Source organism: Micropterus salmoides, unplaced genomic scaffold (genome assembly GCF_014851395.1).
Source record: "Micropterus salmoides isolate LMB-PRFRI ecotype aquatic unplaced genomic scaffold, ASM1485139v1 Ms_hic_scaffold_3, whole genome shotgun sequence".
In the NCBI taxonomy this organism is placed as follows: Eukaryota; Metazoa; Chordata; class Actinopteri; order Centrarchiformes; family Centrarchidae; genus Micropterus; species Micropterus salmoides.
Window position 1 is genome coordinate 11,820,020 of NW_024042261.1, and position 54,736 is coordinate 11,874,755.

General features: G+C 40.4%; 4 protein-coding genes across 7 annotated transcripts in view; 3 read left to right on the top strand and 1 right to left on the bottom strand.

The window, feature by feature from the left end:
- Positions 1-1,282: 1,282 nt before the first annotated feature.
- Positions 1,283-6,665, bottom strand: LOC119883434 (T-cell surface glycoprotein CD3 epsilon chain-like). 3 transcript variants are annotated; one of them, XM_038694073.1, is made up of 5 exons: positions 4,658-4,869; positions 4,114-4,317; positions 3,879-4,022; positions 3,556-3,608; positions 1,283-2,868 (listed from the first exon to the last, which is right to left on the bottom strand). In XM_038694073.1, the coding sequence occupies exons 1-5, from the start codon at positions 4,716-4,718 to the stop codon at positions 2,809-2,811; spliced, it is 522 nt and encodes a 173-aa protein (XP_038550001.1). In that variant the 5' UTR covers positions 4,719-4,869; the 3' UTR covers positions 1,283-2,808. The 3 variants fall into 3 exon arrangements, with proteins under 3 accessions (XP_038550001.1, XP_038550003.1, XP_038550002.1); XM_038694075.1 differs by lacking the exon at positions 4,658-4,869 and adding an exon at positions 6,581-6,665 and having other exon boundaries at positions 2,780-2,868; positions 4,114-4,314; XM_038694074.1 differs by having other exon boundaries at positions 2,780-2,868; positions 4,114-4,314.
- Positions 6,666-7,459: 794 nt separating this feature from the next.
- Positions 7,460-26,350, top strand: LOC119882686 (myelin protein zero-like protein 2). Its single transcript, XM_038692855.1, is given in 6 exon segments — positions 7,460-7,737; positions 21,943-22,112; positions 22,458-22,668; positions 23,851-23,925; positions 23,928-23,954; positions 23,957-26,350. Coding segments are annotated over 6 exon segments (606 nt in total). The 5' UTR covers positions 7,460-7,682; the 3' UTR covers positions 24,025-26,350.
- Positions 26,351-30,917: 4,567 nt separating this feature from the next.
- On the top strand, positions 30,918-45,790 carry LOC119882684 (myelin protein zero-like protein 3). 2 transcript variants are annotated; one of them, XM_038692854.1, is made up of 7 exons: positions 30,921-31,138; positions 33,159-33,206; positions 33,312-33,478; positions 41,889-42,102; positions 43,519-43,675; positions 44,827-44,896; positions 45,141-45,790. In XM_038692854.1, exons 2-7 carry the CDS (start codon positions 33,197-33,199, stop codon positions 45,219-45,221), a joined length of 699 nt encoding a protein of 232 aa, XP_038548782.1. In that variant the 5' UTR covers positions 30,921-31,138; positions 33,159-33,196; the 3' UTR covers positions 45,222-45,790. The 2 variants fall into 2 exon arrangements, with proteins under 2 accessions (XP_038548781.1, XP_038548782.1); XM_038692853.1 differs by lacking the exon at positions 33,159-33,206 and having other exon boundaries at positions 30,918-31,138.
- A 6,915-nt stretch (positions 45,791-52,705) lies between these two features.
- Positions 52,706-54,736, top strand: part of gap43 (growth associated protein 43) — a 12,909-nt gene continuing 10,878 nt past the window's right edge. Inside the window, exon 1 of the mRNA XM_038694206.1 lies at positions 52,706-53,025. Within this exon, the coding sequence (XP_038550134.1) occupies positions 52,996-53,025 (30 nt within the window). The 5' untranslated portion in view covers positions 52,706-52,995. The remainder of the gene's footprint in view (positions 53,026-54,736) is intronic.

Consider the following 54,736-nt stretch of genomic DNA (forward strand, 5'->3'; position numbering starts at 1 on the left):
AGTACATTTCAGTGATAATACTATATTTTTAGGGTTAAATAATCATATTTTTACTTTTACTTAAGTAAAGGATCTGATTACTTCCACCACCATTTGCTGTTCTTGTTGTTTTCATTACCATCTCATAAGGGTGAGAGTCTATCAGAGGTCTATTTCAGTCTGTTGAGCCAAAGATCCAAATAGATTAGAATATAGAGACACAGAGAGAGCAGTGTTAGAAAGAATTACACAACACAGGGGTATAGAGACGAGCAGAGAGAAAGGTAAAAAAGACAGAAAGATAAAATAGTAACTAACAAAGAAGAAGAGGTGGAAATGGAGACGAGGAGGAGAGAAACTGTGAGTGACTTTAGAGGAAGTCTCCCCAAGTCAGATAATCTAATATCTTAAATTCTTTGATCACTGCTCGGAGTCTTTCACCTTCCTCTTGACGCTGCTGTGACAAAGCTACAAGCGGTTCAAGTTTTCTACCCGAGGAAGACAAGAGAGAGATCAGACAACGAAACTTACACAGCTCGGCTCAGAAACACAACCCTGATGAACCCACACACACACACACACACACACACACACACACACACACCAACATCTGACTCAATGCACGAGCACACACTTTCATGCACTCACACAGAAGCTCATGTGTACGTTGTGCACGGACGTTCACTCACACAACCGCATACGCTTGTGGAGCAGATGTAGGTCTGTGTGTGGGAACGGTTTGACTTAAGTTAAGAGGAGCACATTGTATACAACCTCCCCCCTTCCCCTCTACCTCTTTGTTTCTTTCTCACACAAACATACAGCAGATGTGATGTAGATGAAGATAACCGAGTAGTAAGTGTGGGAGTGTTTCCACTAAAGGCTACACCTTTGAGCTACATACAGTGTCATAGAATTATCAGTTATTATCAATTATTAGTAGTCTTCGTGAAGAAGAGAGACTGCATGGCATTTCCCGCTTTCGTTTCCATCAGCACAGATGTCCTCAGTCACTGCTGGGAAAAATGCAGTTGTAAAAACACAAAACATGACACAACATTTCCATCGTGTGCACAATAGATATAAAATACATGTATTTTTATTGAGAAATGTCAGATATTTCCAAAGACAGGATGGCATGTCACTCACACCTGAGAGCCTTTAGTGATGAAGACACATTGATCGTGATCGTGTGCTTGCGCATGCTACGGATATGAGCTGCAGGCTTTGAGGTCGCAAATAGTTACATCCGTCGAAGCATTTCAGTATTGCTTACCACCATGAGCGAAGAAGACAATGAGAACATTGTTGACTGTGGTTTATTTATTAGTGACACATGTTGAGGCCATTACAGTAACAAGAAAATTAACATGGCAGATTAGAATGAAAAAGCAAAAAAGAAACAACAGCAACCAATATTGCGCGGTAACATTTTACATGGCAGACAAAAATTAGCTCCTCTTTTTACAGTGTAATAACTTTTGATGACATAAACATAAAATATGTACAGAAAACAGGTACATCAGTATCTCTCTATCTGAAATGATTGTAATTGTAAGTTAAAGAGTTCTCCGCTAACTTGTTATATTAAAGGGTCAGTACACTCAAAGTACGATATATATATATATATATACATATATAAAAACGCAAACTATATAGTTCGCATTTTTGGTGACACTGTTGAAAATTTTAATTCAATAATATATTTATTAACTATGACCTCAATGTTAGAACATATTTTTTTAATAAACACCAGTATGATGACAGTGTCATAAAAACTGAACCTTTTAGGCATCATAAAAGTGAACTTTATGGAGGGACTATGGATTGCATTTGACTTTACGGGTGTACCTAATGAAGTGGACACCCAGTGCATATAAAAAAAACAAACAAACATAAAGAAAATTTTTTTGTCACCTACCTCTAATCTTATATAGCCATGCTAATAGTTTTGGTTTGCGTGAATGGACATTTGTTTATGGTGCTCACAGCGTTGAAAGATTACATTTTAAATAGTCTAATGTACCCCACACAGCCCCGCCAGTTGTGCTATAGTACCCCTTCATTGTACCCCTTTTCTATGAAAGGGATACATGTGGTGGCAATTTCACATTTCAGCCATTTATATCTAACTTATAGCTTTTTGTCTGCCATTTGCTTTCTAGTTTTCATGCACTCTCAAATACAACACTTTAGCGTATTACAACTGAGTCAGGTCAGGTCAGACTACGATCGCTGATAGAGTTGAGAGTTTATCGCGACAATAAATACACTGAATATTAGCGTTGCACAAATTTGTACTCCTGTTCCTGGGATTGTACTTAATTTCCTCATTAACACAAATGTGAGGATATATAATGTTTTATCAAATTATAATATAATTTTTTTTTAAATTAGCTTAGCTGTGTGTTGCAACCTTTTTAAGGACCCCTTGGTAAATTCTAATCTACAGCAACATACAGAAACAAAGCCCCCATTACTCTGGATCATGGGGCATATTTCTTCATAAGAAAGTAGTCTTTAAGTAGTTTTACTAGTAATTTTTAAATACTGTGAGCACCACAAACTTAATACCACTCACCTCTGTTGTACGGTGGCGGCAGCCTACCTGGACAACTGAAACTTAAGCTGCTGTATCAAGCCAGGTAATACCCGGGGTAAGTGAGAGCATTTTTTTGTTTTTGCCATTTGGGTTAAACGATCCTTTAAATTGAGAATAACGAAAGACTGTGTTTGCATCCTGGAAGCATAAGTGATGTTCATGTGTGTCGTTTGTGAATGTTGTCTTGTCTTTAAACCAGTAAGCTGGCGCAGTCAGGCGACTTGTCTCTATCCCATCCTGTTCACGACAGAGTAAGCATCCTGGGAGATTGTGCGAGGGTTCAGTAACTGCCAAAACATGATATAAACAGCGTTAGGTCAATTACAGTCACATTACTCCTTAAAATGTGTGAAATGTTTCGTTTTATGATGGTCACACTTGCCTTCCAGGGGGATTAATAAACTTTGTCAGGCAGCAGATTTTTAATATGAAATTATTTTGATTCACAAAAACAGTTTGCAAAATTGGGAAATATGCTAATTTGCTTTATATTGCTGAGAGTTCGATTTCCTTTTTTACTATGGATTACATGCTGGACTATTTCTTAGCCTGGCACAGTGACTCCCTGTAGTTATAAAAAGCACTTTTTGCACGGATAAAAACATACAATATACATGTATAATGAGTTACTTAGTGAGCTTTAGAGGTGCTGGTTGGCAGACTGTTTTTTTTAAAACTGTTGACCAGAGCTAGGCTAGCTGTTCCCCTGCTTTCACTCTTTATGCTAAGCTAAGCTAACCATCGGTAGCATAGCTGTGGTATCGATCCCACAATCCCAAAATAAAAAAATAAAAAAATAAAAAAACAAATTTTAATGATCCTCTCTCATTTTAATTTTAATTCTAGGACAATGTGATTTTTGATCTCTTTATGTTTTGTTAATTACAGTTTTTGGTTGAAACATAATTAAAGGTTATTTCTGTGCTCATACTCAAAAGAGTAAAATCAGATGAATGTAATGTCATGATCCCTACCTCATAGTCAGGAGATGGGACAGGTGGGGCCCGGCCTCCTTGACGAGCGGGAGCTACAAGACAAATGACAGAAGAATGTGTGACCAATCACTTGTGCTATCAGACACAGTAGCCTACTTACTTAACCGAATGCTGATTGTGCAAGAGTTAAAATCAAGTTCAAGTTCAAGTTAACAACACTTGTTGACCAAAGCAAAATCAGTATGCATCAATACCTAAAGATGCACCGTGCTTCAGTTAAGAAAAGCACGTTAGGTCCCTTCTTAGATGGATATGTACAGTAGTGTAATGCCGTGTTATTTTATGATCTGCTTGATTCTTACGTTTGGAAGCAGGAGTAAGTCCAGTTGAGCTTTTCTGCTTGGTGCACCTGTAGATAATCATCATCACCAGTACTGTCCCGATCACATCGACAGTGATGGCCAGCCAAAACAACATTGCGTCCAGCTCATAACAGTTATCACACACTGGGGGACAAAGAACAGCATTTGAACAAGTGATTTCTCAGTCAACTAACACAGATAGCACATCATCAGAAATCATGATTGTTTTACTCACCCTTTCCTTTCACGTAGAAATAATATGTAATTTGTGTAGTGTCATCTTGATATGTACAGTAAAATTCTTTCATGTTATTCTTATACGTAAGTGTCATTGTCGTTGCTTCTTTTGTTTCAGTGATATTTAGTGATTCGCCATGCCAGGTCCCCTCTTTTGGACAGGTCATTGTGAATGTGTTCCTCCAGAATGTTACTCCTCCTTAAAACACATGGACAAATGTTAAGTTACTTCAGTGTACTTTCTTGTAGTTTGTCATTTCATCAAGACCCTTCATCCTCATTACTTTTCAGGTAGAAAGGAACATGATCAGAAAGCTGAGGTTGCATACAGAAAAAGACACAACTCTTCAACACAGCAGTTAGAGCAGTTAAGGCATATTTGAGTCAAAACAGGAAATTGGAGAAGCTGTTTTTGAAAATGCTGTTAATTGTCATATTTTTTGTCAAAATATGTTTTTGACAAATATGTTTATCTAGATATTGAAACTTTATGACTTTCAAATATGAAGTTAATTGAAATACAATACAATATTTATCTTTACCTTGAGCCTTCACGGTAGCTGTGAACAGAAGGAGGACAGCGAGCACGGCCTGAACACCCATGATGTTGATTTTCTCAGGATGACCTCTTTTATTTGTACAGTTTTTCTAGAGCTTTCTACTCTATTGATCAGATTTTTTAAAGGATCCACTGCAAGATGTAAAAAGCATCAATGCCTGACTGTTCCATATGACAAAAAGATTCAAGGAAGTAGACTTGGTGGTTTGCGCTCTGACTCTCTCTCTCTCTCTCTCTCTCTCTCTCTCACACACACACACACACACACACACACACACACACACATATGAACACACACACAGACGCACACATTTGTTCTGCTATTCATCTCTTTGAAATAATGTATTCCCTAGCCCCTTACCCTAACCATAACCATCACACTACATGACTAACCGTAACTCTAACTCTCACCTTAACCTTATTGTAACATGAACCCTAAGACCATGTCTTAATTAAAGCATTTAGGTGAAGTCCCCACCGGGATATAAAAACATGAAATACACTCACACACACACCTTGCACCCCACAGGAAGCGTTTTTTCAAGATGAATTCACGGTTAAACCTCAAGATGTTAAACTGAATGAGTATGACATAGAAACACTTGTATTTATTCCTATTGATTCTTTATCAAAAATCAAACAGAGAAGTCATGAGTTATGTCTGTTTTTACTTATATTTCTATTACTCATTTATTATTCTGTTTTATGTTCTGTTACGCATCATGCTTTTCTGTTCAAATGTATTTTATTGTTTTTCCAGTATATTATTTAAATACTTACCATCTCTCTTTGAAAGCATATTGGGAATATCTGATGGAAGTAAATGTACTTTACACAAATAAGTGATCAATCAGATCTTTATGACATTGTGATAATAAATTGTATGGTAATAATGCTTATGGCTCTCTTGTGTAGGTTTTACAGTAAAGTGTGTTTGCAGGGGAGAGCGGGGTGAGTTGAGCCAGTTTTTACTTGAGGTGTCTTTAAAGTGAGGACATGACATTAAGGTCTCCAACTAAAATATGTACATATATTTTAGGATGTGGTGCATCCCTGGGAATGATCCATTTGGATCGAAAATAAACTGATGTGAAATATGAGCGGTAAGTTGAGCCAAGGGAGAGGATAAGTGGAGCCACATGGAGGTCGCAGACAACAGTGTCATTTCATCGTACAAACTCAAATGCCAGGTCCCAACATTCAATTGCACTTAGCTAGTGAAACATTACTATGTACTAGTTGTTTCATATCAATTTATCGCTTTAAAGCCATCCTGTTTATCATCATGTCCCATCCACCTGATGAATGGACTTCCCATTTTGTGCCTCTCCCACTACTCTGTACAAACCAACAATAGGAGTTGAAGCCGGTTGAAGCCTGTTCCATTTATAGAAGCATGACATGATGGTTTCTGGACTAAAATGCATAATGTCACATCATTTTGGTGATGCATAAGAATACAACGTAAAATTACAGTAAAATACCTGACTCAACTTCCCCCAGGTCTTTTGGCTCAAATGACCCCGTCCCTGCCATTTTAACAAAAATGTGTCATCCATAAGTTTAAGGGTAACATCATGCTAACAGTTTGGCCTCATATTGTAACTTCCTAACACGTGTAGGATTTTCTCAAACCTTTCTGTAAGTGTTCAGACACAAGAATCAGGAGTCCTTGAACATAAAAAGTCACTCTGAAAGGACCGCACCGGCAGAGATTTGGAATATGTGGCGCTACCCCGTCACACCCTGACGCTCCACACGCGCGAGGACCCGCCCAACTTTGTTTTTGTTTTGTTTTTTAAAGCTCATCATTTTATATCACAGCTCATAAACTTATATGTTTAAAAGTTACAGAGCAAATGTCATGACTATTGACTATTGAGATTTGTGTGTGAAGTTAACATACCGTAACTGCAAACGCACTTGTCATTTCACAGTCAAACACTTCTCCTCCATGAGATTAAACTCCCAATGTAAAGGGCATTTGTTGAAATGTTAGCCATAAAAGCTGAAAACTGAATGTCATCGTCTTTGATCTTTCTGACAGGCTTCAGGCCAGAGTTACAGAGGGAGCGTGCATCACAGTGCAGCTCTGCCCCCAAGTGGTTCAAACCAGTACAGCAACAGCCAGTTTCAGACAGGACCAACTCCCCTCATACCTCCTGGTTTGTTTTTACAGTGAAGCTGAAGCTGTTTATGTTCACAGATTCACTGGTTATTATTACAATTTGTTACCTGGTGAAGTGGAATTCCCCTTTAACCACATTTTCTCTGATAAACTAAAATTACTTAATTAACTGAATTTGACTTTTTAATTTAAGTTGATGATTAAGTCAACACATTTAAACGAATCTTCATAGACATTTCAACAAATGAAGTTTGATCCAGGAAGTCACACAGTGATAAAATTTAAACATATCATTAAAGCCTACAAAATGTTACATTATAAAGTGTCATGAAGTGCATGGATATATAGGCCTATGTCATGTTCTTTTATTGTATCGTGATACATCAGATCATATCACATTAAATCATAATTAGAGTATGCATGGTATGTGCATACACTATCTAGACAATAGTGATGAACCGTCCTGGACATGTGTTTGCGCATCAGCTTCGGTATGGCACCGCATATAAGACTGCGTTTTACGCAGCAACAGAACAGGCTGGGTGACCATAAAATTTTTTTGCCGGTTTTGGGTTTAACATGTGAGAGAGAGCTAGGAAGACAGCGAGCAGAGTGGACGACGTTGTTACTCCGCCCGGAAATGTGGTGGGAGGGCGCAGAAAAGAAATGTACGAGGGCAGCAGCGAGTTGGGACGCGTCTTTGGAGAGACAAGGTGGAGGAGAGGACGCTTAGCCAAGTGCACTTTTTTTTTTATCCCTCTCGAAAGGGTATCCACAGTCTCGTCGGCCGGGTTTTAAGTCTCTGTGAGTCGGCGGAGGTGTCTCAGTGGGTTAGTTGACTACTGGTCTCTTGGTCAGCGGACAGCCTGCAGTCCATCCAATGTGCGTAAAAGGGCTCAATTTCCTCACCGTCCTGTCTGGACTCGTAGCTTCAGGTGAGACCCAGGTTTAGTGTGTGTGGATAAACCGAGTGAAAAGATGATTTTAATGTGTGTGGTGTGTTGTTCGACACTTTAGTTGTACTGGCATTATGTGGTCTAGTGTGATTAATTCACGTGTATGTTTTCTATTTTTAAAAGTTATCCAATAACACGTTGTTTTGATTGCTATATGTTCATCCAAGGATACAGTAGCTATATATAAATACATTCTCCAACAGTTAATAAACAAATGAAACGTCTCTACGGTATAAACTAGTCGGTGTCTGCTTGGTCATATCTGGGTTAACCAAAAGTTTACATTGGCAGTGTTTTTTCACGTCCCAGAAGTGTTCTTAAGACATAACAGGATGACCCCTCAGAGACGCCACCGACAATAGAGTTTCGGAGTAAAAGAGATAACCCTGATTCTCTTTCCATTAGTGAAAGCTCCACAGGGACCCTTAACCGCCATCTCTGAGCGCCTGTCGTGCGTCATTGGGAAGTGGAGAATATGGCACGGTGGCACCGCTGAAGAATTCCTGTTAAAACTATTTTTAAAAAGCCACAGCAGGGGTCACGATTTACAACATAATGACTTTACAGTATTTCAAATCCGCATTGTGTTTTGGTTGGATGCAACCTCACTCATTTCCTGCCTATTAATGTGCATCCGTACTTAAGTAGCCTAACTGGACGCAGATAAGTCCACTTGCTTCCCGTGCACTGGGGTCCAGGATATGTTAGGTGGATCATAACAACAGACACGCATAACAATGGAAATAAACATTGTAGACTACACTATATCCGATTGTTAGAGCTGCTCCCATCTAAACGTTGTAATGGCACTGCTAATGGAAAATGATTTAATAGCACAAATTGGTGCATCAGTGGCAATTCATTCAGCAGATGCCAGGTTGTTTAACCTTGAAGTAATCTGTGGCCATCCCAGTTAAGTGGATTATATTGATTGAACATGTCCATCCACTGCCAAAGCACCATGTAGGGATTCACTATAGCAAGCTGCTTATGTTTACAAGGAGCATGTGCCTGCAGATCGGTCACAACAGGCCGAGCAGGAGGATGGTATAAATATACTGTGTGGCTACAGAGGGATAGATAGTCAAAAAACAGTAATGTGGATAAAGACAAGCATGTTGGAACTGATTACAGCTCAGCAGCATCTCTGCTCTCATGTCTGTGTTAATGCTGTAATCACTTCCATTGCCTTTGGCTTTATTGTGTTGACAAAACGGCACGGCAAGATGAAACAAGCCAGCAGACCCAGCTCATTTTCCTGAGACATGCGTGGTATGAAATTGCAATTATGTGTGCAAAATAATTCAGATTCATAACCTCTCTTTTACCCAATACCCCTCTTTGCAGGCAGAGAGGGGTTATGTGACTTGAAACAGCCCACAGCTAATGCATTTACCCATCAGCCCTCCACTGTTCTGACTTGCCTTGCACTGATCAAACACAGTTAGTGTTCATTTGCAGACTTGCTGCAAAGAGCCTATATTCTTAAGGAGATATGATTTAGACCAAACAGAATAATCTCTCTCTCCTCCTGCTCCTCCAAACATTATCACAGCAAGTGTTGCAGTGGTAAAAATCCTTTATCGCTGTCAAAAATAAATGCACTGCTCCTTTGTGTATTTTGTAAAGTGTGTTTGGCAGGAGTTTTTAAGCAATAATAATAAACCATAATTTGTGTCAGGATAGTTTCGGGTGCAATATTTTTGCTTTTCACAACACCGATTGCGTTCTAGAGCAGATGTGATCATTACCAGATTTGGACTTTTTAAAGTGTTATTTTTGTGGTGTGCTAGACGCAATGTTGAAACAGGATGATTGAAAAGCTCTGGTGTTTCAGGAGTCTCATGGAGGCACAGCCCAATCAAAAGGTCAGAATAAAAGGAAAACGTGTTGTCTCGGTAAAAACATGTCATATGTCCCCTTAAAGTGTTAATCTGCTTTTTAGAATAGTTGTAACCATACTTTGTGTATGTACCCAAAGTCGCCATCAAGTACAGTACACACAAAGATCCAGAAACCCAACCTGTAGTCCTGCGCTGGAATAATATTACATTGCGATACAGGATCCCTTTGGTAGACAGGGCCAAAAGATAAAAACAAATCCATATTGTACATATGCAAATTACCGAAAATAATAGACATAAAGTTAAGATGGAGCCTTTAGGGCCCCTGGTCGTCTGGGGCAGTTGGCCTCTTTATAAACACATTCTACATTGACATTTCAAAAAATGTAAATCAGTTAATTAATGACTTAACCCAAACATAGCTATTGCTGGTGTCTACTGACAGTTGTGTGGTGTGGTCCGTCTCCTCCACAACCTCACATTCCTTTAATAGTCAGACTCCCCTGGACAAATCTCCATTTTGAAGTAAGGAAAATGCCACGTTCAGTAGAGAGAATCTGCATGTTCGTCATTGTTCCGTACTGGTATTTGTTATCGTTAATTGTTAAATATAATGTAATTTCATAGCAGCTTACATTTAAACATTTTCCCCCCCTGTGTCTGACTTTGAAAGACATTTGGATTAAATCCTGGCAAAATAACAACTCAGCAACACACTGAGACTGGCTAATTAGAAAAGGAAACCTACTGAAAACAAACACCCCATTAGTTTTAACAACTTAGACCAGATTACTCTCATTTCTCACCTGTACTAAACATATACAGAGGCGAATCTAAATCTGTAATTTTTTTTTTTGTGCTTCATCAAAACCACTAAGCTGTGGAACCCTATTGAGTTTGTGTCAGTTTATTATTGTTATTTGTCTCATGCCTTGGCTCAAATTGCCATGTGCTGGAAGGAGCAGGAAACACAAAACTTATTGGGCTACCAACTGTAATGATAGGAGAAATATGAGCCCCAATGGCCAGATGGTGGCGCTTTAATTAAGGCCCCAAAATACAATTTTTTAAAAAGGCCATGTTCCTCACACTGTAATTCTGATTGACTTGAAATTTCTCACACAAGTCCGGCTCAGAAAAGCCATGACAGATTTTTTGCCAATTGCATAATGTGGAAAACAGTAAAATCAACAGAACTTTGACTCGATCAACACCAAACAACGGATCTTTCAGTGTGATGATGAAACAAGTGTGTGATTGGCCTCACCCCTGTAAACAGAATTAAATTGCTCAGCTTTGTGGAGCCTGAAACCCTCTCGTTCTTGCCTGCGGCTTTAGTTTTGGCTGATCAAGCTACTTCCTTCGGTTGACAGAAAAAAACTTTTGAACCTGGAATGGCTGCTTGCGGCTATATTTTGTTTTGTCTTCCTCTAGCATTTTTTTCTTTACCCAAAAACCTGAAATGCTCACAGGCTGACATGTGCCAACCTGTCCTGACTTTCAGGTTTAGCACTCGCATGCGCACTCACACGTATACTTGAACATATGTTTGTTGCTGACTGCAAACAACGTACCAGGTGCTTACACTGATCGTTTAGGCTTCAGTTTAACCCTGTTAGGTTTACAGCAGACAAGCAGCTTCTTGTATGTGTTACTGGGATATACCAGTTATCTCTCTGCCATGGTGTTGCCACAATAATAGGTCACTACTACAAAGCATTGCTATGGATTTTGACATACTCTAGGAGGATGTTTGGCCTTTGTGTTGGGTTGATGGGATTGCCTATGGTAGGGGTGTGTAGAGTTAACAATGACACGTTCATATGCAAGAACACACCAATCCCCAACACAGTGGGCTTAGGTCGCATCTGTGAAGTGTTTGAGTGTGAGAGCAAAGCACTCGCTGTGTGATGTTTAAAGTCTTGGGCTCCAAGTGTAAACAGGGATTTGAAAGATACACTTCTCGTTGAATTGAAAGTGTTTGTGTTTACAGATTCATCCGAGGTTTGCGTTCCTGTGCACACACACAGAGTCATCTGAATCTGTGCAAATGCATAATACTGCATATTTGTGAACACGGGTTACTGGTTGTGTAGTCACTTTCTTACAAACTCTGTTGGCTGGTCACTCGTTCTCAAAAACTCTGTTTAGAGGTAAGGTAAACAAGTAGATCTTCCTGTTAAAGAAACCTCCACTAGGATTACGGCAAATGGACTAAATCAACTGTTTCTACAGAATATCAGCAGTTCTTTCTAAGTCATATGATATGTAGAAAGCCAAGCAGATTTTTTGCCATTAGTTAAATATTTGTAATTAAATGCAGAGCTGTCATGATGACAGAATTTCACTGGCTTGGGAAGTTACTCTGTCTTAATTTCCATGTGCTACAAGAGTGCTTTTCTGGTTTTGGTGACTCTGGCACATTTGCAAAAAATAGCACGGCAGTCCATTATCTAGCCCGTTTATATCCTTAGTTATATAGTAGCTGCATGTGCAAGTAATGCTACTTTTAGCATTCTTTTACCCCATTTTCAATTATGGTCTGATGTGAATTAAGGCTCTCTAATAATTTAGCAATTCAAATTCTGTTACAAGTTTGTAACACAGGCTTTCCCTTATAAATTTATAACATTAGCCACTAAAAGCTACTGGTCACACCAAGACCAAATGCGGCTGTAGTAGCAAAACCCCTAACATTGTGTCCACACAGGAGGTGTAGCGTGAGCAGAACAGAGCAGCAGCAGCAGCTTCAGTGCTCCGTCTGTGTCTAGGGTGAAGGATGCGTTCAGGCACAGGAAGGTAAGGTTTTGGCAGTGATCAGAGCACAACACACAATCACTGTAGTAACATGTGTAAAATGAAAGTAAAGAGAGAGCAAGTGAAATGTGAGTTGTTTTGTAGCCAGGATTGATTAAAAAAGACGGATCAGTTCCATCAGATGCATGTGAAACACTTTCTGTGTAGACACGCAGTCAGGGTATAGAACTGAGCAGGGCTACTTAATTCATCTCGTCACCTGTAGGAAATGTAAACTCTAAGTTAAGATCTTTATTCATGCCCCTTTAAGGCAGAAGGCAAAGAGCAGTGGTCTTTAACTCCTCCACAGTGTGGTTTCTGATCTGTGTATATATTGTCAGTAACTGACTTATTCATCTGCTCAGGAGCAGAGGTGGAAGTCACAGTGGGACTGGATTCGCTCTGACTCAAACCACAGCAGGACACTAAGCATAAGGCTAGTCTAGCTTTGTAGTAAACATGTGAAACTAAGGTTGTCTTTTGAGTGTTGGACCGTCCGTCCAACAGAAGCCGGTGGGTGTGTTGAATTAAAATGTATGCGTTGGAGCCCCCCTCAGGAGTTTGTAATCCTGGGAGAAGTTGTTGAGTCAGCTGCGAGGTGGGAGTGGAAGAGGTTTGATGGATTAAACTCTTATCCTCACTCACCCGCTACATGTTTCCTCAGGACACTGCCGCCTGATGAATTACAATTGGCCTGGAGGAAGCAGGAGGGGGAAGAGAGGGAGAGGAAGAAAGAGTTAGAAAAAGAGATTGATGCTTGGTCTGTGTTGGAACTGACCTTTAGAGTATATTCAAACAGGTTTTAGTAGTTTTCTAAAGTCTGGTATAGTTCATAGGTATATAGGTTTAAAAGCAGAAAAAGAATAGTAAAGGCTGAATGAAAATTGCAATTTGTGGCATTTTCATACAAAGAAATGTCAGTGTTTTTTTCTATAAAAAAAGTGATTCCCCATAAATCAAGTTAATGAAAGCTTTTAGGTTTGCTGTTCTAAACGGCCAGTGTCTGGTACATCTCTCTGGTAGTAATACATTATATACCTCAGCTTCATTAGGAGATATATGCATGAGCAAAGACAGTCACCAACAGAACATCGATGGGAAGTCCCCCCTACTCTGTTCAGAGAAGAGAAAGATGTAGTAGCTGGTATGTGCATGTGTTTACTCGTATCATACTGGCACTCCCAAAACCATGTGCATGGTGCATTACTCTTCTGGGAAGGCTCCCAATCAACCACAAGAGCATCAGCGAGGCGGCTCGCAGTCGGTGTTCCAGTTCATGCCCTAGGTGTTGGATGGGGTTGAGGTCAGGTCTCTGGGCAGGCCAGTGAAGTTCCTCTGCACCACTTCTTTACGAACCTGGCTTTGTGCACTGGGGCATTGTCAAGCTGAAACAGGAAAAGACCTTCCCCAGACTGTTGATACAAGCATCATGTTATTTTGTAGCACACATATTTCTTTTAACTAGAACTTAGGGGCCCAAACCATTGAAGAGATACTGCAGAGTTTTCAAACAAACACACCCCTGCCTTCACTGCTCCTTCAGAAGCTCCACCCCCCCAATATTTTGTTTAAACCTCCAGTGTGTAAGGATCTATTGACATAAATGCAATATAAGATCCATATCTATGTTTTCTGTGGTGTATAAAGATCTTACATAATGAATTATTTTTTATTACCTTAGACTGAGCCATTTCTATCTACATAGCCGCGGGTCCCTCCTTACATGGACATCACTATGTTGTGCTGCTATGTTTCTACAGTAGCCCAAAATGGACAAACTGCTCTACAGAGCACGTTTCATCAGTACGGCAGGGGTTGGCAAAGAAGTTTTGCGTAGGAGGAATTTTTTTATCCATTAGATGGTGGGTAAGAACATAAGACAATGTTTTAAATGAACATTATCTTGTTTTGTTAGCTCAGTTGGTAAAGTGCAAGACTCTCACTAGAGAGTTGCATGTTCGATCTCACATCAGGATATTTTTCCATCAACCCACAGGCGCTATTTTAATTCTCCAGTATCTCCAGGCGGAGGAAATTTTGGGGAATCGCGTTTTCTGACGGCGATTTCAGAGGTGTGTGAAGCAGGCAACAGACTCTTTTTAATGTTGTTTTTCAGAATTTTTCAATGTAAAAGCTCTTTACCAGATATTATTACTCGCGGGCAGTTTTGGTGAGGGTCCATAATCACAGAGAGAAGTAACGTATTTCTGTTTGTCATTGTTGTACTATGCCTTTGACTAGACAGTTGGTTGCAATTCACAACTTCACTAGATGCCACTAAATCTTAGACACTTAACCTTTAACTATGGCAGAATTACACAGTCTGCTCGCCCAGGGCACGATAGTCTCAATAAGGTGGCATGTTTTTTGCAATACTGTAGAAAGTGTGAAGTGTGACAGTAAGCAAAGCTAAGGTTACTCATGTCCAGCAGAAACAGAGCAACCTCGGAAATCTCGGAGGTTTGTCCAGCATTGAAACATCTCACCGATATCAACACACCCTTACCTGCTCATATGACTTGTTTCACAATTTGTACTCATCAGACCTTTCCCTCATTCTCACTCCTTCTTGACAGTGCCTGGAGTCCCGGATTGAATCCAGCATGTTCCTTGTTTAGAACTTTCTCTCTCCCACTGCTCCTGTGCCTGAGCGTGCTACCGCCACCTGTTGCTAATGTGGGGGGATCGCTCAGGCTCGCCACTTTGTTTGTGTTACATTTACTGAGGCAGCGCTATTTAGGAATTTCACAAAAAGTGTTTTGGATTAGAACCGTATAGATTTAAAACAGCCCCAGAAAATATGTGAACACATGCCTTTGGGCATACTTTGTGTTTGTGTTTTGGCACGTATCTACATGTTTATGACTGAGTGGAATGAATGAAAAAATGTATGGAGAAGATATAGTGCACAGTATGTTACACACAGTTGTGTCCATCTCAGGGGTTCCCTCCTATTACACCACTCATCACTCCCCCACTCGCTCAACTCTGTGTCCTCCTCTGCGACCACACTGTTACCTGAACCTACTATTCCCAGCCCTCAGTCCAGTCTTGCATGAAAGACAGGCCTTGTTAAAAAAAAAAAAAATCAAACTGAAAACTAAACTGGGCTTGTGAAACCTCTCACAAAGGAAAGAAGAGGGTCTTTGAAATCCACTGAGCTCTTTGTGTGTCCTGTCCTAAGTGTTTCCTCCAAAACCGGTGCAACTGAGAACCAGGTTTCCTCCGACAGTCTCTTTGTTTCTGAGGCATAATGAAGAGAGGAAAGGCACAAACACACATCGTCTAGGAAATAATGTAATGAAACCAATTTCCTGATTTAGGGAGTTGTGCCTTGCTTGATTTTTCTGCAGCGTTTCTTCCCCTTTATTAAAGTCCAAGAAGGCTTAACTTGGAAAGACTTTGTCTACAGTATATACTGTAAAGGAAATACTTAAACAGTGATTGGTAGCCCCATGGTGCCCCCCATGGTTATCATGTACTATGCAAATATAAAAATAGCTCTGTAAGTTCTGCTTTCCCTATTTATAAATCTGCATAATTATGAGCAACTGCATCAACACACCCTCAAGCTATAAGGAGACACAAAAACTTTGATGAAGATTTTGATGGTGCAATAAGGCAGGCATGGTTTCTTCATTCTGTGGATTTTTTTTAAGACATTCAAAGAAAATATTTAAAGAATATTTACTGAGCAGTTCTGACCCAAGTTCAATAAACCATTCCTATCTGCAGTGCCAAACACACCCAGAAGGGCCTGAAAATGCTTGGTAACGTTATCTAAATAGGATTATAAAATCTGATTAGATAGCTCTGTTTGTTTGTATGTCTGTTATTTGGCAGAATATCACAGAAAGTTGAGCTGAAGTGTTGTGGAAAGTTAGGCATTGGTCCTAGGAAGAAGTGACACTTTCTGAGTGCACTGTCCAATATGGCAGCCTTGACAACTGACTGCTTCCCCGAACAGCAATTATTCAGTCTTACTTCAGCAACTCTAACTAGACAGGGCTGATGTAAGAGCGCTACTCATGATCTAAAGAGCTTGGAGAGCGGTGTCTTTTTTTTTTTTAAATATCCAAAACCAATAACACAAGAGCAGCCTTGTAAGGAATGGATTATTGCATTTATCTTCTCTAACGGAGATTTTAGCATGTCCGTCTAACTATCTTTATACATACAGATGTAGCATCTAATGTGGGGTTACATGTTAGGCCTATATTAAAAAAAGCGCTGTTCACAAAAATCACATCCACTGTTTAGTATTTCCCCACTGTGTGAGGGCCGACCCCGAATGCTGTTATAGTAAACTTACCTTAGCAGCTCTGCCCTGCTCTTTTTCATATGGGCAAGTTTATACTCCAACAACCCCAACCAAACTCGTATAGTCAAACACATTGTGGCATAGGTGTAGCTTAGTGAACAGTCAATTCTGATCAATAAAAAATAAATCTTAATTGACCTCTCACACAAGACATGCTTCAATTTAAAGTAGATCTTAAATCAGTTTCTGTGTTGTTTTTTCACTATATCTGGCAATGTGAGACTAAAGACATTGTAAAGCATGGTAGAGGTTATGCAGTTTTAAACCTGCCTACACTCTCTGACATTGGGTGAAATATATGGGCAGGTCAAACACTGCTTGATATTTTTTCTGCCTCTCTGGGAGGCATTTATACAATTTTGGGATGACTGCCAAGCCAAGCAAACCTAATCACACTTGAGTAGGCTTGGTTTGATATATATATTTTTTTCAGATGAAAGAATTTTGTCTCTTTGACTTCAGACCGACCAGTGGACCAGTGCAGTTTGTAGCAAGTAGTGTTGACAGGTAGAATAATGTGAATTAAAGGTTCAGCAAGTTTATTTTATTGAGATATATTGAACAAATTGACATTTTGGTCTAATGCCAACAAAGGTACATCTAATAGTAAATGTGTGCTTGTGCATGTGTGCCAACATTGAGCCCCCTGAGAGATGCCAAACCGACACGCACATGTGCGCGTACCGTAGGTGAAATCCCACGTGAGAAAGTCTTTAATTGTTGCTGTAGAAGTTTTAAGGTCAAGCAATAAGACAGAAAAAAGTTAACACACTTTACCCAAAGACTCTAATTTTGTCTTTTTAATGACAGGTGAAGAGAGTGTCAGATCCCCTTCATAAGTTTCACAAGGGAAATATGTAATATGAGTAGAAACACAATCTTACTGACGAATAAGATTAGTTTTTTTCCTGTACTAAAATTTGATTTTTTCTTTTCTTTTCTTCAGAAAACTCAGAAGTTACAAATGTGCCAACATGACAGACCTCAGCATGGGGACGGAGCCTTTAAATCACTTAAACATATAAATCACCTACTACCTTTAGCAAGATCATGAAAGATATACGCTTGCAAGTTCATACTAATTGTTTCTGCATAAAATGTGTAGTTTTTGGAAATAAACATCTAATGACCCTGTCTTACATTGTTCTGAAAGTGTTCTGCAACAATAATATTTGAAACATAATTAGGATGGATCCATGTATTTGTCTGCACTCTGGCCCTGCCCTCCTCTGTAGGGTGCATAACTTGATCTTAATAAGCTGTGAAAGCTCTTTCTCTCTCTGGAAGCTGGGTGTGGTCAGCGCTGGCCGGACAGGATGTTCAGATATAAACAAGTGAGCGACTGGACAGAGAGACATGCAGGATTACAATAACGGACAGACAAACAAGCATCTCCTATGTTATCTTCTCCTTACAGACTGCAATTATGTAGAAGACTACGATTTCCATGGTGTTATCCTCTAGCTCCATCCATACAGCACACACTCCTTCATCTTCCTGCTGTTGTTCATCACTTAAACTCATTTCTGCTTGTTTATCTCTCTTCTCTCTTTCTCTAAATGAATTAAATTCTACAGTCTTAATGTCTCCGGTCATGTAATGGCATGCATCCTCCTCAGGAATTAGTGCCTGCTAACGACCAATTAAATAGTGATCACGCACTTTTAGCCGTAAGGACAAATTAATACTGTAATTGAGGCACTGTACATAGCCCTAACTGTTCTGTCATTCTGCTAATATCCATTTTGCCTTCAAAAAGGCCCAATTAACATTAATTCTTAATCAGCTCAGCTTGCGTCAAAGGATGCCGTAGTTGAAAGCGTGTGACTTTTTTTGTTGTTGAATGGAGATTAGCAACGCTTATTTGAATTCATGTACTGTAAATAGACTGGTTAAGGGGAAAAATTTGAAATGAGGTGTTATGGCCTGGAGGACCTGCTCTCTCTCCTGATATTTGAAGCATGATGAATCATTTCAGCATGAGCTTTTAAACAATTTGGTAGAGGAGGATAGGCATTGCACTATACTGCTCAGCTAATCCTCTATGTGCGCTACTCTCTGAAATAAGGATGTTGAAATGGAGGGGCTGGATGCTGATAATAAACGAAATCACAGCGATTTACCTCTTCTCTGCTATGTATAAACCAGACCAAGAGTACAGCTATGCTAGTGGGTCTGAAGGCTGCACTATAGCAGAGATTTGGGCTAAATGCTAATGCCCAATGATATAATATTACCCATATACCAATTAGCATTTGTTGATTAGCTAAACACAAAGTACAACTGGGAATGTCATCAGTTTTGCAGGTCTTTGGTCATAAACCAAAAGTACTGGACAAATTAAAATGTTGACCTGATGATGGCGCTAGATAAAAACTTAAAGGATCGCCAATATAATTCATCATTTCATCTTGAGAGATGCCTGAACCAATTTTTTGGCCTTCTAGCCAATAGTTGTCGAGACATTTCACTCAAAACCCAAATATGTGAACCAAGATGATATCAGGAGGGGTCACCAAAAGATTCATCTTCTGGGTGTCATGAATGTCTGTACGAAATATCATGGCAACACGTCCAACAGTTCAGTCTGGACCAAAGTGGCTAGCATGCCTAAAAACAGAAAACCGTGTATTCCTATTTTGAAATTAGAGGCACTTAGAGGTACTTGTTAACCAGAGCAGTAGTCATTTCTTTGACATTATATAACACTTTCTGTCCCCACTCCTCCTCCCCCACTTCATTCACTCTCTTTGTCTTTGTCAACCTTCACGTGGAATATGAGACATTTAGCGGGTGGCTTTGACTCTTTTAATAGGTTTTAACACACACACACACACACACACACACACACACACACACACACACACACACACACACACACACACACACACACAAATGCTTGCAGTCAAGCCAAGCAGGGAGTCATTACTGGCTGTACTGATAGAGCCAGCACTGATCTTATCTGCCTAATGAATATCCTAAACACTGGCAGTTTAATCCACTTGCTTCAGTGTTCCCAGTGCCAGGTAGACGAGGAAGCGAGACAAAGGTGGAGGCTTGTTCCCTTTTAAGTCCATCCACCGAAGCATTATTCTGAATACAAAAAGTTAAAGTCTTATTTTTCTAATGTCTGCCAGTGGGGTAAGATTTGCAATAACATATGTCTTTTTAATTCAAGAAAAGTACAATTCTCAGTCTGAAAAAAGACCCAGAGCTTTACAAAGATGGACATTTCTTGCAGAGTGTATTGCTCACTCATACACACTCTTCCCAGGTTTCATCAGGCTCATTTAAAACACATTAGGCTGTTTGAGCGCTGTCAGGGCCCAGTGATGAGAGAGAAGCATGGGGCCGTCTGGTCGCCCCGCTCTCTCATCCCAGCCCACAGGAAACTCTTTCCAGTCTGATAAAGAACAGAACATGCTGCCCTAGGAGCCAAGCCCCTGCTGAGATTTCCCCAGATACCTCTTGCCTTAATGCTCACTGTATTTATGATGCAGGGGTAGTGAGATCGCCTTCCATGGACTTACGCCCGGAACCCACCTCAAGTCCCTTATCCCACATTATAAATAGTAGAATAGAGCTTTACCCACATTTTTAGCGTTTAAATTCTTAATTTAATTCAAATCCATTATACTAAGCACTATGAAACTGCTGCAAATATTGTGCAACCTTTTTTTAATAATGGGCAGCTAGCAGTTGCATCTTATCTAGTTTATATCAGACTACAGAATAAGGCTGATTGCATCAACAAAAAGTTATTAGATCATATAAAACTGAGGCTTGGGATGAAATGGTGTCTGTCAGATTGACGTGTCTCAGATAGTCAGAGCTCTCATCAAGGATTTGGCTTGTTCTGCAGGTTCCTCCTCTTGAGACTCAGAAAAAAAAAAAGGTTTTAAAATTTGATTTCTTTAACATAATTCCAGTAATTGAGATGTAAGAAACAAAAACCTCAAAAATTTATTTGATTTATGTTTTTATCACCAGTCCTTTGTAGGGGAAATCATGTCTAATTTGACACAAACAAAATACATTATAAGCCATAAATTTGCGGCGCACAGTGATCCTGTGGATAACACTGTGGCCTCAGAGCTAGAAGGTCCCGAGTTTGAAAATCCCGGTGGAGTTTGCATGTTTGAAAACTGACTTGCCAGGTCTCAAGAGGATATACAGTATGGAGTGTGCTACCCTCTTGGCTACCCTGAGCTCACTGTGGCTGTTAGCTCTGCAGACGCCGTGTACCTGGGCATTGACTTGAATAAGGCTAGACACAGCTCTTGATATTATTCAGGTGTATAGAGCTCTCTCTATAAATAGACCAGGTGATTTGGACTAGACAGCCGGCACATAAACTTCCACCGAGACTCACTGGGTTGCTTTAGAATAAGGGTGGATCTACCTCGATAAACAAGACTATGCAATCTCGGGGAGATGGAGACGTGATCGCCTGGTACCTGATGTGATGTTGACTGGCTGCCAGACTCAGCATTAAGCATGTCTCTGTCTGGGACAGTGCATGCGTATGTGTGTGTGTGTGTGTGTGTGTGTCTGTGCAGTGTATGTGTGCATCAGCGCTAAGTCCATGCTGGGGAGCTCAATCCATCATTGTGTGGAAGAGTCAAATCGTTGCCAATATCCCCCTCCGTTCTTCCAGTCCATTCATTTTCCATCTAATAAGTCTACCACGTACTGTAAAGATTGATATACTCCATATCCATATTAGATACAGCAAATTTTCAATTTCAGCCCCCTCTCAGCTGCAGTAGTGTAGCTAAAGTGGCTATTAATCATTAATCTTCACAGATATGGCCTGCTGATCTGATCTTTCAGGATGTATTAAAGCAGTACACTCATTGATCCCAGATCTGATCATGTACTTTGAGCATTCGGACCAATCTGAGGGATTTCAGTATATACTGTAATATTTGTGTCTACAGTTTCTACAGTTTACAGTTACTGTGACAACTTAGATTTTTCTTGCAGCAGCACTGCGTAGGCAGAGATAGGGTCACTGGGTACACTGCATGAACTCCCCAGGCAGGATTTACTGATGATGGTGAATTCATAGCGCATCTGTTTTTCATTGTATTTTTGTATATGTATTATAGTTTCTTTCACAAACAATTTATAATATATATATATATTGATTTTTCTCTGTATGCCCTGCATTCTGCTGTTGAAGTAAACTCTGCTGCTGTGCCATATGTTTGCATATTGCAGGCGTGCTGCAGGTCAGCGGGATGCGTATATACACATCGGGGGACATGGAGGCGGTCAACGGGACGGATGTTCGTCTGAAGTGCACATTCCAGAGTTCCTCCCCCATCAACCCCAACACCATAGTCATCTCCTGGAGCTTCAGGCCATTTAAACCAGGCCAAGAAGAGTCGGTGAGTGCATGTGTGCGTGTGTCTGTGTGTGTTTGTGAGAAAGTGCGATCAAAACCTCAAACCTCCCTCATTGTGTCAGGGAGCATCCACCCCCTCAGCAAACTGAGAGAGGAGTCGGTGAGTCATCAGACTCCCTATAGAGCGTCCAAGACAGCCTTTGTGAGTCTGTGTGTGTGTGTATGTGTGTGCATATTGAGAATAGAGAGAAAAAGAATCAGCAGGTCTGGTGTTGTCTTTCTTTCTCTGTGAGAATAAAATACCAACCTTCCCCAGACTCAGTTTGGTATGACTTTCTATCTGTGACAATCCAAACAGTCAAATCGACCTATCGATTTCCTCTTTTAGGTGTTCCACTACCAGCAGCGACCATATCCTCCTCTAGAGGGCATTTTCAGGAAGCGTATCGCTTGGGCTGGTGATGTCATGGGCCGTGATGCCTCCATCATACTTCAACAGGTCAAGTTCACCTACAATGGTACTTACATCTGCCAGGTCAAAAATCCGCCGGATGTCCACGGCACGGTTGGTGAGATTCGACTCCGTGTGGTCACCACAGGTCAGCAAGGAAAACATATTTACATTTACATGTCAGAGAAACCACTCAATCATTCTTTGAACTCATTTTAGAATGGATGTTGTTTGGTTCGATGTAGTATACATTTCATATTACAGCACTGACACATTTTAAATAAAAACATTGCAAATGTTCCAGACATATTGACCTAAAAAATAAACAATTAAAAGGTTATTTTCAATAGTCTTTAAACAGTAGTTGAAAAAGGAGGGTGCTACAGTAAAGGTACAGCCTGTACTGTGACATTTGGTTATCGTATTCATGATTCAATGACTGATTGTAAGATGCTTTAATCAATTATTTTAGCTTTAAATATTAAACAGGCAACAATATATCAACAAGACTATGGGTCTACAGTTAAGTAATAAATGTACCTAGGCACAGTGATGCTTTGAGCTAATGCTAATGGTAATGTGCTCACAGTGTCAATGCTAACGTGGGAATGTTTGGCAGATATAATGTTGCCATGTTCATCATCTTAGATAAGTGTGTTAACATGCTAACATTTGCTAATAACATTTGCTAATTAGCAGTAGAAAAAAAGTGCAGTCGAGGCTGATGCTATCATTAGTTCTACATAAAGTCTTTAGTCATAAACAAAAGTATTATTTTTTTAGTATTAAATTTTGACCTGATGGTGGCACTAATGGAACAGTCAGGAGATTTATTACAAATAATCCTGTGGGGTACATGGATCTGTGTCCTGTTTGATTGCAATCCATCCAATAGTTGTTGGAGACATTCCACTCATAACCAGAAATGTTAACCTCATTCATTACAAAGCATCCTGTGGGAACCACGGATATCAAGTACCAGTCCATCTAGCAGACGTTGACATATTTCACAAGATTAGTGAAAATGTAGACCTGCTGAGGATCAACAAAGTTGCTAGGCTTCATCCTCTTGGGACAATGAATATTGCTACAAATATTATGGCAATCTATTTGGTGACTTTCAAAGACATTTCACTAAAAGCTAAAAATGTCAATGTACTGGTGGCCCTACATGAAAGGTCGAGGGATCAACAAAATAAGAATGAAAATATTCTTTTCTATTTGTAACAGCTCACTGCTGCACAATAAAATGCCTCTGAGCAGCGACGGCAATTTTGGTTTATCAAACAAGCACATGCAGTCTACATTTCTGTTTCCTTCTCCCCTACAGCTTCTTTCTCAGAACTTCTCCTTCTGGCGTTGGGCATCGGGGGCGGTATAGCCGCTGTGGTCATCCTCCTCATCATCATTTGTCCTGCAGGAGATGCAAGAAGAGACACAGAGACAGAGGGAAGGGAACGAGGAGGCTCCCAGTAAAGACACTAAAGACCCCACCGTGTGGTAAGACCAAGAGAAAGACAAAGGGAGCAGAAGAGATGGCTAGAGAGAGGAACAGAGGAATCACACACCTTCTCTCTCGCTCTCCATCTAACTCTGGGGATCAGGCTTGTGGTGCTCCTTCTTGGGGCCTGGGGCTCTTTCCCTACTGGACGCTTCACTTTCTACTTCCTCTCCAATTGCAGTCTTTGAATCCGAGATCTGGACCAGTTGATGGGCAGCTGTCCTTAACCAGACATAAATTGAGAATGTGCCTTCGTGTAGAAAGCTGTAGATGCAGAACTTTAGCCAGACTGCTGTGTTTCTTTTACATCACCATCATCATGTGCCTTTTCATTTCTTGAGAGAGAACTGTTATCGGTTCATCTTTTCCTGTCCAGCTAAACGGGCGTCCAAACAAATTTCCTGTTTAGAGTAAATGTTTAGAACAATGGTGTATTCCTGCTGTTTATTTTCAGACTAATACATTTCAAACAACCAACATACCAACATAGACAAACCACTTGTTTAATATATTATTTCAGAAAACGACAGAAACCCTAGAACAATGAATAAACAGTTTCCTAGCTTCTACTGAAATTCAGTTTCTATTACCAGATGATGGGAAACATGAAACCCTGTATTTACAGTATCAGCTGCCTAATGTGGTTCTTCTGAATCCAGGACGATGCTGTTGTACATTCCTGTTTTTGTTTTCGCGAAGTTATATCGCTGTATTTGTCTGACATTCTGTGGTGTTATTAGCCTGATGCTGAAATAATCAAAAACTGATGGAGAGCACTTGTTGGAAACAAACATTTCATATAGCACTTTTGTAAAAATCTTTTACTAGCACTTAATTAATAGCAGTATCAATTCTAAATTTCATAAACAAAGTAGCAAATTTTCTTTTTTTTTTTATCAAGCAGTCGCCTCTCGGATGGCCGAATGCATCTTTTTTCTGGGCACATGAAACTTGTTTCTCTCTTGATGTTTGTTTCTCTCTTGGGTTTTCAGATCTCTATTGCAGAGAGACTCTGTAACTTGTTAGAGTCAAAATTGGGTTGCAATAACTCACTGCATGCACCACATTTTCATTCAGACTTCAAACTGAATCTTTCATTGAAAAACCTGGCAAAGGAAAGAAATCCTTTCACCCAAATCAGATGCAGACATGTAAACAGTGATTTTGATCCAACCTTTACTCTGAACTTTGGACGATTTAACACTGTGTGAGGCTAACCCTTTGACCCCATTGCTGTGTTTGCGTTCATCTCCAGTGTGTGCAACTTATGCACATGCATGTACATAAATAATTCACGAGTGTGTCATGCATGAATTCATTTGTGTGTGTTGCTCTTACCTCCCCCTGGTAAGAGGGGCATGTCTCCCTGTTCCCTAAGTGAAGAAAGTTGAGTTTGAAAGTTTCGAATAAGAACAAAGAGATTAGAGTGATGCGTTTCATGAAGATCAAGGCTTTGAAACAGGATCAAAGTATAGTAACTTTACTTTCGAGAGAGTCCAGAAATATTCATATGAGGAGCGAAATGCTGGATTAAACCAGCAGCGCTTCAGATGTGAGGCGCACTGCAGTCCTGGAGCTAGTTTGGCTTTTTTCCTAAAGGGAAGGGGGTTGTGTTCAATAACTGTCCGTTGTTTTAGTGATGGATCTTGTTAAGTGTGGGATGTCAATACCAAAATCAGCCCCAAACTAAAGTAGTCAGAATGACGGTGTTTTCTGCCATAATGAGACATAATAAGAACAAGGAGGATCTGTTGGATCGTCCTTCCTATTATAGTTTTACAATTCAGAGTCAATGGGGATCATGTATTTCAGTCAGTTATGGACGCAACCATGGTACCTGCCAGTCTCAGAGAACTTGTTAAAAGCGTGTTTTTCCTGTAGGCTGAGGGGCTTGTCACATCAGATTACTTGGATAAAAAAGCTTGAATGTGTTGTTACTGCAATATTGTCTGAAAGCCAAATACAGGATCAGTGAGCGAGCAACCGCATGCACGCACCTGTCCTGAGTGTTGTGTGGGAGCGGACAGTCAGATCTGAAACCTTTGATTGAAAAAATGTCCTTGAGAGCCTGTTTTCACTCCATGCGTCTGTGAATGCATCACGTCTACTAATGAATGACTGTAATACCTTTTTTCCTTTTCATGACAGAGTTGTGTATTTGTGATGTAATACTGAGTAACTTGTTTATAGATTTGTCTTTTTTGTGTGTGTGTGTGTTATTTTAGAAAATGCAAGAAGTATTTTGTCATGTTGTTTAAAATGTCGCTGCACGTGTTTGTTATAGAGCTTTTATAAGAACCGTTTTCTAATAAAAATGCCTTTGACCACATCATGTCATGTACATTTCGTCACACAAAGGCCATCTGAGAAGACACTAGTTGGCCCATGAAAAAGGGAATTGCACACAACTTGGCAAGATTTAATGTAATTCATCTATTATGTAAGAGAGGTATCTTGTTATCCACCATTTATTATGTATCATTATCTTTAATGCACTCCAGTTGTGTGCTTATGATGTCTGTCTGCAGCGCTCCTCACTTGTTTAGCTGCAAGCATTACTGCAGTGAATTGTTGTTTAATTTGTTGCACGTCTAGTATGCTTACGCCTGCCTTTGTGACTTCAGTTTGAGTTTGCTTGTTTGTTGGATGATATTGTTCGTGACTATGAATGTTTTACTTTGTCTATGTGTGATTTGGGGCCTATTTGTGTGCACTGATCAAAGTCTGTCCCTGGGAGTGCAGCTTTAGTTACTGACTGACAGACCCAGAGAGTGTGTATGTGTGAGTGTGTAGCTGAGGACAGAGCAGGGTTGAAAAGCACTAAAAGGAGGGACAGGGTGGGTGGGAGTCTGTTTTTCCAAGCTAAATCATTAAATTTTGTTCTAGAGACAGGCCACTAGTGTTGAACTGACAAACCAGTCCCTAGATAATCTAATGTATCACAAAAGCTTCTGTGGGTTCCTATTGCAGAGCTTAGTCATTGGTCTCCAAATTATTCTGCCACTTCAGGTTTCAACTGTGGGTGTGGAAATGAACATGTTCAGGGCTTCTTTTATAAGCCATTTCTAGAATTTGTTAAGACTGTCACATATGGTAAATTAACATTTTGCAGACGTAATGTGAAGATCTTTCTAGCAGGGTCTAGCTATCTTAAACACATAACATCAGATGTTTGCACCAATGCTCAACAATCATCTATTTTGTAGAAAAAGCAGATATGCCATTTGCTCCTCATCATCTTGAGCAGACCAGAATGCTACACGCAGAACACAAAGACTGTTCTGTTCTTGATTGTTGCTATGAATTCATCACTGCTGTATCTGTCTCCACCCAGACAAACAGAACCACATCTGTGTGCAACAAGTTCATGCCTGATCTCAGGTGGTTGCCAAAAAGGCATTCTGGGAAATGCATGAAAGCCGGTTAAACATTCAATGCTGCTGAGCAATCAGCTGGCACACCTGACAGATATTGGCTGTTGTTCCCTCCAACTGGTGATGGTTTTGATACTACAACAAATTAAAGAAGAAAGATATTGAATGTTAAACATCACTAGTTGAAGAATTGTCTGCTAGAGTCCAAACTGATTTTTGTGTATCAACATCTGTCTGCCTTATTGTTGCGTCTACAAGATGAATGTGAACCAAACTCCTGGGAGATCGTCCCTTTTTCATGACTCATTTAATAAGCCACATAATGTTTATTACTGCAACACATGTAAGTAATTTCTGCAGAGAACATATAAATGTGGGCTTAGTTTGGTAAAGGAAGGGAATGAACCATAGTGTGCAGTCTTTACCGAAAAGGAAATTATGTCTGTCTTCCTCCCTCCTACTGGGTTTCTGTCTTGCTTCATGTCTCTCTCTTTTTTGTCTGAATTACACCCCTCAGGATGGGCGGTACCTGGCACAGTAATGTGGGAAGGCACTAAATTCCTTTACACACACACACACACACACACACACAGGTTTGGCACAACAGATTGCGGAATATGAGGCAAAGAGAAAACGTACCACCTCACTTTTATGCAACTATAAGACTGAATGTAAAACTGTGACTTCTACTGATGGCTCCACACACATACACCCACATATGCACGCAAACACTGCAGTTATGAATCCATTCACTTTAAAGGTGAGGAGTCTGCTTTATTTGCCTCAGTGTGTTGTATAATGTAGAGCCTCCTGTAGCTATTGAGGCTAATGAGTAATGCTGTCATGTTTGTGCAAGCCCTAAGAAAAATTTCTCAGAATGAGAAACCTCTAAAAGACATTTAGTGCGCTGGAGTGTAGCAGATACAACTTTTCATCAACTATTCAGCGCAAATAAAGTGGTGAAAAGACCAAGGGACTGTCACGTTTTTGGCTGAAGGATAATGGTTACATAATATAATTATCTGGCCCCAACAATTTGAATCACCTTTATTAGTCTCCTCCAGTGTTGACAACAGAAGAACAGGTCTGTTGTTGCCCAGAGTCGCCAGAAAGCCAGTAAGTGGGGAGAGCCTTCATTGTGACTGAGAAGATTTCAGCTGAAACTGAGCCCCTGTAATCACTCACAATATATAACACAATGGTGTGTGTGTGTGTGTGAGTACCTAGGTAAGAGGCAGATTTTATCTTCTAACAGATGATGAGGAGTCTGTATCAGATTATGTAATATAGTTAACACAATACTACACTGTGGAAAGCATAAGATGTGAATGCTCCCAGGTAAAGCAACCCCTTTAACTCAGCATCTATTCAGAAGAGGGAAGCGGTATCCCTGCCTCAGTGTGGGAACTATTACATAACATTGTTAACAGATACAATACAAACACTGTACTTGTGAATGGATGCAGGGAGGAGCAAGCCAGTGCCTACATCTTTGTCTCATATTAGAGTGGGCATCCACAGCGTTTGTGACAGCGTCACAAAGTACAAGCAGGTAAGAGCATAAGCCAAAGAAGTTGTGTATACTGATGTGCCTGTCTATGAAGACAATGCTGGATCTCTTTAAAAAGGTAAACAGTGATGAAACATTGCTTTCAGAGACATTGTTTTACCCACATATCATCTTTATTACATCTGACTCTGGCCTTTTCCCACATAAATAATTCCCACATGGTTTGTAGTAAATTAGATGTTAGTTGTACAGTGATTAGCATTTATTGTATGAAAACCCCACTTTTCACAGTCCCGTATTAGAGAGCCTCTAGGCACAGCTGCTTTTTCATTTGAATCAAGTTAGGGTGTAATGTTTACTATGAGGAATAAGCATTTCCCTGAAACTCATTAACTCTACATCAGATTAGTTTTTGCTATACAATTAGCTATCTTCAAAGTACACATGAGATTATTTGCTTTGAGTTGTGTTTTCTTATGGTGCCATACTTTTATGTATCTAACCCAAACAACAATATCTGTAGCTATATAGGTTGTGATGTACAGCTGATACACACACAGTGTATATAAGGGAGCAAGGCCCAGAGTAATAGTGGTTGCTGCTTTCATTCAATACAATATCCTCGGATATGTCATGAGATGAAATGACATTATGCCACACGACTCCAGCATGTGGTCTGAATGGAGGAGACACTCCTGACAGACCAGATGTGAAGTTGGAACTGACAATACATACCAAATAAAGGCATAAATAAACTTCAAACTTACACCAGAGTGAAATTGAACTGAACTGAAAAAACAAATTCCTTAGTGATAATTAAACATCAGTAAAGACAGGAGACTGGGGACAGGGATAGTGGAATAATATGCCCAGCAGTAGCAGAGGTGTCCCACTAGTACATCCATGGGTTTTATACAGACACTGGCTGGGGAGATATGGGAAGAACTGGGCCACAGGCCTCCAAATGGATGGGTCACATGAGGGGATGGAGATGTGCAAAGAGAGTGTATTATATTTTAATATGGTTTCATTTTAGTTCCACAGCTGATGCCTGAGAAGAGTCACGCTCATGCTCTCTTGCTCATGATCAACATTAAACTGCCTAACTAATTAACATTAACAACTTCAGCAATAATTCCTTTTGTCTTTACATAAAAAAGCCACTTTATTTTGAAAAGAACTACTGTACTACTATATTATTATTATTATTTATTATACCACTGAATATTAATCTCCTGAAAATTTCATTTACATTTGTTTTGCTAGAACAACCTAAAATAATCTACTAATAATTTTCTGTCAATCAACTAACTGATTAATTGACTAAACATTTTCCTGTACTTGTATAAACTATTGGGTAGTTAATTTATTACTAAACACCATAGAAACTGTTAATACTTCCTTAATTTGTAAAGTAGTTAGTATGGTACAGTAGTTAGTAGATGTAGAAGGTGGCATGAAAAGATACTTAAGCAAAGTACAAGTACCTCAAATTTGTACATACAAGTACAGTACTTGAGTATATGTAGCCTACTTAGTTACTTCCAACCACTGCAAATAATCACAAGGGCGTCACTTTGTGTTGAAAAGTGGTGGGGACAAGGGTTCAGATTAGTGGTGTGATGACACACTTGGGAGACATGACAATGCACCAAAGACCAAGACAAGAACATTCTTAACACTATTTTGATAAATGCTCAAAAACCTGAGTGGGGTACTGGGGTCCCCCAGAAATTTGGAGCATTAAACACTACATTTCTTGCCTTCTGAAGACATTTTCTCTTCCAATTTATGTTGGAAATGTCTTTATTTATATAAAGAGAAACAAAAAATTCAGCTGGCAGGGTAAAATTCATCAATATAAAAATAAACGGAATATAATACAGTAATCAGCAGCTTGTTTGTTGTTTTTTTGGCTTTTCATTCTTTATTTATTCCATTCTGTCCTTCTATAAAAGCTTGAAGGTTAGGCTACTTGTTTTGCTCCCAGTGTTCCAACAGCTCCACTTCCTGATACACCTGTTTGTCAGGTAGGCGTAGCGAGACACACGGAGTCATGACTAAATACGCTATGGGAGGAATTTTACTGAAGCTTTGACGCAACAATTTTTTTCCTCCTAAATCGTCATACGATTAAACCCGTTGTAACAACTTAAAATGCGTCGACCTCGCCAAGGGAATAAGGTTACCGTTCAGAATGTCGTTTTGCTGCTATATCTGGTCGGCTTATTCGGTAAGTAAACAGGCCACAGCTGCGCTTTCATGCCGCTGCTTCAACACAAGTTCAAACAGAGAGAAACTAGATCTAGCTCTGTGTAGGCTACACTGGTAATGTCATTTTCGATTAAAGGCGTCGACATTTACAGTTGGAATCTTAAGATAATTTAAGTTAATTCACTTTTAATAGTCCACGTTTCATTACAGTAGTCCATGAAAAGACCTACTAAAAGAAAGAAACTTCTACAGCTCCTTAAAGGCGAACGCCATGATTTAAAAAAACAAAACAAAAAAACTGCAGACCTCCCATGAGAATATAGAATGTGAAGTTGTTGAGAACTTAACTGCAGACACTTTTTAAGTCATATCCGTCAATTAATGATCGCATTTTGCGGGAATAAGTCAGAATAGCCTTTAGAAATCAGCTGGCTGCCCCTGTGGATACAGGTGCAGGCCACAATAATGACCGGCCAGTGTAAAAGCCAGGCTCGGAGGGATTCTGACAACTGGTATGCAGTGAGTTAAGACACTGTCTTTTTGCCAAGTACATTATAAACATAGCTCTGAACTGTGGGCAGTTGTTTGCCTCTCTTTGAAAGACTCTGGCCTGGTACAGAAGTAAAAAGATAAAGAGAGAGATACATACAGTAATGGCTTTTTGTGTATCACTGTACTGTAAATGTTGGACCAATTAATATCATTGTGGTTTTATATTTTATTAATAGCTATTACTTAACTTCATTTAGTTTTTTTTGTATTACATTTCTTCTCAGAGCAGTGTCTGCCAAGGCATACAAATGTTGCAACGTTTTCCTGCCAGGGTCACATCAGAACATTTCAAACTATCAGAATATGATGTTGTCTTCTTTTTGATTGTATCCAGACATGTTGCAGGAAGTAGGTGTCAACATGACCACTGATGATCTGCCAACATACCTATCCCACCACAAATTACTCTCATGTCCTCAAGTTCGAGAGCTGTTCAGCTATCAAGGCTCCTCTGCTTGATTTCAACTTTCATGAAGAGAAAGCTTTTTTTGAAGGTGTCAACTCGCTCACACCGGGGTCTTTGTCTATGAATCCGACTGGTCGCATGATACATTTTTTAGTTATAAGATAAACTTTGTACCTGGCTTTTGGGGTATCGGATAAAAAAGATTAGACACGCCAGCTGATGAGGCTTTTTACTTTGAAATGCAGGACTGTTTCATGTGCCTCCAAACCAGTGTATTGATGTCACTAATGTAATTATGATACCTTTTGTTTTTAGCCATGCTAGAGGTGTGGCTCTAGGGATAGCAATGTCACTCTGCCCACCAATTTAGACTGGGATATCTTGAAAACTTTTTGATGGATTGCTGTAGACCTTGGTGATCCCCTGGCTTGTCCTCTAATGTCACCATGAGGTTTACATCTTCCATTGAGTGACAGTGGGTTCTTGTGAAATTTGTTATCAGCTATTGAAGGGCCTATAAGGATACATTCTACCGACTTTAGCTATCTCCTGACCTTTAATCTAGTGCCACCATAAGGTCAACACTTTAAATTGGCCCAGGGCTTTAGCATTAGATGGCTTGGTGACGTTAGCATTACAAACTCACAGAGAAGCTAGCATGGCTATATACTCCAATGCTGCAAGTGATAAGTATTCAGTAGTTGCACTCCGGTCAGCATACATCCTGCCATAACAGTATTGTGAAGGAAAGGGGGGTGAAGTCATCTCTTTGTCAGTTTGTTGATTGTGGACAATGTCTTAGACCAGCTATCCTGGCGTGCTTGTCATGCCAGGATAGCCGGTCTAATCAACTGAAACCACATTTATTAATAAAAGTAACTTATTAATGACTCAATGTTACTAAATATTTTAAGGTTCTCTCTCAAAAGAAGCTGTCGGTATTCAGCTCTTGTTCATGGGTTCAGTCAGGAAGGTATCATTTGTTGCAGACACTGCTCTGGATGGCCTCCCTTGGCATTCTGAATGAAGTAATAACAATGAAACAACATCTAGTGACACAGGGACATTGTTTTACCTGCAGTTGAAGGCCATTGACAGACAGATGTGTGACAAACTTTCATGCCACGACGTAAGTGAATAAAATGTCACTCACAATGTGTCATACTTTCTCTTTTGTGTCACTCTATCATCATCTTTTCCCCCCAACTCTTTCTTTCTTACGTTTCACCTCCAGCCCTTTCCCCAGTCTCCTCCATCACAGTGAGTTCTCCAGCAGAGCTCCATGCATCTAAAGGGGATACAGTCACTTTGTCCTGCACTTTCACTTCCACCAGTAGGCCAACCAGTAAGATGACTGTCAACTGGTCTTATAGGCCCCAGAGTGGAGGAACGCCATGGACAGTGAGTATACATTTATCATAATTACTCTGAGAACTAGGCAGAATCATACACACTGTTGCAGCAGTTGTTAAAATGAACCTGAATATTTTAATTGAAGCTGCAATTGCTGTCCATTCAAAATGTGACTTTGTGAGAAAGAGAAGATGTGGGCGGAAACATTCTCCATAAAACACCTTTTACTGACTTGTTTGTGGATTTGATATATAAACCCACACTTTGAAAGGTAAATGTACAAAAGAACAAACTGTTGCTGGGTAGTCGATTGATGTAGAATGAACATCACTAGAGATCATAATTAACAACATGACAAAATACCACTTTCTTTAAAAACTATTTTATATTAGAATATTCTCATGGATAGTGGCATAGTGTCTATTTTCCCCTGCCTTGGTCTGGGATGTTTGAATTGTAAATTGAAAGATGTTATTGTGAAGTAATATTCATTGTCATTAACTACTTTTATTTTTTTTTAAATTAACCGGGTATTGATAGTTAAAACTTGTGGCTGTAAACATGTATTTTCTGAGATTTGCCTGCCCCACTCTCTTTTTGCTTTGTACTACACTCACCTAAAGGATTATTAGGAACACCTGTTCAATTTCTCATTAATGCAATTATCTAATCAACCAATCAAATGGCAGTTGCTTCAATGCATTTAGGGGTGTGGTCCTGGTCAAGACAATCTCCTGAACTCCAAACTGAATGTCAGAATGGGAAAGAAAGGTGATTTAAGCAATTTTGAGCGTGGCATGGTTGTTGGTGCCAGACGGGCCGGTCTGAGTATTTCACAATCTGCTCAGTTACTGGGATTTTCACACAACCATTTCTAGGGTTTACAAAGAATGGTGTGAAAAGGGAAAAACATCCAGTATGCGGCAGTCCTGTGGGCGAAAATGCCTTGTTGATGGTAGAGGTCAGAGGAGAATGGGCCGACCAATTCAAGCTGATAGAAGAGCAACTTTGACTGAAATAACCACTCGTTACAACCGAGGTATGCAGCAAAGCATTTGTGAAGCCACAACAAGCACAACCTTGAGGCAGATGGGCTACAACAGCAGAAGACCCCACCGGGTACCACTCATCTCCACTACAAATAGGAAAAAGAGGCTACAATTTGCAAGAGCTCACCAAAATTGGACAGTTGAAGACTGGAAAAATGTTGCCTGGTCTGATGAGTCTCGATTTCTGTTGAGACATTCAGATGGTAGAGTCCGAATTTGGCGTAAACAGAATGAGAACATGGATCCATCATGCCTTGTTACCACTGTGTAGGCTGGTGGTGGTGGTGCAATGGTGTGGGGGATGTTTTCTTGGCACACTTTAGGCCCCTTAGTGCCAATTGGACATCGTTTAAATGCCACGGCCTACCTGAGCATTGTTTCTGACCATGTCCATCCCTTTATGGCCACCATGTACCCATCCTCTGATGGCTACTTCCAGCAGGATAATGCACCATGTCACAAAGCTCCAATCATTTCAAATTGGTTTCTTGAACATGACAATGAGTTCACTGTACTAAAATGGCCCCCACAGTCACCAGATCTCAACCCAATAGAGCATCTTTGGGATGTAGTGGAACGGGAGCTTTGTGTCCTGGATGTGCATCCCACAAATCTCCATCAACTGCAAGATGCTATCCTATTAATATGGGCTAAAGAATGCTTTCAGCACCTTGTTGAATCAATGCCACGTAGAATTAAGGCAGTTCTGAAGGCGAAAGGGGGTCAAACACAGTATTGGTATGGTGTTCCTAATAATCCTTTAGGTGAGTGTATAATATAATATCTTGCAGGGTAAAATGACCCGTATTTCTGCCTGACATTGATCTGATTCTCGTTTGGCCAGATGGCACATAAAACCGTTTTGTTTTTTACCCTTATGTGGAGTTTGTGCTGGGAACCAGTTGTGTTTTGGTGTTAACGCACTCCATTTCGTTAGCTGGGATGTTGTCACTGTGGCTAACGTTCAGAAACTGTAGGCAAGAGGCTCAGGACCGTGCGTCACAGCCTACGCAAACCAATGGATTTCGCTGAAAATCCTGATTTCTTCACAGTAGAAGCTGCATACAGCCTGTTACAGGCCATTGAGAGATCAGGCATATGGTTCATTTTTATGTTAGGTTACAAACTTTTCACAAATAGATGAATTCATTTCATTTAAAAAAAAAACTAGATATACCCTCTTAACATTGAAGACCTGTTCACTGGACAGGTGTGTGACTTCCATTGCTTACTCTGTACGAACATGACTTGTTTGAATATCTGATTGTTTTATTTGCATTCTTGACCAACTTTACTTCTCATGATTTCTGAACCTACATGTACACGTGCACCCTGAAGCAAACCGCTGTTGAGGTAATGTCCAGGTTTACCGCATTTGCATTTCAGCCTGGTATTTGTGCCTTTCTGAGGCCTCCTGAGGAAATCCCAGCTGGTCAGCTACTATAATGCCCCTTCCTATATGCTGGTTTTGTGGTCTTGAAATGCGTTTGGATGTATCCGTTTCAACCCATAACTGCACTCATTCCTATAACCCCATGCACTCTGGGTTCAGTTTCAGTGACCAGTCCAGTAAAAATCCACCACATAATTTAAGCAGTTCCATTTGTACTTGAAGTTAGCTATCAAGTGTGGTTCTATGTAATTGCATTTGGACCATGGGAATCTATAGTGTGGTAGCTGCAATCCTATATGCCATCATTTCCTATAGGAGCACTCAGAGTTAAGTGGAGGCTAATGTTTTGTGGCTCAGCTGATATGGAGTGCTGTTGGTTTAGTCATTAAGATGCAGCTGTCTGGTATCAATCTGAGGGGGAGGAGAAGGAAAAAGGACTTCCCACATTGTGTGTGTGTGTGTGTGTGTGTGTGTAAAGGTGTGTCTGCTGCTACCTAAGAAAAGTCCACACCAGTGACTGTATCTCCTTTGACCCAGCCCAACTACTTTGTTTATCATAGATAAATAATGTGGGGCCCAATGATGGAATGAAGTCTGGAAGTTTTTGATTTTTACTTCTGAGCTTTCATTTACTTTTTATCCAATTCCATTAGCAGTTTTGGCTGGTTTGTTGGCCCCTGTGTCCCCAGTTGTATATCACACTGGGAAAGACCATCAATAAGCATGTGAAAAGCTCCATCAGAAAATATAATTTTGCAGCCAAAGCTTTAGTGTCAATCTGAATTGCTGCAGTGCTTCAGTGGCTTGCATAATTACCTCAGTCCTGATGAGAATTAATTTTGTAGATTGGAGAAGAGAGGCTGAATGTTCGTTCAAATATCATTGGGAGCTGATGGTAATTGGAGGATCTAGCAATTGAATTCTGCTGAATAATGCAAAAAAATCTATTATGATGATGATATAAAACTTCAGTTAGGCACTGTCCTCAAGTTTGTCAAGTCAGTGGAAGCTTTAAAAAAAAATTATCAAACACATTTATAGAATAGGTGGCCCCAGTTGAAAACAATCCAGCAGCCCAGCTGAGTTGCAGCATTTCTTGTGAGTTTAAAAAGATCATCAAGTCTAATATTTGTTTCTAGACTGAGCAGGCTCTTCTGTAGTCAGTGACTTCAAGCTGCTCTCATGTAGACGCTGCCAAATCCTCAAATGATCATCTGTGGATAACGGTGCAGGGAGATGGCTGGGGTTATCTCTGCAAGGCCTACAGTCAGTCTCAGTCTCTACAAAAATGCAGCTGATAGACGCACTGTTGTAAAACCATGAAACTGTACTGTATCAGTGTCTGTTATTGTTCAGGTGATTCTGTGCCTCAGTTTATTGAAAGGTCAATCAAATTTCTCAATGTTAACATTGTTCCTAGCATGTAAAATGGGTTAATAAAGAAATAAGAGCAAACGAGTGGTGTAATCAATACAAGATAACTGTAAGGAAATAGAAGAAGAGCAAACAAAGTGCATGTTAGAGGTTAGACAAAGTGTTCTTGGAAGAGATGAGTTTTCAAGAGCTTCTTGAAGTTGGAGAGGGACGCCCCCGCTCTGATGGCATGTGGTAGCTTGTTCCAGATGAGTACAACCAGGACTGAGCTTGCTTTGAGTGTAGGGATGGCAGAGCCAGAAGGAGCCTCAGCTTGTATTGTGGAGTTTAGGTAGATGGGTGCAGACCCCAAAGTCACTCTGTATGCAAGTCATTAGTGACTTGAATTTGATTTGGGAGGCCAGGGGCGTAGCCATTGGAGGTCAATGAGTAATGGAATGACAAAAGTCCTTTTGGGTGGATCAAAAACCAGACACGCTTCTGCGTTCTGGGTTTTAACGCACAAGCTGGAAGGCCTACTACAAGGGCATTGCGATTGAAGCAGGAGATAACCATGGCCTGTACCAGAAGCTGGGTGGCGTACTGAGTAAGGTAGAGTCTGATTTTTCCCTTATGTTGTGTAGAGCAAAGCGGCATGACCAAGAGACAGCGGAAACGTGGTCCTAGAAGGACAGATGGTCATCAATCATGACACCTATACCTGTAAGTTTCTCCCCACCCTGGTTGGAGTGTTGTGGTGGATAGATTGCTTGGCTGGACCAAGAATTCAGTCTTAGTGGTTTAGTTGAAGGTGGCAACCCTTCATCCATGCAGATATGTCGGTGCTCCTCACTGAGACGGTGGGTCATCTGGCCAGAAGGGTGGTGGTAATAGAAGCTATGCGAGCGATGATTGGCCCAGTAAGGTGGTGTGAATTGAGAAGAGATGGGGCCCTAACATAGAGCTTTGGGGTACCCCTTTGGAGAGGGTGTGAGAGGAGGACAATTCCAAATTTGGACACACATTTCAGTTTTAGCGAAAATTTTGCGAACACAGATTTTACTCTTTACTATTTTTCTTCATGTTTTCATAAACAGTATATTAAATACATACTTAGCATTTACATGATCTTTAGTATTTATTTTATTTTCATAGTGCATATATTTCACATTCTGTATATCAAACTTAAAATCTTTGTCTGAGTAAGCTCTGCTTCATTTATAGCTCTTAATATTGATACTAATACTTTCAGTTGTTAATGTGATCTAGTATTGTATGCAATAGTACAGAAGTAGAGTGTTACAGCAACTCTAGCGATTTTTAGGGAACTTTTTCTGGTAAATTGGGGAATTTATGAAAATGATTTTTACTGTATTGCTGACTTTATTTTGGATTTATTGCCTTCATTTATTTTCATGGACTTGGAAAGCTTGAATATAGGGCGAAGAAGAACTGATCAACATTTCACAGCAGTTGTTTAAATGGGGGTGGCATTGACAGGTGGAATCAGTTTTTTTTTTTTTTTTTTTATTACGAGAAAATACTGAAAAACATTCCAAAAACATTTCAGAAGAACAAAGAGCCACTACACTACACTACTTTTTTAAACAGGATACTATCACAAAGAGGCTCAGCTTCTTTGCTCACTTACATTTGTTACAAAGCACTCTATAGTCAAGATCTTCAGATAAAGAAACTTGAAACCTGATGTGGTACATCCTCTGAGTCTGTTAAGTGGGTTGAATTAATCTATACTACCTAAAGTAGTTTGTCCCCGATTTCTGAAAACTCTTGTTCTTTCGGCTGCTCCTTGTAGGGGTGGCCACAGCGGATCATCTGTTTTATCGTGCTGGCAAGCCTGGTCCTGCCCAACCCGGCATGGAGATCTGATGATCCGCATATTTGATTTGGCATAGGCTTTTAAAAGAAATGTTTACACTGGATGCCCTTACTGACGCAACCCTCCACACTTATCTGGGCTTGAGATCGGCAATAAAGAACACACTGGCTTGTGTATGCCCGGTGGGACAACCCGGGGTTCAGTGTCTTGCTCAATGACACTTTGTCCTGCGGACAGGCAGAGGTGGGCATCAAACCCCCAACCCTGTGATCAGTGACGCCCCGCAAAAAGACATTCGCAAAACCTGGGGCAATAACAAACTAAGTACTTAGAACAAATATGTAGAAACATGGCAATAATGCTTAAAATGTTATTTTTATTAAACAAAAAATGAGGAGATGCATTTAGATCTGCATAAAAATGTATGTTTAATGTGGATTAAGGAGGAAGTCACTTAAATCAGTCTGCATTTCTCTATAAATAAATAAGTTATTATTACAGTCATCTGTGGGCCACAGCTGCTTTATATGGTATGAATAGCTCCTCCCAATTCAGTTCATTAAATCCTTGCAGCCATCTGAAGGCAGCAGGACAGATATGTTGATAAATCTCCTGTCTCTGATTGAAGAAGTGCTGCACCAGAGAGCAATACACGGCGTCCACTGTGTTTACCTTCATTAAATCATGAGCAAATGACACCAGGCTGATACAGAATAACCACACACACCTCTACACACATCAGACTGGTCTGGTATTTTGCCTGTTAATGCAGGAAAAGTCAGATTACCGGAGCCCATTAACTTTGTTTAAAAATAAATAAATAAATAAAAAATCAGCTCTTCATATTTAATTTTAAATGTGTTATGAAGAAAATTATGCTGTGTCACATTTTAAAATATCATTGGACCATTTACCAAATGAAATACAGTAGAATTATGACTGAGATAGTGTCAGATTGATGCGACCATATAAATGGCTTCACCAAACATTTGTGTATTATTAACATAAAAAATCACACCGTAAGCCTGCATAAGGCTGCAGATTTGTGTGGTGTGTTTATGTTGTGCTGCTTTGCACCATCCAGACGACAACATGATTTCCTGGAGCTGTTGTCAAAATGCATCACTGTGATTGGCACAGCTGTTTCACAGCTATGTGACTTGCTGAGAGCAAAGTATTTAATCACCACACCCTCAATTGTATTATTCCTCTTCAACCAGCCCTTTTGCACTTTGTGCTACTGCACATACTTGGGCCTAAATAGCAGGTGCACTCGGAGACGCCCACACAGTCTGTGCACTCAAGACTTATGTCTTTGTGCTTGCATGATTAAAATAGGGCCCTCTTAGGTCTAACATTATAGGAGCTGCATGAATTGCCTGGATGCAAAAACATCCATTGTGTTTTTAGAAGAAATTGATAATTCCCCTCTGCTGTGCTTTGAGAGTAGAAATGAAGGCCATGCAGCTCTGATCTTATCCTGCAAATATAAAAGCCTCTTGATGTCTTCATGTTCCTTATCGGACTGAACCAGCTCAGTACAAAATGTAGTTGGGAAGAGTAATGACTGGCAACTCATATCTTGTGACTGTTTACTAATTATAATTCTTAATCTTAATGAAAAGGCTTCTTTTCTGGTCTAGTTGACATTTTTTTCCCTCTTCAGCCATTCAAGTTGTTGTATTTTGAAGTTGAATTCCAAAATGTCCATGTCAGTTGAAATGTTGTCTTTTCATTTTCAACGTATTGTACAAAGTCTTACTGTACTGTAAGTGTGGGATGCAATGTGGATGTTGGGCAGACTGCAAGTTCTGCAGTCCATTCATTCATACCTGGGTCAGTTCCACTTCCTCTTACTACTTCTTACTTTGCCACATGTTTTTTTAGGGTTTCATTCAAATAAGATGTCTAGAAAGTGAACTAAGGCTAAAACCACAACATAAGACATAATTCGGCACATCAACAGTTTCTAGGACGAACAGAGAAAGATGAAAGCAAATATATTCAGAATCAACCCCTCTCTCCTCTTGCTCCTCTGTCAAATCATCTGTCAATTTCCTGTTTATATGTTTCTACCTTCAGATTTTTGTCCACTCTGGTTACTGGTGACTAACCAGGGTGTCATATAAATTATGCTGTAGTATTTCCACATTTTTATTCCCCCTTCTCCACCCACACACAACACACTCATACTCTGGATGTCGTGTTTTGGAGAGTTCCGGGTCAGCTTGACGTGGGAGTAATAACAAGATGGAAGAAGTTTTGTTGTTAAAAAGTAACTTATGTGGTAAATGTTAAAGTAAAGGACATCTGTAGTTCAGATTTTCTCTCGTCAAGACCCATGCACACACATGAAATTCTTTGCCTTGTGCTCGATCAGATTTTTATTCAGATTTCTTAGATTGAACAGGGAGACCTCATCACTCCGCTGTCAACAATATTGCCAAAAGAAAATGTCCCACCGCCATCTGTCTCACCACCTGTTGCTCCAGACATTTTCCCTCAAGCAGAAAAATGATAAGATAGATTAAGCAGTATATGAATAAGGGAACTGAGTTACAGTTAATTTAGATTGTGCCCTCCTGATGAGAGGAGATAGTGAGATAGCAATCAACATTTCTCTTCCGTGAATCTAACCTATCCAGTTGTGTTAGTTTACTAATACCATGAATTCTGTGTTTTTTTTTTTTTCTTTTTCCTTCCAGTACCTCATTAGATATATTTTTACACCCTTGCTCTAAGTCACACACTATTTAACCACAGATCAGTCGGTTTCATACCAATAACATATATTTTATTTTATCCTCTCTCATCTCTCTCCAGTTTTTCCACTTCTCCTCGAAGGCGTTCCCTCCACAAGACGGTCAGTTTGCTGGTCGTATCCGTTGGCAGGGAAGCCCGGCGCGTGGGGATGCCTCCATCTCTCTTATCAACGCCACATTGAACGATAATGGGACCTTTACTTGCGCAGTCAGAAACCCTCCTGATGTCCACGGTTCCCCGACTTCACACACTGTACTCACTGTCTCACCAAAGGGTAAGATAGTGCACATACACCAAGCGGGGCCCGTTTCTGCATATTTAGCCATGTACATTTTGACTTTCTCCAACTCTTCGGTTGTGCACACACTTGAATGCATGCAACATAACAGTGGTATGACCCCATTCACATGCACGTTCTGAGGTGTAATCATCTTTATCCTCTTCAACGTGTGGTTTTTTAAAAATCCCTACCAGTGGTTGTGCTGATTTCACCGCAGGTGGCTTTTCTCATAACTAGTTGTGCACTGCGTGTAAACAGAGACAGGGATGAAGCTTAAAAGCCACTAGCAGCCACAAAAAAAAAAAAAAAAATATATATATATATATATATATATATATATATATATATATATATATATATATATATATATATATATATATATATATATATATATATATAATTTATTTTTAGATAAAAGTTTAATCCAAATGTCTATTTCATGTTTGTGTAAGCCTGCCATGATGTTAGCAATACTGGCTCATAAATATTGCCTGCTTCAGGTGTCTGTACTGTAGATGGTTAGAAGCAGGAATATAGTGGAGGGTAACTCATCAGATCGAAGTGATACAGACTGACCTAAATTTGTCATCATACCAAGAATTATTAAACTAATGAAATATAAATGATAAACAGGGGTTCTTTAAATCAATAGTTATCAAGTACATTTTGGGAAATATACTTACATGCTTGTCTTGCCGTGAGTTAAAATAATTTCAGGCAGCAAGCAGTTACTGCAGCGTCAAGAAAACTGCTGCTCTTGTGAGCGAGCACGGTTCTTCATACAAAAATAACAAAGTGCACCTACCAGTGCTTAAAGGCTACTAACTAACACATTATGTCTTATTTGTTTATTTCCTGGCTGGGAGACTCCAGAAAGACAGCCAAGAGGAGTCCAGCACACGACCAAATAACCCCATGTGTAATGGCGAAGTGTTGTTTTTAAACTTCGTTTTTTTTGTACAGATTAAAAGATATAAGAAGAGATACGGTTAAATAATGAGCTTTGGAGGTGCTGTAAGGCACCTTTAGACAGAGCCAGGCTAACTGCTTCCCCTTGTTTCCAGTGTTTATACTAAGCTAAGCTGCTACTGGCTTCATATTTACTGTACAGACGTGAGAATGGTACCAATGTTTTGATCTAACTCCTGGCAAGAAAACGAAGATACGTTTCCCAAAATGCTGAATTATTCCTTTTAAGGAGAAGACTTTTTTTCTATATTCACAATAGTTTTGTTGTTAGTTTTGTTTTAGTGGTTGTCAACAACAGCAACAACCGCATAATTTACTGTATTAGTTGTATACACATGTCTGTGTAATTAATGCTTTTGTGAGTATGGCATGACGTCATGTGTATCTGTGTTCATAAACATCTTGTCAGTGTGTCTAATGACCTCACATCCTACTCCACAGTGCCCAGCATTCGCTTCTCTGATGTTGCGGTCCTCCTCGCTTTCATCCTCCTCCCCTCCGCTCTCATCACCCTCATTCTGATTGGACGGATGCTCTGTCCCAAGAAACAGCACAACCAATCAAAGGCCTACAGATCACCCATAGAGGTCACTGAGGGGTGAGTAGATTTATTCAACCAGTCACTGCTGTGGCTCTCCTGGGGGTAATGATAATGATCGCAGGTTTGATGGTTGTAAATGTGCTTTTGGATTGCTAATTTGTTGCAGGTTAAGAAGGTTTTAGTTAAAGGTTTGATTTCAGGTGTGCTTGTTGTAGAAAGATGCTATGAACCAGTAAGCAATGAAGTCTGCAATTAACTCATCTACATACTGCTTTATACTTTATAGTGTGCGCGACTCCCTGTGGTTTGAAGTCACGCAGGACCTGGATATTGTTCTTTTGATTCATGTAATACAGGAATATAAATGTTAAATGAGGCAATGCTGCTCCGTAATACATTCTTAACTGAATGCATAAATTACACTGACAGGTTTTTGTAAACAATGAGCTGCAACTCAAGTTCACTTTAGACCCATTTTTTTTGGTTTTGATTATTGAAAGAAATGCCTGTCGATTTTTGTTTTGAACATTCTGTAGCCATTTTCTTTATTATTACTACATTGAGATTCTAATGTCTAACCTGCAGCATTACCAGCATCTCCCCTTTGTTCTCTTCACTTAGAGTTCCCAAAACCACTATAAGAAGACCCTGTTTACTGTAGACTGCACTCAAGGATCTTCTGACAGCAGGAAACACAACACTTAAAAAAAAAAAAAAGAAAAAAAAAGAAAAGTGAAGTAAAATAGTGTTGCATTAGGGGAAATATGCTTATCTCTTTGTTGCAGAGTGTCAGATGAGAAGATTGTAGCTGGAGATAGCAGCCGATTACCTTAGCTTAAGATCAAGACTGGTCAAGAAATGGTCCAGCTAGCCTGGCAGTGTCCGAGGGGAAACAATCTCCACCTTCCAGTCACTCTAAAGCTCACTAATTAATATGTTCTATCTGAAAATGACATTTTGTGGTTTTACAGGTTGTTATTAGCAGTTTCCCCCTGTTTTCAGTCTTTATGCTAAGCTAAGCTAATTGGCTGCTGGCTCCAGCTTCATATGGGCAGACATGAGAGTAGTATTGATCTTGATAATTCTGGTCTTATCTAGTCTATGTTTAGAGTATGTGAATACGGTGTAACAGAAAAGCCTTTTCATGGTAATTGTGTGTCATTATTGTCATTAGTGACCATCTTAACTGTCCATTCTGCATTCATCAGAGAGGAATATGGCGTCCATCCACCGGGGGCCAAAGGAAAGAAGGCGACATGCTGTGACCTATATCTGATGGTACAGTGCAGAACGTTTCATTCTACCACACCATCTTCCAACCCATGAATAACTTAGAGACATGTCTGCCATATCCGTTTCACGTTTAATTTTACATACCCTGTATGTCTTACAACAGGACTTGAGGGCTTATCAAATATTGATTTATTTTTTTCAATGTACTTGTTTTGGGTCTGGGTCTGTGTTTGTGTCTCTTTGTCTGGCTGTAGCGTCACCTGACTGTCTCGTTTTCTGCTCTGTCCAGGACTCAGAGGATGAAGATGAGTATTACAACCTACAAAAGAGGCCTTCCGTGGAGGAAGGCCATGTTGAGTCTCAGTGCTAGGGAACCCTGCTGGTTGGGAGATGTAACTGCAAAATCTGGACCTACTGAATCTAATTCTGGATTCATGTCTTCTGTGCCACAGTCAACCACAAACCCAGTCACTTTGGTGATTATTTTTTTGCGGCGATACGCATCTCCATAGTTATATATGTATATACATTATAAAATATGGCAATCATTTGATTTACATTTGGCCTACAAGCTCATGAATTCTACAGTTTTCTACCACTGAGCTGCAGAGGTCTTAATTCCTACATTTTAGAGCTTGTGGTCTGGATGAGATATGATTTGTTTATTCTGTCTGTACAGGTAAGCAGCTGGTGTCATTCGGTCAGTTACCATCTGACCCTGAACATCCAAACACAAACACACGGTGTATATTTTTTTTTATCTTGATGATTTATATGTGTCACTTTGTTATTTGTGAAGGAGATGGATGCGTTTTGTCTAATTTATTGCTTGTGTCAGAGCAGCTGTTTGAAATGTGTTGATGTCTTGGTTGAGTTGTAGTGGAACATTTCTGTTTGTATCCTTTAATATTTGGACTAAATAAATTGTTAAAGAACAGACTCTTTTGGCTTTGTAAGAGGATGACTACATGACTTAAAAAAAAAAAAAAAAAAAAAAGCTTCCAGCAAGTTAATAAAAAAGGATTTGATCATTAAATTGATGCAATTTTGCTAACAACCAGAGGCAATTTGTGTAGAGCTGATAGCATACGGCCACCATTTCCTCCTCTCCTCTCTTTGTTTGGTTCCCTTGCACTATTCATGAATGTTGTTGAATATTCCTTTTTAAAATCTCTCAGGACAGGCTGGAGCTGCAGAGCTTCAATCACAAATTGTGGCAGCATCTGTTTCATCTACACAGTCGTGGGAGTCGCGAGTAATAAAAAGACCTTATAAAAACTCGCCAATGAAACATACAAAACGATAAGTCCTCATTCTGTCTCATTTCTTTTCTATTTCTCATTCGGCTCATTCATGGCCTCTAGGTTTTAATAATTCACACAGTGCTATGGTGAAACAATTATCATTCCTTCTTCATCTGAACTACCATGGCAACAGCTTACTCATGCCAGGCAGAAAAAAAAACATTAAAAAATTGATTAAAGACAGAAAATACGCAGCTGATTGTCTGGACTCGATGTTCTGGACAAATGTTGCCGATGGGGTCATTCAGATTTTCTAGTCCCCAGGCTGAAGAGATTTAACATCATTACTGCCCAATAGTCTCAGCTATACTTACAGGTTTACCATTCCAATCTAGATATATGTACTAGCATTTCGCAAAGTGGAGTCTTGGCATGCAGGAAAACCTTGACATAGAAAACTCTGGCAGCAGCATCCAGAGGAAGCCAGATCCACCAGTGATGGCTGAACCTCAAACCAGCACCAGATTAAGTTTCACACATTCAATCAGACTATTCAGTCCTTGAATTTGACAGATTTAAAGGATGTGTGTTTCCTCAGGCATCAGGTTTGTGGTTACCAGTATGGACCAATCCATAACCCATTGGTTTCCAATCTGACGGTCAGGATCCCTTGAGGGTTCCCGGGATCCATATATCTGAGGGGTCACCAAGTAACTAAAGAATATTTCTGACTTTTGTTTTGTATATTAGTTATATATTATTTTTTGAAATACTCAGTTGCAGAACTTGTACCTCTTCAGGCCTCTAAAAATCCTTCAAATGAAACAATCTGAAAACGAAAAAACTCACTCACAAAACAGGTTGAACTGTTCTCAGCTCAAGTTGGCACTGAGACTTAGACCTGTGATTAGGGGTGATGGTGATGGATAGACTTCATTTAAAGGCTCACAAGCCAAAAAGGATGGGAGCCACTGCCTTAAGGGGTAATTTCAATATTTTTTTAAAGCCTGTGCCCTATTTTCAGATATTTGGAGTCAAAATGACTAGTAGGTACAAAGGGTTTTGAAATCCGTGCAGTAGATGGCTTCAGCCAGCAGCCACAAACCGGATGAAATGGCTGCAACATATTCCTTCAGGGCAATTGTGCCAGTCAAAAATATGTCCATAAACAGTGCGTCTTTTTGCCATTGGCAGACTCAGACAGTTATACCAGCTGTCATGGAAAGGTTCCCTATGAGTAAAACCCTTTAACACCACTTGTTTTGAAGAGAACAAGAGTAACAGAAGACTTGCTTAAGGACAATTCTTGCTTTTAAATCTCGTGAGAGGTGAGTTGTTGCAGGAAGACGCTTGTGGAAATGTGAGTCAGAGTTGGAGAGAGAACTTTGTTATGTCCATAGAGGACTACGTTACGAAACGTTACTTCAACACAACAAAGTGAAATTACAATCTAACCACAAAACGTTCCAAGATGTAACGCTATGAATACAACACAAAGGAAATCATCGGCTTGAAATGTAAATACTGAACAATCAAGTCATTATCAAGTGAACTTGAGTTAATGGAGTTGTGAATGTGACCGTCGCAGTTGCCACCTTACAATGTTCCTGATTAATTCTTTGCAGTGTGTCAATATGTGCCACAGAATGATGAAGAAAGTGGATTAGCGTAGTTACCAAAAATATTGAGAGAAAGTTCAGGGTAAAAAACAGGCTATAATTTCTTAACGAGTCAGTCTACTTGCTTCAGTATATATGGTCTTCATGGGAGAACACCTGTGGGACATTATGTGAATGCAGCTGTGTCAGATGTAGGAGTCATGTCCCAGCTCAGAAGTGGACACCTGGTCCAATTTTATTTTATTATTGCTGGCGGGGAAACCTTTGATTTTCATCCTCTGGGTCGTGGATCATACTGAGAAAAGAGAGAGAAGAAGGAGAGACAGTGAAAAACAAAAGTGGTTTGAAAAGTTCTTTATTGCTAGACTAAATAAGGTACAAGAAAAAATTTAATGTTATTTGAGAGATTAATACCAACATTAAATTATAATTTGCATTGTGTTATGTTGTGTTATATACTTCATCGCTTGCATGCAGTGACCCCAAAAGAAAATTTCATACAAAATGCATGAAACAATTTGTTACTTGTTTATGTATTTTTTGTGTCTGCAGTCATTGGTGGAGCAGAGTAAACCCGAAGAGGGTGCAGGGAAGATTATTGATCCAGAGAACTGGGGTATTTGGGGGTTTTGAGGGGAAAACAGATATTTACACTAAAATGTAAATAACAAACGGGTGAATCCATTTATCTAGGATATTAAATATATATTTCACAAGAAGTAAAAATGTATAAAAATAAAGTTGCAAATATAATAAATAGATACATGGATCTATGAATGTTTCATGAACAATTCACTATAAATGACTAATTTTATTATGTTCCCAGTTAGGGGGCCAGTTAAGTATTTCAGTATAATTTAATGCTGTGGCTTCTGTCCTGGGATGGAATCAACTGGGAATGTAGATGCTTCATAAATCCTGATTGATTTGGGAAAAAAAGCTTGGTAGAGGCTGTGAGCATTGGTAGAAAAGCAAAACAAAAAAGAAAATGCTTTTTGCAAGTTTTAGCAAGCTTAAGTGTGGAGATATTTTTAAAAAATCAGTATGCGAACACACATCTTAGCACTGACTTCCCTGTGATGCTTCCTTTTGACATTTGTGTCCAATCAAACTCCTGCTTATTGATTTTAAGATGTGGTTCCTCTCCCTCTCCAATGTTGCTCACTAAAATCTCAGCAGTGAATCACTTTCTTACGTGTGACATTTTAGCAGCTTCCACTTATTTTTTCCCCCCACTGGTATTGGTGCTCATCCGTCATAACACCCATAATGTATCACCTAGCATGTAAAAATACACAAGTGCACGTCACTTTGCAGGCATTAATAACATTTAGTGCATAAAGGCCACATGGGTAACTGTTCTCTTTATGTTCTTTCCTGTAACATGACAATCTCTGGATTCAAAGTCAACCCCACTGTGGTGTCAGTCACCAGACACTAGACAGAGCTGCGACCTGTGAGCTTTAGACATTCAAAACATCTTAGTATTTTGTGTTATCGTTGTTTTCATACCTCTTCTACAGATACTTCAGTTTGATCTCTGCACTTATGAACTAGTTTGCTAACTTCTATGGGGAATATATTGCTCCTGCAATTATTTGCCCACCAAAAGAAGTGTGATATGTTCCATAGCAAGCATTAAGTACAGTCATTTGTACTGCCTAAGGTTTGAGATCTTAAGCACTACAGTTTTCTATGTCTTCATGAGGAGAAATTAATTGATTATAATTGTTGTTATATGTGACCACAATTATAATTATAATCAATTAATTATGGTTATTGTAACCAAATGTGATGAAACTGGGTTATGTTACCATTACCAGAATTATAACTGTTAATTAACTGCGGCTTGTATTTGGCTTTTACCTAATTATTTCAAGACAGTCAGTCGACTGCATGTGAATCTCTTTCACAGATACGGTGACAGGTCAGTCTTAAGGGACAGCAATGTCGATGTACAACGCAACAGACAACAGAATGAATTCAAAGGTAAGATAAGCCATGTAAGAATCACATGTTAAAAAGTTTCCTCATATATGTGCATGTGTTTATCTTTAGATTTGAGTGTATTGATGGCAGTGTGAAATGAGTGTGGTCTGCACCATACCTCCATTCTCCAGGGTGTTCTTTTGCCACTTGTAAGGGGGCACAGTCGATGGTGGAGCAACACTTACAGCATGCTTTATTTATTATTTACAAAAAGTAAGACAGCTAACATTGCTCCAAAGGGAAGCACACTCAAATCCACAGAGAAACAAATAGTCTGGCATTAGCTCGTGATGTCACGTATTGTCAAGTATTGTGGGTAAAGTTGAAATGTAAAAGTGATAACACGCTGTAAACTGAGACATGTTTGAGACTTCATGTTCTAATAATAACACTGAAATCACGTAGATGACTGTAATCACAGTAAGTAGCAACCTACAGTGAAGCGTTGGCAGAACATGCCTCTTGACTGCTTCTCGATACTGACAGTGTGACATTATTGATCCCTGTTGTCGGTACAGCAGCTGATTAAGCTGCTTAAGAGAACAATCAAACAACTGGACATAGATTGTTAGGATACGAAGCAGCCACTGTAAACTAGGGTCAGTTTTTCCAGTTAACTGCTGGCCAACCTGCAGCAAATGAAGATGGAGTGTTTTCAATGAACATCCCACGCTCTCTCTGTTTCTTTAGCTTCCACCGCCCCGGCGCCAGCTTGATTTGGCTCTTGGGGATTTGAGTGTTTGGATTTTTTTTTCATGTACACAACCTCAATCATTTATTATAGGACTGTGTTACTAAGCTTCATTCCTCTCTTAAATAACTTGTAGCAGTGTTCGCACTGGGATTTGATTTGAGGTGATTTGCCACTTGATGTTTAAATGTTGATGCTGTAAACCTTTTCAGCAATGTGCAGCTAAGAGCATTTTAAACGGAATACCTTTAAATCAAAATAAAAAAAAGTAAATAGGTTAAAACAGGAGAATACACAATTACGTAAAGATAGGTGACCAACATAAAGTGTCTTGGTATGGAGTCGGGCGATCATGAGCCATGAGAACAGCTCCGGTGCTCCTTGGCAGAGATTCTCCAAGTCTCTCAGACTTGGATATTCCCACTATTTGGTGTTTTGATGATGATGCTAGGAAAGAGCGCTGTTTAACACATCACTCCATTATCAAAACTGTTGCCATTTTCTTTTCTTCAGCTAATCAATTAATTGACTCATTATTTGAGCTCTAATGTGGTGATGAGTGAAGTGTATGTGTCATACCAGGCAGGTTGACACTCATCATTATGTTTCTCAGTTCATTTTTCCTTCAATACTTCACCTGTTTGTAAGTTTGAAGCTTCCTTGGCGTCCAGACAACAATGTAAAATCTGGACAGAGGAAGTCAGCAAGTTCCTTGAGCAAGGCACTTATCTGCAAGTTATTCCAGTGAAGTGGCCCAGTAGGGGCACTGTGAACTGGCAGCAGTATGATTGTGCATAGCTGTACAAAAGCAAAGCAAGACAGTGCTGAGAAAGATCATGCATGCTCAGCAGAACCCTGCATTATTACAGTGTATGTGTCATCCGGCCTGCTGTAGAACATGATGACACATGGTGATGATATAGTGCAGCCAAGTAATGGTGCTGAATGTGCCTGTGTGGCAACAGCGACCACCGGGAAGGCTGTGGCTCAGCGGCGCAGGTTAATGATTTCCCCTCAGTGAACTGAATGTGGAATAATCTTGTAAGAGAGAAGAATAGCAGAGCACGAACCCCTCAGGACCCTTCCTCCTCCACTTCCCTCCGTCCATCCCTCTCTCTGTCTATCCTCTTGTTCTCCATTCCTCCCTCCATCCTCATTGTGTCTGTAGCATCTGCTGGTGCTCGCCGGTGTCAGAGCGGGGGTGGGGACTCTTCTGACACCACAGTGTGTGTCTGTGTGTGTGTGTATTATGAAAGACAAATACAGAGTGTGGGTGTTTGCATGAGCATGCGCCGGTGAGCCTCACTGTACGGTAATTGTTATAAATGTGGTCGTGGGGATAATGCATGCGTTGTGTCCGCTCATTAAACCAGACTGTGTGCAAATGTGCGCACAGAGGGAGAAAAAAGGGGGAAGGGAGAGAGGAAGAGAGGCAGTTTGCCTCGGCTGCCTGTCTGCCACACCCGGCCCTCTTGCTTCCTCCTCCTACCTCCATCCCTTTCTCTCCCGCCATCTCTCTCTCTCTCTCTCTCACACACACACACACACACTCATCCTCCTCTGCTCTTCTAGTCTATCTGCTGGTGTTTCCATGAGAACAGAGAGCGCTGGGTATTGGGGGTGGGTGGGTTGGTGGTGCGGGTGACGTGTCCTAAGAGCACAGCGTGTGTGTGTGTGTGTGTGTGTGTGTATGTATGTGCGCCTAGCGATCATCACTGCTCTCTTTCACACCGTCTCTCCTGGCAAGAGCTGCTCCCGGCTGTGCCAGAAAACATGCTTTTGGCACTGCCGTGGCAATTTGGACGCAGAGCTCTCACATAACACTGATCAGAGATCCGGAGAGTGTATAACACACAGTCTGAGAGGGAACCTGAGCAATCAGAGGAGGCAACTTCCATTTGGGAGCATCTTTAAAAAAGAAAAAAAGACACCTCATCATGTGTGTGCAAGGGGAGGGGATAAAACAGAGGGGTAGTGGGAGTGTTGAGAGAAACACAAATAAAGCACAATAAAAAAAGATCTATCAGAGCAAAAATTGGAGGTATCCAGTCAGTCAAGTGCCTTTTTAGGGTGGGGCCGCAGCTTTTGCTGGAGCCAGGCTGAAAGAGAAGAGGAGGAGGGTGAGAAGATGTAGAAGTGAGGAGTGCTGATCTAAAAGGGGTGGTGGGGGGGTTCATCACTATGAGCTAGAAGAGGAGGAGGAGAAGGAGGAGGAGGAGGAGGGGGGATAGTGTGAAGGGAAGAGGGGAGGAGAGAGGGATGGAGGGAGCGAGGGAAAGGGAGGGGTTTAAAGGGTGGGCTTGTAGTCATTGTCAGGCAGCGAGTAAGTGAGAGAGAGAAAGAGGTGCGCCCAGGCAGACCGACTGAAGAGCGCGTGTGTGCAAACTGGGATGAGTAAATGCACTGGGAGGCTTAGCTGTTGATACAGCCAAGGAGAAAGAGAGAGAGAGAGAGTGTGTGTGCGCACGAAAGCGAGCGAGAGTGAGCGCGCAAGAGAGAGAGAGCGAGAGAGAGAGAGAGAGGGTGAGAGAAGAAGTGAAAGGGAGAAAAAAGGGAAGAAAGAAGCAGAGAAGAAAAAGGGAGGATACAACAACTACAACTATGCTGTGCTGCATAAGAAGAACCAAACCGGTAAACTGCTTTGATTTGCTTTATCAATATTTCTCTTTCAGATGCATCTCAGCTCTGAACTTTGTGACTGTTGGTTTGTTGTCTGATCAGGGTGCTTGAGGACAGATTAGAGAAAATGCTGCTGTAATTTCCTTTGACTCTGGGCCTGGCTTGTCTTTACAGAAGTCTATCCACAGAGCCCAGACACGCCTAGTTAATGTGATTATCCCGCATGAATGGATATTGCCACAGTGCCTCTCAGACCTCACACTGTACTTGCAGAGGGGCACAAGAATGTAACTCGATCTTGGGCACTCCCTCCTACTGATCATGCACTTGAAAAAAGTGAAAGATTATTGAAAGGCACTTAACAGATTCTGTATTGTCTCTGCTGTTGAAGCTGTACTCCCTCATCTATTCAGGAGCTCCTCTAAACTCTGGCATAATCCACCATTGTTCATAATGATTCATATTAATTAGATCAACCTATGTGCTCTTAATTGATGCCTAAAATGGGACTCTTAGCATCTTTTGTACTTGTGATATCTTGAGCAGAAATGGTGACACAGGGAAGTAATTTTCCACAGAGAGGAGAAAAAAAGGGTGGGGTACGGATTGAGTGAGCAGCACCATCATGTCAGTGGCCTTGGGGGAATACAATGGGAATAAACGAGTCTAAATGGATTATCATAGCCCTCCAGCTTTATAAGTGGATGTTGTCAATGGAGGGTACTATGAAGTGTGCACTCATTTAAAGGGTGTGAAAGGGTGGTGTTGGGTAGTTTATAATAACCCATGGCTATTCTCAACGGGAGAGAATAGCCTAATAAAAAAAAGGTGTTGCATGGAAGCTGGGGTGGGTCTGGACAGTGGAGAAGAGGGTGGCACTCTCCTGGGCTTGACTCTGTTGTATATTAGCAGCTATCGTGGTGGTTCTGTGTGTGATCAGGGCCGGCTTCCTGACGCTATCTCAAACTGAGTATGATTTTATCGGACTGGATTCCGAAGGAACTTGATTGAATTCTTAAATGTAAGTGTGGATGAATCATATTAAATCTGGCAGGAGGAGAGAAAGGAAACGAGGCTTGCCATTTGAAAGACATGCAGGAAGAGCGGGATGCAGAGGGGGAGGCAGGCAGGGAAAGAACCAGCGGCAGGGTTGAGTGTAGCTGGTGCACATGGAGGTTTGGGGTGGGGGGGTGCAAGAGGAGGTAGAGAGCGAAGGGAACGTGGTGGGCAGAGAAATAGAGGTGAAAAAATGACTGAGACATTTCAAGGTTTCAAGGTATGGGGGAAGAAAGGGAGAGGCAGGCATAAGGGAATGAACCTGGATGGTGGCTAAAGCCGGCAGGAAACGCAATGGTGACAGATTGAGGGATGATGGTTGGGGGAGGTGAGCAGGCGCAAAGGTGAGAAAGAAGGGAAAGGAAGCCGGTGTGCTGCACACTGCACCCATGTGGGTGAGGCACCGGCTTTTCCCACAGAACGCTGTCGCTGCCTCGAGCGTGCACGCCTCACCACAAGGAAGAATACCCTCCCGGTCTACAACCACTTATCCTCCTGCTTTTGAGGAGTAGAGGCATAAATTAATGGATGGATGGGCATCATGGATGGATGAGCAAAGAGCCCGGTTTTCAGCTAAACATGGCTGTATTGCTGTGGGTCCTGCCATTGTGGAGTGTTAAGTGCTGTTGCAACATCTTCACTATGGGAGTGGCTGCTTGCACTTAAT

Excerpts from the sequence above, each read along its gene's own strand:
- LOC119882684 (XM_038692853.1), top strand. The coding sequence starts at position 31,063 with ATGCGTCGACCTCGCCAAGGGAATAAGGTTACCGTTCAGAATGTCGTT. Across the intron at positions 31,139-33,311 it reads ATATCTGGTCGGCTTATTCG|CCCTTTCCCCAGTCTCCTCC; the intron begins GTAAGTAAACAG and ends TTTCACCTCCAG. Across the intron at positions 33,479-41,888 it reads GTGGAGGAACGCCATGGACA|TTTTTCCACTTCTCCTCGAA; the intron begins GTGAGTATACAT and ends ATCTCTCTCCAG.
- LOC119883434 (XM_038694073.1), bottom strand. The coding sequence starts at position 4,718 with ATGGGTGTTCAGGCCGTGCTCGCTGTCCTCCTTCTGTTCACAGCTACC. Across the intron at positions 3,609-3,878 it reads ACTTACTCCTGCTTCCAAAC|CTCCCGCTCGTCAAGGAGGC; the intron begins GTAAGAATCAAG and ends TTTGTCTTGTAG. Across the intron at positions 2,869-3,555 it reads TCCCATCTCCTGACTATGAG|TTACTGAACCCTCGCACAAT; the intron begins GTAGGGATCATG and ends ATGTTTTGGCAG.